At 38.6% G+C, this 72,089-nt stretch overlaps 2 protein-coding genes and 3 long non-coding RNA genes across 12 annotated transcripts; 4 read left to right on the top strand and 1 right to left on the bottom strand.

The window, feature by feature from the left end:
* Positions 1-4,888: 4,888 nt before the first annotated feature.
* Positions 4,889-7,342, top strand: LOC129415604 (uncharacterized). The gene is made up of 3 exons (XM_073861821.1): positions 4,889-4,902; positions 4,983-5,038; positions 6,456-7,342. Exons 1-3 carry the CDS (start codon positions 4,889-4,891, stop codon positions 7,340-7,342), a joined length of 957 nt encoding a protein of 318 aa, XP_073717922.1.
* Positions 7,343-35,099: 27,757 nt separating this feature from the next.
* Positions 35,100-51,805, top strand: LOC141359499 (uncharacterized). Its single transcript, XM_073862065.1, has 3 exons — positions 35,100-35,495; positions 49,917-50,098; positions 51,189-51,805. Exons 1-3 carry the CDS (start codon positions 35,342-35,344, stop codon positions 51,609-51,611), a joined length of 759 nt encoding a protein of 252 aa, XP_073718166.1. The 5' UTR covers positions 35,100-35,341; the 3' UTR covers positions 51,612-51,805.
* On the bottom strand, positions 36,419-43,060 carry LOC129413598 (uncharacterized). Of its 4 annotated transcripts, XR_012365987.1 has the most exons (6): positions 42,951-43,060; positions 41,588-41,913; positions 41,273-41,443; positions 39,835-39,894; positions 38,545-38,730; positions 36,419-37,831 (listed from the first exon to the last, which is right to left on the bottom strand). It is a non-coding gene; the product is annotated as an uncharacterized lncRNA (long non-coding RNA). The 4 variants fall into 4 exon arrangements; XR_012365984.1 differs by lacking the exon at positions 36,419-37,831 and having other exon boundaries at positions 37,833-38,730; XR_012365985.1 differs by lacking the exon at positions 36,419-37,831 and having other exon boundaries at positions 37,833-38,730; positions 41,599-41,913.
* Positions 41,410-48,127, top strand: LOC129422451 (uncharacterized). Of its 5 annotated transcripts, XR_012365990.1 has the most exons (10): positions 41,410-41,424; positions 41,535-41,677; positions 43,572-43,670; positions 43,841-43,966; positions 44,083-44,151; positions 44,846-44,900; positions 45,174-45,242; positions 45,383-45,420; positions 47,495-47,548; positions 47,872-48,127. It is a non-coding gene; the product is annotated as an uncharacterized lncRNA (long non-coding RNA). The 5 variants fall into 5 exon arrangements; XR_012365992.1 differs by lacking the exon at positions 43,572-43,670; XR_012365988.1 differs by having other exon boundaries at positions 41,535-43,670.
* An 8,665-nt stretch (positions 51,806-60,470) lies between the features above and the next one.
* LOC141359511 (uncharacterized) lies at positions 60,471-62,552 on the top strand. Its single transcript, XR_012366006.1, has 3 exons — positions 60,471-60,602; positions 60,777-61,342; positions 61,558-62,552. It is a non-coding gene; the product is annotated as an uncharacterized lncRNA (long non-coding RNA).
* Positions 62,553-72,089: the final 9,537 nt, after the last annotated feature.

The following is a 72,089-nucleotide window of genomic DNA, read 5'->3' as shown; positions in this document are numbered from 1 at the left end:
TTTGCCATAATGCTTTCTGGCTTATCTATGTGAATGTTAAAATCTCCAGCAATAGCAAAACAGTCAAACTCTGAGGAAATCATTGATAACAGTTCTGTAAAGTCCTCAACAAATGCTGGAGAGTATTTTGGGGGCCTGTAAATAATGATCAGTAGAATGCATGGGGTACCTTTCAACACAATACCTAGATATTTAAAAGACGGGTAATTCCCAAATGACACTTGCTTACATTGATAGACATCTTTAAAAAGAGCAACTACACCTCCACCTCTCCTAGCAGTTCTGCAGACACTCATAAAAGTAAAGTTAGGAGGGGCTGTTTCATTAAGGACTGTTGCACTGTAGCTTTCTTCTAGCCATGTTTCATTTAGAAATATAAAATCCAGGTTGTTTGTGGCTATTAAGTCGCTGACTAGAAGTGATTTGTTTTTAAGTGAACAGATATTTAAAAGTGCTAACTTAACAGTACAAATTTTTTGCCTAACAGAGATCTTAGTTTGATATGTCACAGGCAGCAGATTAGATTGATTTGCCACACGGTTTGATACAGCCTTAAGCTTTTTATCATGTACTAAAACAGAAATAGAGAAAGATATAGGCACACTGAGTTCCTGCTTTTTATGTATACAATTTAAGTATTAGTATTTTCATAGCAGGAACCCGCAGGAGAGCTTTTATCAGTTGTTTTTGGTTCACCTACAGTAGATGGAGGAGGGTGTGTGCCTTGGCATTGTGTCAGAGACCGAAGAGCTCTCACAGGGCGAGGAGGGGGAACTGGGCCCACTGGCTTTGGTGGTTTTGGGGCTTGCTGTTTTCTGGTGGAAATCAGGGGGCTTGCAGCAATAGAGTGGGATAGTTTAGTTCTAGCATAAACCAGTTCCTCCATTTTTCCAGAGAAGGTCAAAAGCGGGGATGGTGGAGAGAGGAATGACATATCTAGTGAGGAGTCCTGTTGTTCTGATGAGACCGGAGGCTGTGATATGTTGTCCTGGTTTCCCTGGCTGTTTTCCAGAAAGTTGTCCTTGGGTGCTGAATCTTGTAGCTGTTCTAATCTGACACAGTCTGACTGTGGTGAACTCTGTGGGCAGGACTCAGCTGAGATTGTGTCCATGGGCAGTGGTTGTTGTGGCTGCGTGGTGTTATCTCTGTCCTTGTGGGATCTGTCAACGTCATGTCCATTCAGGTGCTGGAGAGAAGTCCTGTGGTCATTCATACTCTGTCCAGGTTTGTGTGTGCCATTCAGGTTGAGTGGATTGGCACACACTGCTGAAGGATGATGAAGGGAGAAATAGATATTGTCCTTTAGCACTCTTGCACCCAGTCTGTTTGGGTGGATGCCGTCCTGTTTAAATAATTGTCTCTGACTCCAGAAAAGATTGAAGTTGTTGAAAAGTTCAGTCCCTTTATGTTGCAGGTTTTTTGCAGTCATGTATTAAGTCCAAGCAAACGTGAAAACCTATTTGTTCCTCTTGCAGGAAGTGGTCCACTGATGAACGGCTGAACTTTCACTGTTCTGAGTGTTTCAAAAAGTTTGTTGAAATCCCTCTAAAGGAGTTCAGATTGCTGTTTGTGAATATCATTCTTCCCCACATGAATGACAACTCGATTTACAGTCTTATGGAATATAAACTGATGGCGGTGGGAGGCTAGACGGATGGAAAAATCCACTTTTTCGTAATCTTCCAGTCACGAAAGTTTGTAATTTAAGCTTTGTTGTTTGAGCACTATGCTGATTTGCTGAAGTTCAAATTATAAGATAAAATAAAAAAAGCGATAGAGCAAAAGCGCAGAGCAGTAAGCAAGAGCGTCCGAACAGTAGCAGAGCAGGAAGCAAGCTTTTCTAAGTACTATATATTTCAGAAAACCAGTGACTGTTTATGTGTGAAGCAACATCACACATACACACAAACATTCACACGCACACACACACACAGAGGTGGAAAGTAACGAATTACATTTACTCACGTTACTGTAATTGAGTAGTTTTTTTGTGTACTTTTACTTTTTTAAGTAGTTTTTAAAATCTGTACTTTTACTTAAGTTTATTAAACACAGGATCACTCGTGTGTGCACACATTCACTGCATTCATGATCAACACGTGAGGTAATGGCGGCGACTGTAAACAAACATTGATAGGTTTATCACGCGTGTCCCTTGTTGTGTTTCTAATGATTACAAAAACACAAATAAGAGTCCAGACACCGATAGGCAGTTGTTCTTTTGAGCTTTTTACTGTACAAAAGTAAACCTCTCGCTGGCCAACCAAACACTAACCCTGTGTTGAAGTGTGTTCACTTTACGATGGCCAAACAGTACCTTTACCATGATTAGGCTACTATGGTTTTTAAAAGGTAACTTATACTTGTGAAATTAATAGAAAATATTTCAATAGAAATATATATATAATGTGTGTGTGTATTTACATTATATTGAAAAGTAAACCTTATCATTACTACAGAGAAAGTTACATTCCTGTTGAACATCCCCACAAGGCTCATGTGGCTCATTATTCAACTCTTTTGTCTCTCAGCTGTCAATCACTGATTATTCAGGAGCTTTCCCGCCCCTCCACGCATACAGCCTTTCCCAAGCAAAAGTGTCTTAGAAATTGTAAATCAAAATCTTGCTTTATGTAAATGAGTAGGCCATATGATTTTCACATCATTTTGAAGAAAAAACTCTAGACTACTAGATCCTGTTTTGAAAAGTCTTGGGAAAACATGTTTAGAATGAGTTTTGTGGAGTTATATCAGTGACTTAAAAATTTAGCTTTTTCAAAAACCACGCATAAACATTTTTCTCTCAAAAATACAAACATGTACATACATGTTGATTATATGATATTGTAGCCCAGTTTGTGATGAACACAGTGTTATGAGACTTTTGCCATTAATATGTTTTTAAGCAACTGAAAAAAGCACAAATGTCAGTGCATGTCAAAACTTCCCCAGGGCCCTAAAAACCCCTTAGACCCCAGAGGGTTAAAGTATTGTACTTCGCTACATTTTAAATCATATCCGTTACTGAGTAAAAAAAATATTTAAAAAAGCAAGGTGATAAAGAGGCGCAACGGATGATTGATGGGCGGGGGAACGCACAAAAAGAACCATGGAGACAGACGAGACAGGCGCGCGCTAATGCAGACCCGCCTCAGTTCAAATCTTATGAAAGAAACCCCTGGTCATATTAATGCAACCACTTTCCACTGACGCGAAGCGAGTGTTTAATTCCTATGAAAGGTAGGATTCATGCTCTTGTGTACGAAATTGCTGATCGAGTTTTTTTTACCGCTCATTTGCACGACGCGTTTTTAATACCATGCGCATTATCTTCCGAGGTCTAGCAGCTTCGCGTCAAGTCAAACACAACTTCAGAACGTCCTTGAGAATGCGTATGTCATTAGACATTGCAGAGAGAGAGAGAGAGAGAGAGAGAGAGAGAGAGAGAGAGAGAAGAATAAAGGTCTGACATCAGAGGTCAGGGAAGCTCGAAGACAATAAACGTGTCAAAAGTATATAGCCATGGCACTTATCTCATTATATGCTCATTTAAACTATATATATATAGTTTAATAAAATAATGTATGTTACCAGCAAAACATCAATTAGAACCTTACTATAGTGATTGTATTTACTAGCTGCTGACCACCTTCAAAAGTGCATAACTCACATGTAAAAATCATTAAACCATTCCATAAATGTTTCTTAAGGGCGATTTATAGTCGTGCGTAGGTCCTACGGCGTAGCTACGGCGTAGGCTATCCGTAGCCTGTGCGTAGCTCTGCGTAGCCTGACGCGCACCTCACAAAATTTCTAACAGCGCGTCGGCTCTACGCGGACCGTAAGCGCTGTGATTGGTCCACCAGAACCCCTCCCGTCAGGTAAAAAAACTGCGTCATAGGTATTTCCGTTTGAGACGGTGAAAACAAAGATGAGCCAAGTTGAGGAGTGATTTAACTCAAACTGAAACATAAGTCGCTGTTTATTTACTTCCATCATTGCTGGTCTTCTCAAATTATACACAACAAGTTGCTATTTCTTCTTCGTTTGTGGGTTTACTTGCTTAGCTTCTTCTTCTGTGACGACTTCTGCTGCTACTGTGGTTACACGCGTGATTACTGCCAACCAGCGGTTTCGCGTGTGTTTGCTTGTCGACGCGGACGGCGACGCACAAGTATAAATGAAAACCGACGCGGAACCTACGCCGTCGCTGCTACGCCGTAGGACCTACGCACGACTATAAATCGCCCTTTAGTTTAAAAAAGCTTTTTATTTTATTAACTTTTTGTTATTGCACTTTAATTGTAAAGATGTTCCTACAATTAAAAACTAGTTTGAGATTTATATTCCCTTGTTGTTTTTTAACTATTCTAGAATCCTCCACCTCTCCCCGCTGTAAAATAAAGTTAAAATTACTTACATTTAACTTTTTCTTGAGTAGATTTTAGACCAGTAACTTTACTTTTACTTGAGTACAATGTTTTATTACTCTTTCCACCTCTGCACACACACACACACACACACACACACACACACACACACACACACACACACACACACACACACACACACACACACACACACACACACACACAAACAGACAGACAGACATAGATTGACAGAGACACACACAGACAGACAGACGTATAATACACTTTGTTTTTATTGTATTTGACACTTTGTCTTTTTTTTCTTTTCATAAATGGTGAATTGTATTACCTTCGCCACCAAGGAACAAAACATCAGATTAAAGCTAAAGTTGTGTGTGGTGCAGAACAGGCAAACAATATTGTTGAGGAGTTTCATGCAAATAGCCTTGGAGCTCACACTGGACAAAAAACACGAGATGCAATATCTATAAGATTTTAATGGCCTGGCATGTGACAAGATGTTGACACCTGGGTAATAGCATGTACATAATTAATACCTTGCAATATGATGAAATGCCATTAATTTCCACCATTATACTGTTTTGATCACAGGTGGCACAATGTGGACCATGCCAACAGATCATCAGTGAAGAAGCCAAAAGAGGGTGGTATGCTTCTCCATCACAAATTATTATTTAAAAAAAATGAAATTACAGGGTCAAAACATTTGTTGGTTCAACTTATAGTATCTAGTTGCCTTAAAATTGAGTTCATTATACTAAAAATATTAGTTGACCCAAAAAAGTTGTGTAAAATTTTAAATGGACTCTACGTTTTAAGGCAACCAGGTAAAAAATAGCAATTAAGTTCTAAATAATATCCGTTTGTTCATTCCCTAAAAGAATTGAATTATACTTTTCTATATTGCAGTAAATTATTTTCTTTCTCTAGGTTGATCTCTTGAGCTTGTGTGGCTGGATCTGGTAGGCAAATTAGCCCTGACAGACAGTGGCAACCAGTACATTTGTGTCATTATTGACTATATGACTAAGTGGCCCCAGGCTTATCCTCTCAAATCAAAGGCTGCCAGGGAGGTTGCTGATTGCCTCTTAAAATTTGTTCATCAATTTGAGGCACCTAAGAGAGTCCTCACAGACCAGGGAAAAGAGTTTTGTTAACACAGTAAGTTTACACAAAAAATGCCAACTTTTCACACATTATATTTTTTACCTGATAAACCTAAGAAGTTTGTTTTTATTGTAGCTAAACAGTCATATCTGCAAAGTCCTGAACATTAAAAGGTCATTGTGCGCACCCTACCATCCACAGACCAATGGACTTGTAGAAAAAAATGAATGCCATAATACAAAAGGTATAAACTAAATTAAATTCTAATTTTCTTCACGCTGTCCGCAACTTTACAAAAAAACTAGATGATAATTCCCTGGTTGTTTCTTGCATAAGCCATATTAAGTATTTCTACATATACAGCTTTATCAGACGCAACACAAGTACACCATGATGATAGTGAATACACTATTTTTTTATATCTACCAGATACATAAACGTAAAGTCTCTTTTGTAATTAATTTGAAACTGAAAATAATATTGTTCTGCCAGATCCCTTTGTCCAAGACAAGCCCAATGAATGGGATTGGCACCTTGATGCCGTTATGTTTGGGCTTCACACAAAGCGGCAGATAACAACAAAGTTTTCACGGTATTTTTTCATGTTTGAAAGAGAGGCCCGTTACCCTTCTGAAATACCGGAAAACTATCGGGTAATTGCAGAATGTTAAATTTTTCCAAGATTATCATTAATAATAAATAGGTAACACTTTTTAAAATTATTGTTCTGTACTTTTTTCAGATTGACACAAGTGTGGAGGGCACCATTTCAATTGAGGAGTTGACAGAGTCTGCGATTGCCTTAAATGAGATATTAAAAAAGGCTCATGTAAATACCAGAGCCTCTCAAGAAAGGGTAAGGCGAAATACCAAACAACATGGAATAAGTTTAAAGTGGGGGACAGAGTGTGAAGGGAAAATAAAAGAAGCCAACAACGGAAGGGTGGCAAACTGCAGCAAACTTTCTTGGCCCCTACACAGTAACCTTTCTGGATGGCAAAAGTGCCGACCTAGAAGATGGTAGGGGTGTAAAATTCCAGAAAATAAATGTTGACCATTTGAGGTTACATATTGAGGAAGTACCACGCATCCCACACAAACTGAACCCATCAAATTCAGTTACTGTGGCCTCTTCAGCCCCCACCTCAACAGCATCTCCACCACTAGAGCCCTCACTGGCATCTCCACCACTAGTGCCCTTACCGGTATCTTCACTGGTATGTCCGCCACGAGTGCCCTCACTGGCATCTCCGCCACCAGGTCCCTCAGCGGCATCGCCGCCACCAGGGCCCTCACCGGCCTCTCAGCCACCACTGCTCTCATCGGAATCTTCACCACCAGTGCCCTCACCTGCCTCTCTGCCACCAGTGCCTTCACCTGCATCTTCACCACAGGTGCCCTTATCGGAATCTTTACCACCAGTGCCCTCACTGGCCTCTCTGCCACCAGTGCCTTCATTGGAATCTTCACCACCAGTGCCCTCACCGGCATTTTCACCACCAGTGTCCTCACAGGCCCATCCGCCACCAGTGCCTAACGGCATCTTCACACCAGTGCCCTCACCGGCCTCTCCGCCACCAGTGCCCTCACCGGCCTCTTCGCCACCAGTGCCCTCATCGGCCTCTCTGCCACCCGTGCCCTCACCGGCTTCTCCGCCACCAGTGCCCTCAACAGCATCTCCCCCACCAGTGCCCTCACTGGCCTCTCCGCCACCAGTGCCCTCACCGACATATTCACCACAATTGCCCTCACCAGCCTCTCCACCACCAGTGCCCTCACCGGCACCACAGGGCCTTCACAGTCATCTCCACCACCACTGCTGTCTCCAACCTGCTCCTCAATAGCTTATTTACCACCAGTCTATGTGGTCTCTTCTGCGTATTGTATATTGATGTCTTGACAACACTTTGTATTTTTTCTGCTTATTTTTGACATTTTACAGGTGTCAAAGATGCCTGGGGAAGAGAAGGTTTATATGTGCTGCTCTTAATAATAGGCCCATTCAAATTGTTTCACTCAGATATTCATTGGGCTGCACCCACACGTCATATTGAAAGTGAGGTGAAATTATAGTTTCAGATGCACCAACTCTGTATGCAATTTTAAGATAAGTGTAATGGTTATGATAATAATAGTAGTGCACATTACATTCATGTCAGGGTTTGTTGCTATATCACAGTAATTTAAGGTAATTTTATAGGAAAAAAGCAGTAGTGTTTGCTGCCACATCACACATTTAGTACATTGAGATTTATTAGTCTTTTAGAATATGGTGACTGCTTGACGTACTCTTTTACATACCCTATGTATTATCCTAGGCTCCCAGTTTAGGAATTACAGTGGACACACACTGTTTCTAAATGGTACTGATAGATGAAACTATGAAGCATGAAAGACATGAAGTTAAAAATAGTGCTAACACTTTATTTGAAGACATGACACCTTCATAATCATGATGGGCCGGATATAATGATTTATTTTAATGACTGTGAAATAGAAAAGGACAAAGCATATGTTATTCAATTACTAATCTTAATGGAGAAGTTTCATGTACACAAAATGAAATGGTCTGGTGGTAAACCCAATTTTTTCCATTTTATCAACGAATTAAAGCAATATTGTAATGTTGTAAACAAATGTAAAAATAAAAAAGCTTTAAGGGCTTCTAATATTATCTGCAAATTTGATGTAGACAAGTAATATGCACCACTTATGGGGGGGGGGGGGTTGTTTGTTTTCTCTGGCTAACTTTGTTATTGTTTTATTTTGGATTACATTAATCATTTACATATGTACATTGACAACATTTATGTACAATGCATTGTTATAACTCTCTTGTTGTTATATATGTATGTATATATACATGTTCATATGCAATAAAAAAAAAAAAAAAAACCTTCATAATCATGACATGAAACATGCCATGACCATGAAGGAGATTTTATGCACATTTATGACAACTGTTATTTAATTTCGTTTGTTCAATTATAACATTTTTTATGCAAAGATGACATTGTTTGGGATGTCTTTGTTATTGCAACTTGACATAAACCAATACATCATAACATAACATAAGCACCTGCCGAAATCATACCCCCCTTTAAATCTGAGGTATACAAGATCAGAGGCAAATAAAACACATTCTGGTGACACATCTCCTAAACTAGAACACCCGGAAAAGAGCACAAGCATATTTCTTAAGTAATAAGCATTTAAAGTAGGGGAGTATGATTTTGGCAACAGCTGCCGAAATCATACTCCTGTTAAATCTGAGGTTTACAAGGCCAGAGACCCATGAAATGTATTCTGGTGACACATCTCACATTGTAGAACAGCTGGGAAAAAAGCCCAAGTGTTTAGATTTAATCTGAAGCATTTAAAGCTGTAGAGCGCAAAAAAAAATAGTTTGGTTTCGGTTTCCGACCTACCCTGTCAATTTACGTGCAACACAAATTTATTTTATGAGCTTGGGGAAGAAATAATACACATTAAATAAATACACAAATAAAAAACTTTGAGGCGAACTATAATTTACCTTTTAGTACAGCACCGTTTTTGTAAAGCACATAACGCATCGTCCTCCAGCAATGCTAACAAACAAGGCAGCTAGACTGTCGTTAACACAATCGTTCACACATCGGCACTGGTAACTTTTGGTGTGCATTCGAGATGCTGTTTCGTGCACAGAAACGTAATCTTTTGCCGCCGGCGAAAGTTGTACAGACCAAAAAAGACGAGCTGAACAACGACATGCAAATGGGCGTTTCTCTTCCAGAGAGCACAAACCAAGGCTAATTTTTGCTGACAGTAAGTGAATTATAAAATTTGAATTTATGGTATTATGACATTTTGTAAAGAGTTCCACTTTTATACTTTAGCCACAGGCTCACGTAAGATATTTTTCATATCATACAGTGTTTCCCACACATAAGTTAGACTAATTCTAGTTAGACAGATTCAACACCGGCCTCCACCTATTGCTTTTTGTTATTTTATTTTTTTTTACTTTAAAACACGCAGTGTATTCGTTCAGCTGCATTTACTTTTTCTGCTCTCTCTCTCGCTCGCTCTCTCTCTCTCTCTCACACACACACACACACTGACGCCAAGGGAATGATGTGTTTCCATTCATTATGGGGCATACTTACCAAATGCAAGTTCAACGATTTGCGCGAGTAGATTACATACAAAGTCAATGCAAAGACGCAATCAGACGCATCCTCACAAATGAAGCGAATTGGGCGGTGCAATTGCCGCGAAAACACATGCTTTTCCCTTTAAACGCGTCTTCGCACAAGTTGAAAATATGCAGCTCAAGCAAAAACTCAGAACTTCAAGAACGCGCACGCAGGATCATTTGACATTGTAGAGGTGTGTGTGAGAGAGAGAGAAAGAAAGAGAGAAAGTGTGGATGTGCCACAGCCTGAGGGACAGCAGGTAAATGTGTGTATAATGTGTGTGTGTGTGTGTGTGTCGGACCTCAGTGTGTTTCCCTACTGTCCACCACAATGACCTTCAGTATGAGTGTGTAAATATTAAAACATTGTGATGGCAAATTTTCAGACATGTTCTAATGTGTTATGCTGTTAATTTAAAATTATGTTGATTTGATCATATTTTCTTCTTATTATACAGATGTTTTTATTTTATTGTTTTATATACATGTACATGATTTGGCAATATTGTATAATTTACAGTCATACCAATAAAGCAATTGTGAATTTAATTGAATTGAGAGAGAGAGAGAGAGAGAAAGAGAGAGAGAGGTAAGAATGGTGCCCACGTCGAGAAAACTTAATAGAAGACTAGAAACGTGTTCAAGTTTGTGTTTATTTATATAGCACGTTTAAACACAGCAACCAGGGCTGACCAAAGTGCTGAACAATATAGACAATAAAAGAAAAACAGAAATAAAAAGCAATTCCATAGCAAGCAATCACATTGAGTTAAAAGCTAAAGAGAAAAAATATGTTTTAAGAGAGGATTTAAAAACATTTAAAGATTGAGCTGTTCTAATGTAAATGGGAAGACTGTTCCACAGCCTAGGCCAAGCAACCGCAAAAGATCTATCTCCTCTTTTCTTTAACCGTGCCCTAGGGGCAAACAGAAGGCCCTGATCACCAGACCTCAGGTTTCGTGAGGGATTATGAGGACGGAGAAGGTCGGACAAATACGTCGGTGCCAGATTGTGAATGGATTTAAAAACAAATACAAGAATTTTAAACTCAATTCTAAAATGCACCGGTAACCAATGCAATGATTTTAGGATCGGTGAAACATGATCAAACTTATGTTTTCTTTTGAGGAACTTTGCAGCAGCATTCTGTACTAATTGAAGACGAGCAATAGAATGTTTGGATATGCCATAGTAGAGGGAGTTGCAATAATCCAACCTGGTTGTAATGAGCGCATGGACAGCGATCTCCAAGGTTTTCTCAGAGAGAGAGGATCTGACCTTAGAGAGAAGACGTAGCTGGAAAAAACAGGAGCTAATCAGCGCATTTATTTGTTTACCAAATTTGAGGTTGTGGTCCCAGAGAACACCTAAGTTCTTGACGCAAGAAGAAATTGGAGGAAGATAGTCCAGATCAATGCTACTGCAATTAAAATTATCATGGGGACCAAAGACAATAACCTCGGTTTTGGATTCATTCAAAAATAGGAATTTTTGAGAGAACCAAATTTTTACTTCCTCTAGGCATGCATAAAGAGAATTAACAGCAGAGTCTTTGTTGCGTTTCAGAGGAAAATAAATTTGAGTATCATCTGCATAACAGTGAAATGATACACCATGTTTTCTGAAAATGGAGCCGAGAGGAAGTAAATATAGAGAAAAGAGAATAGGAGCTAGAATAGATCCCTGCGGCACTCCACAGGAGAGTTGGATTGGCGAGGAAGAAAAATTACTAAGTTTAACGGAAAAACTTCTATTTGTTAAATAGGACCTAAACCAGCTAAGGACAGTTCCCTGAATGCCCACATTAAATTCTAGTCGGGATAAGCGAGTTTTATGATCAACTGTATCGAAAGCCGAGGTTAAGTCTAACAGTATTAGGATCACAGGGTCACCAGTATCAGTCGCTAACAGAATATCATTAGACACTTTTAATAAAGCAGATTCCGTGCTGTGCAGAGGTTTAAAACCAGACTGAAAAGTTTCAAAAATTGTATTAGAGTTAAGAAAAGTGTTCAGGACTAAAGTATGTATGTCACTCGTCTAATAACAGTATGTTAACTGGATAACACTGAATATATCTCATTGTATAGTTTAATAAAATAATGTATTTTAATTACACAAATCAAATGTTGATTGATCGATACTCATCTTTGATAGATGAATACTATTCCACCATCTGATCTTTAAATAATTTTTATTTGTCTCCAGTAAATCATATACTAGTAGTAAATAAGAATAACTATACTCCAAGTAGTATTAAAAGCAAAAGGAAAACTGTTGACCATTACATTCAGGCATAATAAATTTTTTAATTGTGCCACCCTAAGATTTGTTCTGGCCCCTTTGTGCCCCCCCTCCCATGAAAACAATCTTGGGGGTGCCACTAACACACACACACACACACACACACTCCATTAAAAAGAGATAATCCTTGGAGACTTGGCTCTGCGCTGCGTGAGACAAACACGCAATATAGCCAAAGTCACCTCAAATATATCCGCTTTTCAATTTAAATATTTAACAATTTCCTACCTATCCCTTGCTGCCACTGGAAAAAATAAAATAAATTCCCTACCGACCCATGACCTAAACTGACAACCAACCAGAACCAAACTTTTTTTATGCCTAGTCTACGATGTTGAAAATTGGTCGAGACAGCCTGAGACGGTTGGGAAGTTTTAAAAACTCATTCCGCCCCTGCACACACACACCCCTCCCATCTGTGCTACCTGATCCCTACCACCGGGAAACGACTTAAACAACGTCACTCAGTCAAGCTGTGATCACCGGTAGTAAACATCGGAAGAGAGATTTACCATGTGCTATGTCGGATTACTTTCACAACAACGTTTGGCCCTCCTGAGCCTTGTTTACCCTGGTCAAAAGTGCCACATAGCACACATTAATTGCACAATAATTATTAGTTAGTATTGCTAAGGTTTTGAGTAATTGTTATAGCAGCACACAGCGCATCTTGTTCAAATTCCAATCGGCTCGAACAGAAACCCCCTAGGCCTATTGAAATGTTCAGGCACTTCAAGAAATATAATTACTTTGACCCGTGATTGGCAATGCTAAATGGCTAACATTCCAACGGTCAATGGCGGACCCTATATTAATTCGACTTTGAGTCCGGCACATTTTTTATATAGGTTTCCTCTACAGACTTTCTCTTTCTTCCAACCTTGACTGTAGGGACAAGCAGGGGCCGCTTGCTGCTGTCAGTTTGTTTTTTCTCCATTTGTGAGCTGTTGTTACTTTGCTAGCTACCATAAACTGTCAGAAATTTCATGTCGCAGGAGGGGGGTGGGGTGCAATGGGGTGGAGATGCGAGCGCAAGGTGGAGTTTCAAGTGGAGCGGGGATTGAATGAGAGCAGTTGACCAATGTAAGCTGTCTGGCCGGACAGCTTACATTGGTCAACTTCTCTGCCACTGTACACCCAATAGAGTGTATGGATTTTTTTCATTCTTTTTTCTCTTCATATTGTTAATATTTTACTGTAGAACCATAACCAGCATCTAAACAAACAATAATGAACAATCTTTGAAATCGTAGACCATGGCTTTGATGCAGGGGAGTATGATTTTGGCAGCACCTGCCGAATCATGCCCCCCCCTTTAAATCTGAGGTTTGCAAGGTCAGAGAACCATTAAACTCATTCTAGTGACACATCTCACACTGTAGAACACATGCAAAAAAGCACAAGTGTTTATATTCAATAGGAAGCATTTAACCTTGGGGTTTAACCTTGGCAGGTGTTGCCAAAATCATACCCCCCCTTAAATCTAAGCATCTAATGCAGGGGGGTATGCTTTTGGCAGCACCTGCCGAAATCATACCCCCCTTTAAATCTGAGGTTTCAAGGTCAGAGACCCATAAAATGTATTCTGGTGACACATCTCCTAGACTAGATCAGCTACAAAAAGCACAAGCATATAAGCATTAAACCTTGGGGAGTATGATTTTGGCAACACCTGCCGAAATCAGACCCCCCCTTTAAATCTGAGGTTTGCAAGGTCAGAGACCAATAAAACTCATTCTGGTGACACATCTCCCACACTAGAACACCTACAAAAAAGCACAAGCATAAATCTTTAGTAATAAGCTGTCACGGTAGGAAAATCCATTGTTTTCCTCCATGTCATGTTTGTGTGTGTGTGTTGTTCACTTACCCCTGCCATGTGCTCGTTAGAGCAATCCCATTCACCTGTGTGTTTGATTGTCTCGCTCCAGCTGTTCATCATTACATCATCTCCATATATACTCACCTGACTTTCTGTTCCCTGCCAGATTCTTATGTTTGCTCAGTCCCCGTGTTGCTTGGTTGTTTTGTGTGCTTTGGATTACGTGTTTCAGTTTGGATGTGTATTGTCGTCGTCGTCTTCGTGTGGATGTTCCGTGTCAGCCTGGATTTCACCACTGCTCACCACTCCACCAACGTCGCACTCAAAGCATCAACTTCCACCGTAGTCATCGTCACCATTGCCCACCACAACACCGGACTGGATTACTTCCGCATTGACTCTGAATACTCTCTCTTTGTTTACATTTAATAAACATTGTTTATATTTCACCTGCAATTGCTTCCGCCTCATACGTATCATCACAGAAGAATCTGGCCAACATGGAAGCAGCAGGAGGTCAACCTATTTCCGCGTTGGAAGAGTTTCTCCAGCGATCTCTGGCTCGTATGGATCATCAGGATAAAGTCATCGAAGATATGCCGAAGGCCGTCCAGGCAATGGTGGGGAAGGTTTCCGAGCTCTCTCAGCGATCTCCGGACATCACGCCTCCCACTGCGCCACCCATGCCGCCCGCACCATCTTCACCTCCAGGGGGTAGCTTCACCCCGGAACCGAGACTTCCTATCCCGGAAAAGTACTCTGGTGAGCCCAACTATTGCCTTACTTTTCTCTCTCATTGTTCCTTACATTTCGCCCAACAGCCCCGGTCATTCCTTCTTGAAGAGACGAAGGTGGCGTTCACACTCTCCTTACTGACAGGCAAGGCTGCCCTCTGGGGGACGGCGGTATGGGAAAACAAGGACAGCTGCTGTTCCTCGTTCGCCTCGCTTGCTGAAGAGATGAGGAGGGTTTTCGATCGCTCCGTCGCCGGGAGGGAGGCCGCCCGTCTCCTCACGGATCTTCAGCAGGGGGAGCGGTCGGTCTCGGACTATGCCATCGAGTTCCGCACCCTGGCGACGGAGTGCAGGTGGAATGAGCTCAGTGGGATCATTTCCTGCATGGGTTGGCGGATCGGATCCAGCGAGAGATCATTACGGCGGAGTTACCGAAATCTCTGAACGGGTTGGTGGATTTGGCGATCCGGGTTGACGCACGCCTTTCCACCGCTGCCAAGAGGAAGACTCAAGGCACGTCCCTACGTCAAGTGGAGTCTACGGATCCGTCCAACGAAGTTTCCGCCGGTGGTCTCTCAGATCCAGAACCCCATGCAGGTGGGTCGAGCTCGGTTACCCCGGGAGGAGAGGAAGCGGCGGAGATCCCTGGGACTCTGTATGTACTGTGGCGAGCCGGGTCACCAATGTCAGAGGTGCCCGGTAAAAGACCAAGCCCGATAGTAAGACAGAGGCTACTATCGGGTGGGATCTCCGCACAGAAGACCTCTACAACATCCACTCTCCTTCCGGTGAGACGGTGGTCCACTATGTCACACTCAAGGTACGCACTTCTGGATTCGGGGGCGGAGGGCAACTTCATCGACAGCTCACTTGCACGTAAGCTTAAGTTACCTTTCATTCCACTTACCCACCAGATTGCGCCCTTCGCCCTCAATGGACATCAGTTACCCACTATCAAGTACACCACAGCACCCATCACACTCATCACCTCTGGTAACCACACTGAGACTATTTCATTCTTTATTACTGACACTGCTCTCTCCCCCATAGTTCTTGGACACCCTTGGCTTCACTTCCATAATCCAAGAATTGACTGGAAACTGGGTTCTGTTACCAGCTGGAGCAAGGAGTGTCATAAGTCTTGTCTTGTCTCTGCTTGTGTTTCTGTGTCTGAGTCTGTGTTTCAGGGGAAAGCAGTGGATTTGTCTAACGTGCCCGCGGAGTACCACGACCTGAAGGAGGTGTTCAGTAAGTTGCGGACTGATTCTCTTCCTCCTCATCGTCCCTATGACTGTGCGATAGATTTATTGCCAGGTACGTTTCCGCCTAAGGGCAAGTTATACTCTCTGTCCGTTCCGGAGATGGAGGCCATGGAGAAATATATTTCTGATTCTCTGGCAACGGGGTTCATTCGTCCGTCTTCACTAAATTGGACTTACGTAATGCATATCATTTGGTTCGCATCAGGAAGGGGGATGAATGGAAGACTGCATTTAACACCCCTAGAGGCCATTTTGAGTATTGCGTGATGCTTTTCGGTCTCACGAACTCGCCGGCAGTCTTCCAAGCACTCGTTAATGACGTATTGCGAGACATGGTAGATCAGTTCATATATGTTTACCTGGATGACATATTGATTTTTTCTTCGTCTCTCCAGGAACATTTGCAACACGTACGACGAGTGCTTCTGCGGTTGCTAAAGAATGGGCTTTTTGTCAAGGCGGAAAAATGCGTTTTTCATGCACAGTCTGTTTCTTTTTTAGGACACATCATTTCGACTGAGGGTGTTCGCATGGATCCTGAGAAAGTTAAGGCTGTGGTAGATTGGCCATCCCCAGAGTCTCGCAAGGCCCTGCAGAGATTTCTGGGGTTCGCCAATTTTTACCAGCGTTTCATTCGCAATTTCAGCCAACTAGCCGCGCCTCTGACCGCTTTGACCTCCCCTGGTTTGACGTTCAGGTGGTCAGACGCAGCTGAGGCTGCGTTTGCCAAACTGAAAAGCTGCTTTGTTTCAGCTCCCATTCTTGTAACCCCTGATCGTTCACGTCAATTCATAGTGGAGGTCGACGCGTCAGAGGTGGGGGTAGGAGCAGTGTTGTCCCAGCGCGCATCCTCAGACGGAAAGGTGCATCCCTGCGCGTCTTATTCTCATCGTTTATCTCCTGCGGAAGTTAACTATGACATTGGCAATCGAGAGTTGTTGGCAGTCAAGCTAGCACTGGAAGAATGGCGTCACTGGCTTGAAGGGTCGGGTGTACCTTTCATTGTATGGACGGACCATAAGAATCTCGAATACATTAGAACCGCCAAAAGACTTAACTCCAGGCAGGCTCGGTGGGCATTGTTTTTCGGTCGTTTCGATTTTACACTTTCTTACCGGCCGGGTTCCAAAAACATCAAACCCGATACTTTATCCCGTCTTTTTGAGCGTTCCGATCGTTCTGCTACTCCTGAGCCCATTTTACCGGAGAAAATCATTATCTCTGCGCTCAGATGGGAGGTCGAATCGAAGGTTTTGACAGCCTTAGAAGGGGTAACGCCCCCGGCTCACTGCCCACCGAACCGTTTATTTGTGCCGGAAGGGTAACGGTCAGACGTCCTCCAGTGGGGTCATGGTTCCAGTGTTGCTTGTCACCCAGGGGTTAGTAGAACTAGGTTTCTAGTCAAGCAACGATTTTGGTGGCCTGGTACGGCTCGTGACGTTCACGACTTCGTCTTGGCTTGTTCGGTTTGCGGCATTGGTAAGACTTCCAATCGTCCTCCAGATGGGTTACTTTTACCGCTGTCTGTCCCTTCGAGACCCTGGTCCCACATATCGCTAGATTTCATTACCGCCCTCCCACCCTCTAAGGGTAATACGGTGATTTTGACCGTAGTGGACCGGTTCTCGAAGGCGACTCATTTCATTCCCTTGCCCAAATTACCATCAGCCAAGGAAACAGCGGTAGCTGTCATTGACCACGTCTTCCGTATACATGGCCTCCCGACAGACGTGGTCTCTGACAGGGGTCCCCAGTTTGTGTCCAAATTTTGGCGAGAGTTCTGCAAATTGCTAGGGGCGACTGTTAGCCTTTCGTCCGGGTTTCATCCCCAGAGCAAAGGTCAAACTGAGCGAGCCAATCAGGACGTCGAAAGGGTGTTGCGATGTCTGGTTTCCAAGAATCCTTCGTCCTGGTGTCAGCAACTCTCAATTGTGGAGTACGCACACAATTCTCTGCTGGTGTCATCTACGGGCATGTCTCCATTTAAGTGTAGTTTAGGGTACCAACCACCGAATTTTGTCAGTACTGAGTCCGAGGTGTCGGTTCCCTCCGCACACGCACTAGTCCAGAGGTGTCACCGCACCTGGACCAGGGCTCGCAGAGCCTTGCTCCAGGCGAGGTCGCGCACCAAGGCTAAGGCCGATCGCCACCGGTCGAAGCCTCCCCGTTACGTCGTTGGTCAAAGAGTGTGGCTTTCAACCCAGAACATTCCGATGCGTTCCGTCTCGAATAAACTTGCTCCCAAATTTATTGGCCCGTTTTCTGTTACCAAAATCATTAATCCAGTAACAGTGCGTCTTAGCCTTCCTCCTGCGTACAGGAGGGTTCATCCCGTCTTTCACGTTTCCAATATTAAACCGGTGATTTTTTCCCGTCTTAATCCACCTGCCCCGGTTCCCCCTCCGCCTCGTATCGTTAATGGGGAGACCACATATTCGGTTAACCGTATACTGGACTCCAGACGGAGGGGACGCGGATTTCAGTACTTGGTGGATTGTGAAGGTTACGGTCCGGAGGAGAGAAGGTGGGTTCCTGCTCGGGACATACTGGATCACCGCCTTATTGATGATTACAATCAACAGGTAAAGCAGGCTGGGAACGTCGAGGGGCGTTCCTAGGGGAGGGGGTACTGTCACGGTAGGAAAATCCATTGTTTTCCTCCGTGTCATGTTTGTGTGTGTGTGTTGTTCACTTACCCCTGCCATGTGCTCGTTAGAGCAATCCCATTCACCTGTGTGTTTGATTGTCTCGCTCCAGCTGTTCATCATTACATCATCTCCATATATACTCACCTGACTTTCTGTTCCCTGCCAGATTCTTATGTTTGCTCAGTCCCCGTGTTGCTTGGTTGTTTTGTGTGCTTTGGATTACGTGTTTCAGTTTGGATGTGTATTGTCGTCGTCGTCTTCGTGTGGATGTTCCGTGTCAGCCTGGATTTCACCACTGCTCACCACTCCACCAACGTCGCACTCAAAGCATCAACTTCCACCGTAGTCATCGTCACCATTGCCCACCACAACACCGGACTGGATTACTTCCGCATTGACTCTGAATACTCTCTCTTTGTTTACATTTAATAAACATTGTTTATATTTCACCTGCAATTGCTTCCGCCTCATACGTATCATTACATAAGCATTTAACCGTGGGGGGGATGCTTTTAGCAACACCTGCAGAAATCATACCCCCCTTTTAAATCTGAGGTATACAATATCAGAGGCAAATTAAACGCATTCTGGTGACCCATCTCATATTGTAGAACACCTGGAAAAAAGCACAAGTGTTTAGATTTAATCTGAAGCATTTAATGGGGGGTATGATTTTGGCAACACCTGCCGAAATCATACCCCCCCTTTATATCTGAGGTTTGCAAGGTCAGAGCCCCTTTAAACTCATTCTGGTGACACATCTCGTATTGTAGAACACCTGCAAAAAACCACAAGTGTTTAGATTCTATATGAAGCCTTTAATACAGGGGAGTACGTTATTGGACAGAAGTCGCCTTGTCATTACTGAAGTTTGCAACATCAGAGACCCATAAAACTCATACCAATAAGCCTTTAATGTAGGTAAGTATGATTTTGGCATTACCTGTGTTCTATTAAACTGCCCTTTTTGGAACCAGAGGCACAGGCTCCACACCCGAAACTGTCAACAGCAAAGTGTTGTTTGTTAAGCTGAGGGCAGTATAATTTCTGCAGGTGTCCTGTTTACACTGCTGAAAGTACAGTATGGTTCCCCCTAAAGAAGATTGTAGTTCATCATAAGGGATATAACAGTGCGTTAGCTATGGCAGGGAGAAATGCACTAGCAACAACAGTAATATAAGCATTGACATTTATTCATTTGGTAGAGACTTCATCCAGTGACTTACAAAAAATATTCATTAAACATTATTACACACTGTTTAACAGTTGGAAATGTTCAATTAAAACAATTGGTTTATATTGCACGTATTGTATGATCAGTAAAAAATAAAAATAGCACAATAGGAAAACATGTCAGATTAGGTCTTTCTGCATGGAACATGATTATCTTTAACCATTTAGAAAATGTGCTATTTACAGACATGTGGACAGCACTAATTTAGAATTTTATTTCATTTTTTTCCATTGTCAGAGTTGTCTGCATCCTTATAGTTAATTTTCTTTAAGAATGTGTAACTTTCTGCATAAGGGATATAACAGTGCGTTAGCTATGGCAGGGAGAAATGCACTAGCAACAACAGTAATATAAGCATTGACATTTATTCATTTGGTAGAGACTTCATCCAGTGACTTACAAAAAATATTCATTAAACATTATTACACACTGTTTAACAGTTGGAAATGTTCAATTAAAACAATTGGTTTATATTGCACTTATTGTATGATCAGTAAAAAATAAAAATAGCACAATAGGAAAACATGTCAGATTAGGTCTTTCTGCATGGAACATGATTATCTTTAACCATTTAGAAAATGTGCTATTTACAGACATGTGGACAGCACTAATTTAGAATTTTATTTCATTTTTTTCCATTGTCAGAGTTGTCTGCATCCTTATAGTTAATTTTCTTTAAGAATGTGTAACTTTCTGTCTAATGTATAGTACACGAAGGTAACTTGTTACGTGTACACAAATCTCAGGTGTAAAATAATAACAAGAGTCAATTACCAGACATTTTATTAGTAGTATTCATATTTAGGTGTAATGACGAGTTGATATGGGGCAATAATACAATAACATCTCAACGCTAATAATTAATAGCGAACATCAAATAAGTTTAATTAGACTTTATTTAGAGCTTACCCCCGAATTCTGACAAAACGCTGACAAGTAGGAATTATGTGATTTATTTTGTTTTATTTCATCATAATCGAACATCTGAAATCTCTTTCTTTGTCCCATTGTTCTTTCGTGGACACTAATATCTTTACATTGCATCACATTGTATCCCAACTTCAACTTATTATTGGCCAATTTTACTGAATTACTCATCATTATTTTGATGGATCCAATGAACTGAACTCGTCTTTCTCACAGAGTATGCCGCTGTCATGAGCCCTGTCGCCCTGACTACCAACATCTTGCAAGCAGAAGCAAATGCCATGATAGGGTGGCTACTTCCAACCATCAACCTGCTCATTGTCAAGCTTGACAGAGTTAAGTTACCACTGAAGTACTGCAAGCCTCTGGTGGATGCTCTACGGGTATGGAAAACACAATGTGAGCGGTGCATACAATGGATAAAACAGTGTGGACGGCCCCACTCCCAGTTAAATGTGTCGAACATTTACAAAGCATAAATATGTCTGCTCAAAGGTAAGGCTTACAGCAAACTAGTTACAGTGTTGTCTATATCTAGTAACTAGAGGCAAGAACACACATTGGACCAAAGTTATGATTAACATGATTATAATTGCCAGAATTTTAACCTACTCCCTAAGCTAAGTTTAATGACTTCTTTAGCCAACATTAGTTAACATGTTAGCTAACGTTAGCTTCTGTTGTGTTGGGACTTTCAGCTCCCCGACTTTATTTTTCGTCAGTTTACGACAAACTCGAACATAGCGCCCTAACAATCAACTTTAAATAATTTTGTTTTATCTTTCATGTAGCATTTTATGAACGGAAAACCTACCCCTGAGTTTCCCAATACTGTAAATGCTGTGCAATTTTATTATATTATACATTTTATTTATTATATTATCTGTTCTGCAACTTTTAAGCCAAAGCAATTTCCTATTTGTGAATTCTGGGTATCACCAAGGAAATAAAACATTATGATTCTCAAAACGGCTATTCTCAAAACAACAGAGAAATGTTAGTTAGCTTTGAATGGCTTTGACGCACATGTAGGTTTAGCTAGCTAACATACCTTGTATTTTAACAAAATAGCTACTCGCAATAGACATTAATAGACCATACCATATGAAAGAGAACTTACCCGGCAGTGCAAGAGCATGACTGGTCCACAAGGCTGTGCTGGTTGCATTTGAGGTACAGGTCATGTGGTTTCTCATTATCTTCTATTTCCGCACTATATGCAGATTTAATGTAGGCCAGAGTTTACATCATTAAAAGCAACAGATATGAGCTCAAAAAAATCAGGGATAGGAGAGAGTGACAGCAGCACTGATAGCCTAATATCATTTAATTTCTTTAATATTAATGAATCCGTGTGACGGATCACAAAACGCATGGTTCGGATCACATTACAGTTTTTGAGGCATGGATCAGATCATTTCTCGGATCACCAAAAAAAGGGGTGGAAAAATCTATTAACAAATAAATAAATTACAAACATTTATAAAAAAGAACAAAGTTGCACATTATTAAGTAAGGTCTAAAATTAGCATTAGTTACAGAAATTGAATCAAATTAATAAAAACCATGTCTTCATTGTATAAATTAAATATAATTATTCTTTTTTAGCGCTACAGAACAGATTTTCTCTTTGTCTTGGGTTGTTTGATTAACATTAATGACACAAACTTAATGTTAATTGAGGTTACTGTCTCTTTAAGATCAAATATGCACTCACTGGTTTCTGGCTCTAATCTATACATACACTTAACACATAAACAAATGTTTTTATTAGAAAAAGAATACTGTGAATATCATTTTGTTTGTATGCGCCCTGTCAAGAACAGAAAGATTTTATGTTGGCTTGCTCTTTGAAACGCATCTCTCCGTGTGTGCACTTTTGAGTGCCCTTAAACCCACGCGCACACACAGACGGAGGAGGGTGAATTCCAAAACAGCGCCACATTCCAAAACAGTGCCACATTCCAAAATCGCAGTGCTCTATTACAGTGGTTCCCAACCTTTTTAGCCCCAAGTACCCCCACAGCCCTATCAGTAAGGCTCAAGTACCCCTTCATCGAAACTAAACCAAAGTTGTTTTTTAAAGACAAATAATTAGTAATATTAATTAATTGATTTTAAACATTAACACTCTGGGGTCGGCTGCGGCGCGGGCGCCGCCAACTCTTTATTTTTCAATCACTCCGTAAAGAGACTTAGCTAACTCTGCTGATTTTGGACATACAGATATGATTTATACATCATTTAAAACGTTAAAGTGTCTAGTTTTTTTCTGTCCACTCCCAATAAAAACAGAATGTTGTGCTTTTCGCAAAATTAAGAAAATAAACATGATGCGCGTTTTGTTCTCTCTCCCTCAGTGAAGCCATTTCAGAAACGCGTCAGAAAATTAACTGTAACTTAACAAATACATGTCTTATAAACAAAAGATAAATGTCTACATAATGGTTGGAATGTCAGCTTTTAAATGATGTGAGATCGAAAACATATATTGTCATTCGGTGTAAACTGTATGAGAAGTAGGAGAGGGACCGTCTTTCTAATGTTACCTGATTATCTGTAATGAGAAGAGATCGCCACGCCCCCGCGCCATTGAAGTGAATGAGCAGAGACATCCATATGCATAACTTGTACCTCCTGCAGTCAATGGATACGCAATCCAGTCCACAACCCAGTCTCTCCATTCCTTGTTGTTTCATCCGATTGCACCAAAACATGACATCTAAATCCTTATTTACTTGCGTATGTGTGTCAGTATCTCCAGACGCGAGTGTTTTCATTGTTCTTCTGTCAAACATTTCACGCGAGGGGAACACACATAAACAAACACACACACACACACACGAGTCAGGAAACTCAACGCGGTTTTTGGTATTCTTATAAAATACGCGATTGAAAACAGTACAATCCTTATTTACTTGCGTATGTGTGTCACTGTCTCCAGACGCGAGTGTTTTCTTTGTCTTCCGTCAAACAGTTCACGCGATGGGAAACGCATGCACAAACACACGAGTCAGGAAATCGACGCGGTTTTTGGTATTCTTATAAAATACGCGACTGCAAACAGTACAATCCTTATTTAGTTGCGTCTAATCATATATCTCCGCACAACACGTTTATTAAACACGGGATCACTCGCATGTGCACACATAAGTTAATAGGCTTGTTCGACTTAATGCGGCGCCACAAGAACCGGCAGCCGAATGACGTCAGAGTTTCGCGAGAGCGATTTAAAAGCAAACTCTTCCATATGATTTCGCGGATCACTCTCGCGGTAGTTTGACGTCACCCGGCTGTCGATCTTTGCAGCGCCGCATGAAGTCGAACAAGCCGACTGCTTTCATGAGCAATACGTGAGGTAATGGCGGCGGCTGTAAACAAACATTGAGCAAGTTTATCGTGCAAGTTTATCATGCTTGTCCCTTGTTGTGTTTCTACTATAATGATATAATGATTACAAAAACACAACTAAGAGTCCAAACAACGATAGGCAGTTGTTCTTTTGAGCTTTTTGCTGCACACAAACCCTGTGTTCACTTTGATTAGGCTACTATGGTTTTTAAAAGGTAACTTATAGCCTACATGTGAAATTAATGTAATATATATATATATATATATATATATATATATATATATATATATATATATATATATATATTGTGTGTGTATTTACATTTAAATTGAAAAGTAAACCATCATGGTTTTACTACAGAGAAAGTTACATTCCTGTTTAACATCCCCACAAGGCTCATGAGGCTCATTATGCAACCCTTTTGTCTCTCAGCTGTCAATCACTGATTATTCAGGAGCATTCCCGCCTCCACGCATACAGCCTTTCCCAAGCAAAAGTGTCTTAGAAATTGTAAATCAATATCTTGCTTTATGTGAACGAGTAGGCCGAATGATTTTCACATCATTTTGAAGAAAAAACTCTAGACTACTAGATCCTGTTTTGGAAAGTCTTGGGAAAACATGTTTAGAATTAGTTTTGTGGACTTATATCAGTGACTTAAAATTTTTGCTTTTTCAAAAACCACGCATAAACATTTTTCTCTCAAAAATACAAACATGTACATACATGTTGATTATATGATATTGTAGCCCAGTTTGTGCTGAACGCAGTGTTATGAGACTTTTGCCATTAATATGTTTTTAAGCAACTGAAAAAAGCACAAATGTCAGTGCATGTCAAAACTTCCCCAGGGCCCTAAAAACCCCTTAGACCCCAGAGGGTTAAAGTAAAAAGCACTGCCTGATGAAGCATGTTTATTTCAACAAACCACTATCATTGCGATCAGTGTTTGCATTTTATCAGCTCATTTGCATTTTAAAAGACACACCCAAAAAATGGCACATTTTGCTCAAGCCTACAAAATGAATTTTGACATGCTATAATTAATTATCTGTAGGGTGTTTTGAGGTAAAACTTCACATATGGACTGTGGGAACGCCAATGACTTATTTTACAAATTAAAAAATTTCATCATATGACCCCTTTAAGGGCCAGATACTAACAGCTTGCGCAAGCCATCATTTTGGCGTTAAATAACAACTGAACTTACTAAAGACACGCAGTAGATATTTAGCTCTGAAAATTTGTTATTTTTGCGACCTTATTGCATATGCATTTGTGGAAGTTTTCCTACATTAACATTAATGCGAGGAGAGTATTACATTTTGCCAGAGGAACATTACATACTTTAAAAATATATATATATAGTTTGCCAAGCCATGCTATGTTTAATTTGCTGGAGAAAAGAGGAGAAGTCACGAGGAGAAGTCAAATCAGGTATTTCAAAACCGTCATCTTTCGTCCTCCGGTTCTTACTTTTACTTAGCTGGAATTTCACACTCCGCAGTCCGCATTTTCCTTGCGATGTCCTGCCGAGGTCTCTTATTTGCGACCCTGTACTAATTTGCGCTGCTCTTATAGATTGCAGTGGTCATTAGAGAAATGTGCTTATGGCATTATTGTGCCTGTGTATTTTATTTGCGCCTTTGTAGGAAATCACACGCAAATTTTCCACTTCGGCGCTTATTTGGAATTGAGCTCTCACGTCCTTTTTAGTAAATGCCCTAAATTTACTAAAATCTCAATTTAAGTTACTGATAATTAAAGTGTGCAAATAATTTAAATTATTCTGTTAAAATATAAAGAGAAACAAAATGTGTTAAGACATTCTCTATTAATACAAAAGACATCATATGAGGACAAAATATGTTAGCCAAAAACAATGCAAAAGTTATTTTGCATAATTTGAAAATGCAATGGCAGCGGGAATGAATATTATAACATTATTTGAACATTATTTATAGTTAATAAACTTTGTGTCTTTAGAAACTTATCAAGTTCACTGAAAATAGTCAGATCGTTCTTGAGCTGGACATCGCTATTGCGTTTGGGATCATGCAGCGCATTTACTCTTGACAACAAATTATATTAATGATAAGATTAAAACTACAAAGTTGTCCTTTTTACAATGCTTTCCTCACAAAAATCAATCTTAGGTAAATGACTGGACAAACGAAAGACATTTTTATTAAAAGTAAATGATCAAAGCAAAATGTAAATCTTTTCGCGTACCCCCTGGAAACTCTTCACGTACCCACTGGGGTACGCGTACCCCCGGTTGGGAATCACTGCTCTATTAGACAAATGTATTTTAATCAACTACAGTATGAGACACAGTAGCGCAACTCTCGCTATATTTAACACATCAAGAGTTCTGATCTTTGAAGGGTATAGGGATCATCACGTCTGACTGAAGCTGGACCGGACACCTTCAGCAGCATGTGTGTCTGTGCTGCATGGTTGTAGTATTTATTTTACTAAATACTACAAGATATACGTGAAGAAGAACAACCGGAAGCATTTGATATTTTGAGCTTTCAATGCTGAGGTGTTTTTATTTTAACGCAACTGTTTGAAAATTTGTGTCACTGCCAACCGGTCAGTGTGCTCAACTGAAAGGTAGGGTTGACAAAATATATATCTTTTATCTTGGTACTGATGAAATTTCATCAAAATCTATGGGGGAGAAGGTACAGTACTTAAATGAATCGCAGGCATCGTTCTAAAAACCATGGGTCTATGAGTTTGAATATAACAAACTAATTTCAACTAAATGGCCTATTCCAACTAAAACAGTAAATGTTCATGATTTCATTTGAAAGACACATTATGTTAGTAAAGCTTTGTGTGAGCATGTTTTAACCAAAGTTTGGCATCCAAATATGTGATTTTTGTTTTTTCTTACAAAGTTATTTTATCAGTGCAATCTTAGAGCTAACATTCTTAGTAAGCATTTCTTTTTCTCTTCCTTAGCAAAATTCTTGAAAAAATGGGCCTGACAGGGAAAGTCACCCCTTGCAGGCAAAGAAAAAATGGGACAACTTAAAAAAGAACAAAGTATGCAAATTAATAAGCACATTTTTGCTACACTTTGTCGTGCTGTTGTTAAATACCATTATTTATTTCCTCTGCCTTAGTATTGAAAGTGTCCAGGGTCAGGTGAAGGTGTCAGTGGCAAACCCACTGCTGCAACTTGGCCATGGTTTGTCCGATGAGGTGCTAGGACGAAGGCATTCTACCACCCCTCCTGTCCTAATTGCCTCCATCCTTGAGGACACATCAGGGCCAAGTTCAGCGGTGAATGAGGAGGAGCGACCATCAGGAGAGCAAGAGAAAGTGAGAAAGCGAGACAGAGAGGATCCAATGTATGATTTAATAATGGAAGACATGAGACTGCAGGACCTGGTCTTCATCATCCCAAAGGCACACTCTATAATGAAGTGTATCCTAGAATGATGAACATTAAAGCACTGGGCTGGCCCACCTTGTACTGACTGCTAGGATAAAGTGCCCTGGAGGACGACAGAGTGACTGCCTGTAGATTGGGCTGTGGCGGAGCACTCTTGCATCATGGACTAACCCAGGCCAGCCCACGTAGGTGTCAATAAAGCGGCCCTGATGGTCACAAACAATCTGCAGTATTATTGAGGGGAACAATTTTCTGTTCCTATAGCACTGACCATCAGTGCCACTTGGTGGCTTTATGTGGACATGGCAGCCATCGATCGCTCCTGTTGATGTGTCTTGCCAGCCTTGCAAACCCATGAGTCAATACTTTCAGGTCTTCAGGGGTCTTATGGCAAATGGCCACCACTTCCTCAGTGACTCTTTGCACAATGCGGTGGAAAGTGGATCGTGACATTCCAAACACTCTGGAGACAACCCTGTATGATGCCTGTAAAGATTTTACCCATTGGTGGTCTGGTCTCAGTCTGAGATGCATCACGCGTCGGCGTTGAAGCATCTCCAACTCCTCTAAAATCAAATAAATAAACAAAATAACAATTTCAGTCTCCATCAATCATGCCTTAAATCAAATAGCCAGTCAGTTTTACATACAAAGTACATTATTTGCTACTCAGATGTAATGGAGAAAAGGCATACAATTGCACAAAGTGTATAATCTAGTTACTATAACTAGTTAAAAACTACCATTAAAAAGTAAAATATACATTACGTTCTCCACTGGTTATTTTTTATATGAAATCATTGTTACATTTAAATAACATAAAACATGACTAGTTAGATGTAATTTATTAAGGTGATTTAAAATTAACTATACATTAACATTATTTTTACCCATTGGAGGTCTGGTCTCAGTCCGAGATGCATCACGCGTCGGCGTTAAAGCATCTCCAACTCCTCTAAAATCAAATAAATAAACAAAATAACAATTTCAGTCTCCATCATGTAACTTTTTGACACGCACCTTAACAGCTGTTTGCTGATTGCACAGTTGCTAGGCGACAGGGGCGGTTTGCGTAAACCGGTGATGCAACTAAAAAGGTTAGACTGTCTCATTTCAGTTCTCTTTGTACACTTCATAGGCTTTCATAACGTGCGTGAAGTTGGCCCCCCACCCAACGCAAAACGTCGGCAAAATATGCTCAATCGTTTGTGCTGCTTTGGTTTTTTAGATATTAAGAGAACATTTATAGGTCATACTGAGGTCACGTAGCCCCCAACATGCTCCAAATTTACCCAAAATAGTCTTAAACGTTCGTCAAACTTCGTTTGTGCTGGTTTGTGCAGGTAAAATTTTTGTTTGTGCTGCTTCGGTTTTTATAATATTTGACATTGAAATAAGGCGATGACGTCACTCAGCCCCCCATATGCTTCAAGTTCACCCAAAGTATTCTTGTTTGATTGTGCTTCGTTTGTGCTGGTTTGTGCAGTTAAAAATTTCGTTTGTGCAGTTTTCGTTTTTTAGATATTAAAAGAACATTTATAGGTCATACAGAGGTCACTCAGCCCCCCACATGCTCAAAATTCACCCAAAATAGTCTTAAACATTTGTGCTTCGTTTGTGCTGGTTTGTGCAGGTAAAAATTTCGTTTGTGAAGTTTTCGTTTTTTGATATTAAAATAACATTTATAGGTCATACAGAGGTCACTCAGCCCCCCACATGCTCAAAATTCACCCAAAATAGTCTTAAACATTTGTGCTTCGTTTGTGCAGGTAAAAATTTCGTTTGTGCAGTTTTCGTTTTTTAGATATTAAAAGAACATTTATAGGTCATACAGGTCACTCAGCCTCACACATGCCCAAAATTAACCCGAAATAGTCTTAAACTTTGTGCTTCTTTTGTGCTGCTTAATATTTGACATTGAATTATGGTGATGACGTCACTCAGCCCCTCTCATGCTTTAAGTTCATCCAAAAACTATTCTTGTTCGATTGTGCTACGTTTGTGCTGGTTTGTGCAGGTAAACATTTAGTTTGTGCTGCTTCGGTTTTATAATATTTGACATTGAATTATGGCGATGACGTCACTCAGCCTCCCGCATGCTTCAAGTTTACCCAAAACTATATTTGATCGTTTGTGCTGCTTCGGTTTTTATAATATTTGACATTGAATTATGGCGATGACGTCACTCAGCCTCCCGCATGCTTCAAGTTTACCCAAATTATTCTTGTTCGATTGTGCTACGTTTGTGCTGGTTTGTGCATGTAAAAATGAGTGACATCATTGCCATAATTCAATGTCAACTATTATAAAAAACCTAAGCAGCACAAACAAAATTTTTACCTGCACAAACGAAGCACAAACGATCATATAGAGTTTTGGGTGAACTTGAAGCATACGGGAGGCTGAGTGACGTCATCACCATAATTCAATGTCAAATATTATAAAAACAAAACGAAGCAGCACAAACGAAATGTTTACCTGCACAAACCAGCACAAACGTAGCACAATCGAACAAGAATAGTTTTTGGGTGAACTTAAAGCATGAGAGGGGCTGAGTGACGTCATCACCATTATTCAATGTCAAATATTATAAAAACTACGAAAATTTTACCTGCACAAACCAGCACAAACGAAGCACAAACGTTTAAGACTATTTCGGGTTAATTTTGGGCATGTGGGGGCCAGGGGCGAAAATTTCATCTAAATGTTGGGGGGGACAATAAACATAAAATTTTTCAAGAACAATTTTTGAAGGGGACACCAATAATACAGGCAAAATTGTACTTGCAAGGAAATGTGAACAGATAGAAAACGTTTCTCTTTCTCTATGAACGGACGCAAATTTAATTTTAATACACATGAATGCAGAGGTGAAAAGAGTAATAAAATATTCTACTTAAGTAAAAGTAAAGTTACTGGTCTAAAAATCTACTCAAGTAAAAAGTAAGTCATTTTAATTTTAAGAGTAAAAGTTACTTTTTTACAGCGGGGAGAGGTTTCTAGTTCAAGAATGAAGGATATATACATCTCAAACTATGTTTTTAATTGTAAACATCTTCACAATTAAAGTGCAATAACAAAAAGTTAATAAAATAAAAAGCTTTTTTATAACTAAGAAACATTTATGGAATTATTTAATGATTTTTACAGGTGAGTTATGCACTTTTGAAGCAAAAATAATATGAGGTCAGCAGCTAGTAAATACAATCACTATAGTAAGGTTGTAATTGATGTATTGCTGGTAACATACATTATGTTATATACATAAATGAGAATACAATGAGATGAGTGCCATGGCTATACACTATACATCCTTTACACGTTTATTGTATAGCTTCCCAGAGCTGTGTACCTGATGTCTTTCAATCTCTCTCTCTCGCGCTCTCTCTCTCTCTCTGCAATGTCTAATGATCTGTGCATTCTCGAGGACGTTCTTAAGTTGTGTTTGACTTGACGCGAAGCTGCTAGACCTCGGAAGATAATGCGCATATTAAAAACGCGTCGTGCAAATTAGCGGTTAAAACCCGGTCGGCAATTCTCAAACTCCGTACTCAAGAGGATGAACCCTACCTGAATGAAACAATCGCTTTGCGTCAATCGCCAGCGGTTTCTTTCATAATAATCGCATTGAGGGTCTGCATTAGCCCGCGCCTGTCTCGTCCCTCTCCATGGTTCTTTTTGCGCGTTCCCCCGCCCATCAATCAATCATCCGTGGCGAGTCTTTATCACCTTAATTTTTTATTTATTTTTATTCAGTAACGGATATGATTTAACATGAAGCGAAGTAGCCTACAATACTTTAAACATACTTAAGTAAAAGTAAAGTACAGATTTTAAAAACTACTCAAAGTAAAAGTACACAAAAAAAACTCAGTTACAGCAAGGAGAGTTAATGTAATTTGTCATTTTCACCTCTGCCTCACCTCTGCATGAATGCATAAAAATGTTTTCTTGGTCGTTTATCTGCTTCTGTTCTCAGAAAACGAAATATGTCTTTTATATGTCAAAATAGTCCAGTTTTAAAACATATGAGGATAAACTGATAAGTGATGGGAAACGTTGTATTGTAGGTATATAGCTGATTAACGCGTCGGCTCCGTACACTTCTCTACCACCGGACTGTGGTGGTGAGGTAAAAGGGGTGCGGGCAGTGGACCAAACCACTGTAAGGCAAGGGAGGGGGAATCAAAATGTTTAAAACGTTTTTGTTGTTGCCCCGTTTGCATTTGTATTGTTTCACATCTTACACAACTATTTTAAGTATTATAAATCATTAAAATATTTACAATACACATATTTTAATGATATTTTAGGGGGGACAACCCTCAGATGGGGGGGTCCTGTCCCCCCCGACCCCCCCGGGATTTCCGCCCATGGTGGGGGCTAAGTGACCTCTATGACCTATAAATGTTATTTTAATATCCAAAAACGAAAATTGCACAAACAAAATTTTTACCTGCACAAACCAGCACAAACGAAGCACAAACGTTTAAGACTATTTCGGGTTAATTTTGGGCATGTGGGGGGCAAAGTGACCTCTATGACCTATAAATGTTATTTTACTATCAAAAAAACGAAAATTGCACAAACGAAATTTTTACCTGCACAAACCAGCACAAACGAAGCACAAACGTTTAAGACTATTTCGGGTTAATTTTGAGCATGTGGGGGCTGAGTGACCTCTGTATGGGCCCAACTTCACGCACGTGCTTTACTAGGCCTTGAATTGGGACACAGCTATTGACAAGAAACTTTTTTCTGCTAAAAACACATTTATTTTATAAAGGTTTTAATTGTTTATTTTAGAATATCCAGCCGTTATATGCAACCGTTGCAGGCGCGCAATGAATCTTGGATTAGCTCTAAAGAAAGTCTTTAAAGTTTACTTTAAAGCGTCATGAAACCCAGCTGTTTCAGCTCCAGTCTACCTCACTATCTTTTTGAAAAATGCAGCTTAAATGGGCATGGACGCTGTGAGAAGAATGGCAAGGAGTGGGCGGGGCACAAATATTAAGATTTAATTTAAGAATAGCAGTATTACAGAAATAATTTAACTGAATATAATGGGCTCATACACACTGCATATAAATTTGGTTGTCACCTCACCTTTTAATCCTGTTCTATACATGCACAGTTCAGTAATTTACTGGATTGACAACACATTCTACAACCGAATTAACTCCCGCAAAATGCAGGTAGTCAGACAACCTCATTTACAGAAACTCTGCATAGTGTGTACATAACCGAACTAAACAACTAGTTAAAGAGCCAGTAAGATGACAATTTTTAGCATCCTATCACTATTTATAAGTCCCGGACAACAGGTTTAAATGCATGCAGGTTCAAAAAACACTGTAATTTTCTCAAATTATAAATTTAAAATTACCCCATTTCTCAGAGATCCCCAAACGATTCGTGTGAAGCCATTCAACGACTCAGCCTGCCTAAACCCCACCTTTCAGTAGCCTACTCTGCTCTGATTGGTCAACTGACAGAGTGTCTTTGCACACAATGCACAGATCACAGATCAGTCTCACAGACCACAGATCGGTGGCACAGACCAACAACAGTGCAACATGTATTGACCTCGTGCTAACATGATTTACTGAGAAGACATTGTCAACATCAATACACATCATTCATCATTAATCCAAGCAATAAAAACGGCGATTGAAACTAACATTTTACACTCATTTAAGCATTTATCTAAACTAACCAGGTCATAGCAAAACCGTAAATAAGCATGCATTAGCCGTTTGCTAACGTGACTCTCTTGACAGTAAATTAACAGTTTAAACACACAACATCATTCATCATTAATCCAAACAATACAAACGACGATTGAAACTAACAATTTTACACTCATTTAAGCATTTATCTAAACTAACCGGGTCATAGCAAAACTGCTTGCTATCGTGGCTCTGACAGTATATAAGTTAGAGTTTAAACAAAAATATCATTCATCATTAATCCAAGCAATAAAACTACTATAGACATTTTACACTCATTTAAGCAAGTATGTAGCTATAATCATACTTACAGGTTGTGGTTAGGAGACGGATGTTGTTCCAAATAAAGTGGGTACTGAATCACCTTGCATTGCCAAACGTCTAAATCCCTCCGTTAAAAATTAATTTTAACCACTGATTCTTCACAGCCAGACACGTTTAGAATATCCCTCCTTGAAAAAGTCTCCTTTGGTAGTGAAAACAACAAAAGCTGAAAACAGCGTGAGCTGATGTTTACACTCACACACTAGCTAGCTGTGGGCGGGTCATAGTTTTCGTTTCTCCCGGGCAAGGCTGTAGCCGGAGATTAGTATCTCATGTGACGTGGATAAGTTTGTGTGACATGGATAATATCAGGAAGAAGACTCACTCCCTATAACGACTCGTTTCAGCGATTCAGAGTCGACTCCCTGCTTTAGAAGCCAATAACTTTATTAATCGTGCACTTTTTGGTTCAACTACTTTACACGTTGTTTACATTGATGGACAGCTACACGACACACTGCAAGAAAGGTTAGTTTCGATTTTGGATCTGTGTGGCTCTTTAATAATGTATTTAAACGTGGATCATGACAGGTCTTCTGAAAAAAATAAATGTCTTAAAGGGTAAAAAGAAAATGACAGAGGCACGAGCGTTTGCTAACTTTTGCCAGATCTTGCACAAATAAAACAGTGAACAAGAAAAATCCAATAATAAACTGAAATAACTCCAAATGCTTTACATCAAAGTTCAAAATATTGGAACTGGAATCTTTACACTTTAATAACACCAAAAACTTAATTGCTTCATGAGACAAAAGCCATAAACGGTTAAGCATCAAAACGATATGTAAGTACAAAAAATATGAGCACCTGGCAACACTGCAAGACCACTCTGCGGAGCCGCAGCCTCACAAATGCGTACAATACACAACGCCAAGACAGAGGTTTATTACAAAACATTCTCTGTGTCAATCTACAAATTTTCGGGGGTGAGTCTTGTTCCATACAGACATGAAACGCAATTAAATGCTATTGTCACTCCCAAAAGTTTGCAGTGCTGATGATGAGTTTAACCCAGACAGCATCAAAGGGAAAATCATCCAACATATTTAACAGAGTGTGCGTCATGGAACACTCATATTTTACTTTACTAGTGTGATAGTCCTGAGCCCCAGACCGGCTGACCTGGCTGCATGGAGCACATGTGTGCGCGCACACACACACACACAAAAGCTAAACGTCTTCCCATTGGATAAGAACATCCTATCTCATAAATAATAATGAGACACCGACGCTCAACGATGTGTTATAGTAATTCGCCATGTCACAGCCTGTGACGTTTACATGGTAACTAGGTGTCATGGAGAACAAAAGAGGAACAAAGCCAAAAATAGCAGGTGAGTCTTTACTTTAATATAATATAGACAGAGCTGTACAGGCAGATGAACTTGGTAAAAGAGTAACAAACAAAACACAGGCAAGACCGCACTGGTCAAATAACTTAGTAGGTCACAGTCCTTCAAAGGGCAAAATAAAGCAGGTCCGCTAGGGCATTTAGCCAAGAGTAGGCTGGCAGACTCGGCCGGCACAGCGGCGTTTAAATGTAGGCTGTGACCAGCTGAGGCAGCAGCGACGGGCTCAAGAGGCAGAGGGAAATAACAGGAGCGCTTGTGCTGCTTAAGGCTAATTCACATTGCGCAGACAAATGCCGACAGACGCCGACAGACGCGTCTGTCAGTGTTTGTTGGACCAGTGTGATACCCCTGTCTGTGTCTGTTGGTGTTGGTCGGAGTCTGTTTTCACCCGACTGAACATGTTCAATCGGAGTTTGTAGCGTCGTGGACTGTCTGAGCAGTGTGGTATACTTTTCCAACAAACGCAAACAAACTCTGACGTATCTGCGAAACGTTGCCATGACGACGAAGCAAGTCCATTGAAAAGACGGGTAGTAAAAGGGGCTGAGTGTGGCAAGGTTAAAGTAAAAATGGCAGGTTTCTGGACAAATCAGAAAGAAGAGGAGTTAGTGGATCTTTGGGAAGAGAGACCAGAGCTGTATGCAGTGGGTGTGGCCATATACACCAACCGCAACGCAAGAGGGAATGAGTTTAGATCGATCGCTACAGCGCTTGGGGTTTCAGGTTAGTATCTCTATGTTTTACCTCAATACTTTAAAACAACTTTAATATACACAATTACGAATAGCCTACAATAAACTTGCCTGACAACGTTGTTAATATGATTACTCATATGTAGATATAGTTCTCAGTTTCGTTTCAGTAAGCAAATAGTTACAAAGTTGTTTGGTAAACGGGCTTGCACTGAAAAAGCTACAAAGTAACATTAAATATTGTTGAAATTTTGTAGCTCGCTTATTTCTGAATTTAAACTTGCTACACATGATTAAACTATGTTTTGTTGTAAAAGTCTTATTACTGTTGACAATTTAACTAAACCAGTTAGCTATTTAACCTAGTTATTTACTACTTCCCAGATAGCACACGTACGTCGCGGAGACGTCTGCTAAATATCGCTTCATCTTCTGTAGATCGGCCGCGAACATTGAAAAGTAAGACGTCTGCAATATCTCTGCAAGACGTCTTGGCGATGTCTTGAAACATTCGAAATTTTTACGAGCTGCATACATCTTCTGGAGATCTTGAATCCGAGCAAACGCAGACGAATCAGCTGACCGAAATGCTCAACTCATTTCATTGTTTACACTCATTTCTTGTTTAATTGTATTGAACACAAACAAAAAGATTGAAAAAAAACCATCAGCTGCATATAATTAGACAGTTTTTTTAAGAGTTTTGCATTTAATTTGCATTCATAAAATATAATTATTATATACCCTACCTCATATCACGTGTAATATAACATGAAATCATACCCTTATTTGCGTTTAGTCCAGTTTCACTTGCATATTTTGCAGTTCTGACGAGACGCCTGCATATAAATTGCGTTCATGTTTTAAGTGCAGAATAAGACACATAAAGGTACTCAAAGTACCTTGTACATAGAAATAATCTTACTGGCAACATTTTAACAAATACACTGTAACCAATAATGGACAGCAGTCTCTGCACCGTTCTTTAACATATATCTATATAGATGAAGAAACCTTATACAATGTTAAAACACATTATACATGTATTCATTTGACCAGGTATTATCCAGCATCACAGCATGAATTGTTTCGACAAGTTTGTTTACCAAATTCAATTTATGAAACCTATGTGCTGAATGTTCATTACATCCAGAACTTAAAGCTATGACATTTACTACCTGCTCATTTAATCACTGCACAAGACCCAGAGCTGATCATGACACTTTACATTTTAGACTTTGCATGTTCTACATAAAGAAGTAATTCTTTAAAAATGAATGAATTTATAATAACCCTAAAAATGAAAGCATTAAAAACACTGTGATGTATTAAGTGCTGAAAGTACCATGTGACACTATGAATATAATCACAAATAATGGAGACTGTTACACAAGACTTAGATGCAACTTTAATTACAATACAACATTCGGTACACCAGGGGATTTTAAATTGTGTGTCAGGAGGACCTACTTGTCCGTCACACAGTAGGTTAAGGTGTGTTGCACACCGTTATGATGCAACAACAGTTTGGCCAAATTAATAATTAACAATGACAATGGTTTTGAAAGAATATACCATATAATATTTGGTATTGCAAATAAACTTATATTTACTTTACATTATGAAATATTATGAAAATAAAATGACTCCACTGAAAGAGAACAAATGTGTTTTACCCCATTAAAAAATGTGTATTTAAAAATATTTTAGTGGGTCTAGAATAGATTACAGTTGTCTAATAGGTTTTGAAATGAGAAGTTTGGAAACCCCAGCTTTACACAATACTAGTCTCAATTAAAGTTAAAGGAATAGTCTACCCTTTTGCCATATTAAACTATGTTATTACCTCAACTTAGACGAATTAATACATATCTATTGTGCACTGTACAGCGCGTCGTGAATGTGTTAGCATTTAGCCTAGCCCCATTCATTCCTATGGTACCAAACAGGGAAGCCACCAAACACTTTCGTGTTTTCCCTATTTTAAGACTGTTACATGAGGAGTTATACCAGTAAGTATGGTGCCACAAAATAAAACTTTTTTGGTACCATAGGAATGAATGGGGCCAGGCCAAACGCCAACACACCCACAACGCGCTGCACGGTGCACGCATTGAAAAAAGATAGGTATGTATTAACTCATCCAGGTCGAGGCAACAACATAGTTTAATATTGCAAAAGGGTAGACTATTCCTTTAATATTAAGTTGTAATATAACTGAAATAAATACCATTTGCAATTGACAGACATTAAATTGAACTGATGGCAGATGAGGTATGGGGATGATGCTGGGCCAGAGTTGAATCTGTGCATCTTAGTAGATCAGGGTGGTTCATCCTTAAGTGCTGCATTAAAAAGAGAAAGGATCTAAAAAGAAAAGAAATTAAATATTTCTCCCAAATCAACATTGGACTATCAACACCAAATTAATAATGCAATTACATGCAAACAAACCTGTCAACCGTCAATATATAACAGATACTACACACCTGTGTCCAATACATCAAGATTCTCCCAACATTTTAGGGCTAGCTTATTACCACAGTTCTGGCTATTCTTCATATTCTGTGTGGTGGTTAGTTTGCAACAGTGACAAAAATGAACTTTTCATTAACATTACCATTTGTTCACTTAAGCTGACTTCCAAGAGCACAGTTATCTAACACAGTCTACTGTAAGTGTTTTTTAACATTAAATATAGATTAATTTTTTTGAGAGAGATACAAAGGACAAATGTCTCTGCTTGCTGCCTTCATCCGTGTGACCAATCAATGGTTGTGTTAAAAACATGATAATCAGGTGCTAACAATTAGGTGAAATATTGTGCAGTGTTACAGACAACTCTGATTTCTGATGTTATGTCATTAAATATCCTACCTCCGACCTCAATGCATTCCAGTCAATCACGTATCACATTTGCGTGTTTACCACATAATGAGACGCCAGGAGAAGTTTGTGCTCTTGTGCCAATTATGGCAGAAAACGGTTACTGGATAATTTAACATTCATGTTCATCTATATTACGTGCTGTTTAAAGTTTGTTTGCGGTTCATGTAAGGCTGTGAAAGGCTAGCCACCACCTTGTCTGCAATGTCAAATGACGCATCTCGTTGAGGTCGGTGTTGATCGATCTGGTCCAAGTTGAGAGGTCGGATACTCCACTTTGTTTCCTGTTCCTGACTTCTTACGGGTTTAAGGTCAATAATATCCAACATCCAAGTTGTCTCGAACACAGCATTAGTTCATAGACTCCAGTTCAGTTCTATCTGTAACAAAAGAACACAATGAGACCATCATCACATCAGACAAAGTATTTCATTTATATAAATATCATAGGTTGAATGACGTCAAAGCAAGTGTGTTTGACTAAACTCCGTCCTGGCTAAGATAAGCTGCTATTGAATCACAACACACTAAACAAGCTACACAATCAGAACTCGTTACGTATTTCTGAAGGAGGGACTTCATAGGACAAAGAATACATCAGCCCGTTTTTAGGACAGTGAAAGGACTATATAGATATGTAGATTGTGTGAAAAATACCGCATGTGAAACATGTACACATGTTATATTGCGCACTGTAAACACAATCAAATCTTCAAATAACACAGGAAAAACGGGACCTTTAAAGTTGTTCAGTATTATGGTTGTAATCAAGAAAATGACAATGCAATTTTATTTAAAGATCATATCCCCTTTGGGTTTAAATGCAGATTTTAATATTTCATGCCATGAAGGCAATAACGCCGAAACATCTGCCCTTGTATTGTTTGATTAGAAAAACAGGTCTAAGCACCTAAAGCTGGGAGAGCATGGTGAGGGTGTTGATTGAACTAGATCTATTGACCCCTAGATAAAATAATTAATAAAAATAATGTTTTTTTCTTATCTGTCCTGTCCTATTTTGTACTGCAAAATAAACAAAAGCAAGTGACCATAGTATAAAGAGGATAAACTATGGGTAATAAGGTATTTAGCAAGGCTTACATTTAAACATTTTTGTTTTATCTCATAGACTATGTTTACACTGTCAGTTTAAATCTGATTTTTGTGTATATACAATTTGAATGACTGACTGTACACACTGTGTATGACAACTCTTCGTGTTTGATTTGTGTGACCTGAGGCGCATTATCTTTTATCCAAAATAGCTGCATTGGTTTTTAGCAATGACGTTGCGTTGATGTGTTTGAAATAAATGTGCTTGAGTTCATGCAGCAACAACCAGTTTTCATAAATGAAAAATAAAATATTGTCTTTTTATCCAATTCATCCGAGAAATCATTTGGTAATTAAAATAATGTACCCTAAAAAACCTTTCATTAGTAAGACCGCATTCATTACTTTACTAAATATGGGAAGAGACTCACAGGTGGAGGTAGAAGTTTGGTCTGCACTTTCCATAGCTGGTGCACAGGGATTGTGGTAGGCTAGTGACACAATTGAAGAAGACTAGTTAAAAATCTGCTTTACAACAGAGGTTGAATTAAACTTTTTCATTTTGACAGATAAGGCTGTAACAAATCTGTCATAATCAATTAGGACTAAAATTAGGGATGCACGATATATCGGCCGACATATCGTTATCGGCCGATAACTGCTTATTTTTATTATATTATCGGTTATCGGTCTGATAGCAAAATTAGGCAGATAAATGAAAGCCGATAAATTATGGATTATTTTGGTTTGTTGAACCACTTCACTTGCTCATTGCTGGCCATGTGGAGTTTTGATTGGTGCTTTCTGTGACATAGCACGAAGATGACACATGTTGGCTTAAGAAGAGTATGCTAGTCTAGCGCAAAGACAAGATGTCCGCAGTCTGGGAGTTTTTAATTGTGAAATTAATAGGAATATTTATCGGCCTATATATATATCGGTTATCGGCCCCTAACTATAAAGAGTTATCGGTTATCGGTATCGACCAAAATTTCCATATCGGTGCATCCCTAACTAAAATATCAACAAAACACTTAGAAAATGAACAAAACCAACTATCTGAATCTGTCTGAACTCTAACATTGAGGTCTGGATAGACAAAGTGAGTGTTTATCTGTGTAAAAGTCAGACCAACATTGAAGACTGATGCAGTTGTCATTAAGGCTGATTTTGTCAGACCTACCCCAATGCCTCTACACAAGTAGGCTATGCGGCACTTTTCATTTACACGTTTGCGTTGTTGTTCGCATCAATGTGCATTTACACGTGCAGAACGCTAGTAGCCAATGTCCATAGGCATTTACCAATGTAAAATACAACATCAAGGCAAAAGCTGAAAAAAATAAAAAGTGGCAGAAAAAACCCTTGTTGGGGGCCAATCACACCAAATGCGTTTTAAAGACGTGGAAACACAAGGTGCACCTTTATTTGGTCACTTTATAAAAAACAGTGCAGTGCAGCGCAGCGCAGCTTTTTATATTGCTAGGCAACCACCGAGGCAGCTGTCCTGTCAATCAAATATCTAAGCGTGAGCGCTCTTTTGCTCTTAACTGTCATATAAGCAGAAACTTTAAAAAGAGGACTCTTGCACTGACTTTGATCGAAGGTGAGAGGTGCATAAACACACAGGAGACAGTAAGTAACTGAAGTATGTTTGTTTCAAATAACTGTAAACATCGGTCCTACAACGGAAGGCCTGCCTCTCCCCATATTCAATTGGACAATGGAAAGACACAAATGACGTCGGGTGCTTTTCTGCCCTTAGCGCTCCTTCAAAAACGCATGTTGCAGTAGGGGGCAAAAATGCAAGGCGTTCAGTGCCATTAACGACGCACATAACGCTCAATGCTGCAGTTAAAAAAGATTTACCTCAAAGTAAAGACAACTGGATCTGAAGCGTAATGATGGTCTTCAGAAGGCCTCTCATGGTGGTCTTGATTCAGAGGTTTGAGAAGACTACCAAGCACCAGAGCCAGCTAACAGGTGGACTAAACATCAAGCCAGAATTCTGCATGAGTCAGGTAAGCAGAATAAAAGACGCTGTAAATAAACAATAATAAAAGATGGTCATTAATGACTTAATGCTTTTATATTCATGTTAATGCTTTGAAAATTATCTTATCTCTTTCAGAATTTATGTCTTTTGATATTATTGCCTAATGCAACAAATGGAAAAAAGCATACTTTATGACAACCTTAGCAGCAGAACACCATGACTTTCTCCTGGGTAGACGAGAAAAAAAGTTTGGTATCAACACCCATCTAACAATTAAGGTAAAAGATAAAGTTTTATGATCCCTGCATTCAGGTTAGAGTATGGGGTAAGTTGACCGTTCTATGGGTGTTTCTCAAATGCAAGGTTGCATCCTATGGAGGCTGCGTCCATCTTAGACCTGTCCTTCTGAGATTTCGAGGTTAGAATCCACCTCAAAAGCCAGAATGAGATGGTTTAGTTTGATGTCCAAGGCAATGTCATAATGGTTTCCGCCCCAGTGGTCATGGCATGAAAACTTTAAAGAGAGAAGTTGAAAATTAGCACTGAATCACCAAAAAAAAAATCCAATACTGTAGTACAGTGAATAACTGTCTTTACAACATGGAAAGTTAAACCTTTTGTAATTTAATTAAAACAACTAAAGAGAAAACAACCAAGCAGATTGAGATGTCCTTCAACGATGCTTGATGACGTGGCAGCCGAGACATGCAGCATTCTAGGACGCAGCCTTATTAAAAATAAAAAAAAATGGACGCAGCCTTATTTATTTTTATTTTATATATGTATAATGTACCCCCTGACTGAACTTGTATTTCTTATTATTTAAAAAAATATATTAAAAATATTTTTAAAAGAACGCAGCTGTGCGTTTGAGAAACGACCGGAAACGACTTATATGTCGCGAGGCCATCACGTGACCACAATATTTACCAGAAGACCGTTATTTGCTCGAGTTCCCTCAACTTTTTTGTCGCAAATAACATTATTAATAACCTGTAAATAATAAAATTTGTACACATTACGTTCCTTTTCACGTTGTAATAGTATGATTTTGGTTTAATAGTCGGCTTTAAGTTAGTTTTTCTGTCAGTTTGATCGTCAAAATCTCGGTAAGTAACTTATAGCTTGTCATTCCTGGTTTTAATTGTTAGAAATACGAATTAAAGAACAGATATAACTGATATAACTGAAACAATTAATAAATACAATTATTCAACCACTCCAATAGAACAACGTTAACGGTTTTGAGTGGTTTTTAGGAAAAGGTCTGACTGAAATGAACGTAATCCGTATAAGGGCCACTTTAACGTAACGTTACAGGGCGGGAAAGGTTTGAGGCATTTAATAACTCTATTAAACTGGCTGGTTTATCCACACCAGTGCGTAACATGTAAAGTTAACGTTACAACGTGGCTTCGGGACTTTGCAGCGACCTGAATAGCATTGCATTGATAAACGTTAATAAGCTTTTAATAGCGTATAGAACATTAATATAAGACGATGATTCTGTAGATCGACTAACTTACATCCATGCATTACATATTAACTTACCTTGACACTGAAACTGCCGTCAGCACTGTTGCTTCACCCGTTGGAACATCCTACTAGTTTAGGGAGTTAAAAATCGAGTTGGAAAAGAACAAAAAATAGTTCTACAAGGGACCCAGAAGCTGCAAAAACCGATTGAGGTTACACTCTATTGAATGATCCCAACGTTGAGTGCAGGCAGCCCACACATCTCTCAGATGTGTTTGACTTCATGCTGATCTACTCGCAAACCGATCGTGACATCAAGTACCGCGAGTTCAAACCTTTTCCGGGGCTTTCCCAAACTCTCGCGGTACCTGATGTCATACCACGTGCTGTCTGCGCATCTCGGTGTTAAGTCAAACACACCTGAATGTATTTGTTGGCTGCACTCCCTTGCGCTCAGTGATGTAGGTGTAACGAAATAAATGTATTAAATTGATATTATATAAATATTGTTATAAAAAATCTTTATAAAATGATTAGCTGTCATTAATAAATTAATATTTGATTTGAAACATCAGTATACGTAAATTTCCCTCAAGTTATGAAATGCCTAAATAAGATCAAAATGGTGAAAATACAACAATGTATATTTGACCAATTTAGCATTTATTAACTTTTGCCTTTTTAAATTGACTTCAGAAAGTTATCTACAGCCACACATCCACTGTATACCAAGTTATGATGATCAATTATGAGAATGCAAAATGATTTATAGATCAGTAAACAATCAACAAAAAGGTAATGTCTTAATTAATATATTTCTGCTTTTGTTACTTATTCATGTATTTGAATTACATCATTCAAGATCAAATGTTAATAATTACAGGGTTTCAACTTGTTGCAGCTTTACAAAAAATGTAGAATTTGTAGGAGCATGGACAACTGAGTAACAAAGTCATATTATGCAGATGGGTGCTCATGGTGGCCTCCAAATAAATACATGGACAGGCTGCTAAAGAGGGTCAGGATGATGGAGATGCAAGAGCCAAAGACAGCACGGACCAAACACCAGGCCAGAATTCTGCATGAGTCAGGTAAGCAGAATTAGTTACACTGTATAAAATCATTAATTAATAGACAGTACAATTAATAACACATTATTTTTCATAGCTGTAAAAAACAAAAGAATGAAACAGTACCTGCATTTTAGTTTCCAGCCTTTTTCACAAAGTTGCCGACAACTGGAAGAATGTCCCAAATTGCTGAAAAAAGAAATTCAGTAAGTCCTTATTAAAGAGACAGTTTAAAAGGTAAAACGGCTTCATTTAACTTCAAAAATACCCCTAAATCCTTAAAGAACACGCCCACATTTTGGGAATTTAGCTTATTCACCATATCCCCCAGAGTTAGATAAGTCCATACATACCTTTCTCATCCCTGTGCGTGCTGTAACTCTGTCTGATGCAGCCCCCGCTAGCTTAGCTTAGCACAAAGACTGGAAGTGAATGGCTCCATCTAGCATACGGCTTCCAAACATGACAAAATAACGCAAACATTTTCCTATTATGTGTTGTGATTTGTATAGTCAAATTCACTACCAGTCTTTTGTTCTAAGCTAAGCTAGCGGGGGCTGCGTCAGACAGAGTTACAGCATGCACGGATATGAGAATGGTATGTATGGACTTATCTAACTATGGGGGATACTGTGAATAAGCTAAATTCCCAAAATGTGGGCATGTTCCTTTAAAAATCAGCACCCCTAGTTAATTTGGATGCTAAAACCTAAGGCAGGTTCAAGCCTAGGATTTAGTGTGTTTATTTGTTAATGTAAAAAATGCAGCTAACCAATCCCAGCTCCAGTGGGCAGGTTAAAGAGTATTTTTTATATGAGACAGAAAACAGAAACACATTTTTAATGGCATTTAAAGACAACATACCACTTCATAAAACTACATTTTCTGTTTAATCCATAGATTGAGTAATTTTCACTCTAGAGACCCTGGGGTGACCACCAAGGACGAATGAAAAGTAAGTGACCTACAAAACAAAAAACATTAATATTTTACGACTGTTTCAAGATAAGTACTCTGCATATCTATAGCAATATGCAGATTCTTGAGTAAGAATTTCTCTCAGACAATATAGACTCAGATGGCTTCATGGTTGACCATATTTGAAGTTTAACAATTTCTATCATGTTAAAGTTCTCACACAAAAATTGCTAGTCTAAGAATTCTACAAGAAACCTTGTTCCCCACAAAGGCTTGATGGGTTGTGCAACTTACCTGCTTCCCTTTACAGCTCCAGTGAGTGTCTCTAAGGTAGATCCTAATGCAGATGGATGGAATGTTGATCCGCCTAACATGCAAGGTAAAAGAGCATTTAATAGCATAGTGGATAAACAAATAGCTTTTTTTCATTTTCACAGCATTTTCAAAAACAACATAACACTTGCTATTACATTGTTATATATTACATGACAATGTCTAACTTTGATCCATACAAAACAGATTTTCTGTACCGAGAACTTTGGATGACCATCAAGACAGTAAGTTTTCAAAAATCTGACCTCAATTTTAGTAACCATTTAAGGATTGTTTTTCTTTTAGTTGATTTAAATAATACCCTAAAGTCCTCCGTTCATCTTCGGAAACACTGTTTAAGATATTTTAGATGTAGTCTGAGAGCTTGCTGACCCTCCATTAAAAATGTATGTACGATATACTGTTCATGTCCAGTTAGGTAATAAAAACATCATCAAAGTAGTTCATGTGGCATCGGTGGGTCAGTTGGAGTTTGTTGAGGCATCAAGGGTACATTTGGGTCCAGGGATGATGACTTGATTCGGCGTTGTCTTCTCTTTCGGGTCTGTTGTGAACCGTGTGCATGACACTGCTGCCGTACAACGCTGCTGGCGTGTTATCTGGTGCACCCAAGCTTTTTTTCGTTTACAGTCTGAGGGAGACCCTGTAAACAAAATCTTCGCAAACAATCTTCGCAAACAAAATCTTCGCAAACATTTCTGAGGATAACACGTCAGCAGCGCAATTGTGCACGCGCATTCGCAACAGACCCGGAAGAGAAGACAATGCTGAATAAATAGTTATTTTTGGACCAAAATGTATTAATGATGCTTCAACAAATTCTAACTGACCCACTGATGTCACATGAACTACTTTGATGATGTTTTAATAAACTTTCTGGAAATTAGACAGTATACAGCACATACATTTTTTGGAGGGTCAGAAAGCTCTCGGACTAAATCTAAAACATCTTACACTGTGTTCCGAAGATGAACGGAGGTCTTACAAGTTTGGAACAACATGAGGGTGAGTCATTAATTACATTATTTTCATTTTTGAGTGAACTATCCCTTTAAATGGAAAACACCACCGCTTTCCAAAATGTTACTATGTTTTTACCTTAGACGAATTTATACATACCCATCTTTTTTCAATGCGTGCACTTAATCTTTGTACAGCGTGTTGTGAATGTGTTAGCATTTAGCCTAGCCCCATTCATTCCTTAGGATCCAAACAGGGATGAATTTAGAAGCCACCCAACCCTTTCTATTTTCCCTATTTAAAGACTCTTACATAAGTAGTTACACGAGTAAGTATGGTGGCACAAAATAAAACGTGGCAATTTTTTAAGCGGTTAAAAATGAGAACTATATTGTATGGCAAAAGAGCACTAAGTTTGCAGCACTTCGACCTCGGCGCACAGTAACATCATCACTCCTGATTACTCCACCTCTCGCTCAAACTCAAAAGAGGGGGAGTAGTCAGGAGTGATGATGTTACTGCGCTCTGAAAAATGAATGGGGCTAGGCTAAATGCTAACACATTCACGACACGCTGTACAAATATTAAGTGCATGCATTGATAAAAGATAGGGATGTATTAATTTATCTAAGTTGAGGTAAGAACATAGTAAAATATTGAAAAACTGTGGTGTTTTCCTTTAAAAGCATCACCCCTATTTATTTTGAGTGCTAAAATATTTGCCACAGACCGTTTAAGGCCTTATGCTGCATTCACACCGCCAACAACCTAGTCACTGTGTCTCAGCCATTTCTTTTAATGAGTTTATCAGAAGGCGTTCCCAATTCTGGTTGTCCTAGTAAAAACTACAAATAAATGAGTAACAATCCTCTCAGTAAATGACTAAAGAGTGATGACACGAACTTCACTGCTTCACTCTCATTGGTAGTTGCTCCCAAAAGTCCTTCATCAAGTTAAACTTTCCTCAACGTTGTGGCATAGCTGGACATGCCCACTTCCTGTTGTCAATGGTCACAGTTGCTCATGTTGCTGAATGGGGCAAAGCTTCCATTGGAATGAACGAGATTGTGTTGCTAGTCGCTGGCGGTGTACAAGCAGCATTAGTGTGTGTCTTTAAAAATATATCAAATGCAAATTACCTGACCTAACATTCCCAGCTACAGAGGGCATCCTTTATTCAGTCCCTAATGCAGATGGTTGGAGTGTTGATCCACCTAACATGAGGGATAAAAGAGCGTTTGTTAGCATAATGAGAAAGAAAACAGAAACACATTATTAGTGGCATTTAAAGACATAACTTAACACTTGTTTATACTACATTTTCTGTTTAATCCATAGAGCACTCGTTTTGAGTCCTGAGACCCTGGGGTGACCACCGTGAACAAATACAGAGTAAGTTACCTAAAAAAAACAATAATAATATTTATTTATAAAAAGTTCTTATAAAAAAGCATCATCATTTACTCAGATGAAGTGTTACCTTACCAACATGTTCAAGGAAGGTGCAGGTCTGATGATCCATCCAACATAAAAAAAAAAACAGTAAATTTATACTTAGTTACATCTGTTGTAAAACAGACAAATGCAGTTATAAGAATTTTACCTAAACTACACACCTATTTGATTCTTAAGTTTAAATAAATCAAAATAATGCATTTAATAGTAAAAGCATTTTAAAAGCTACACTCCTAATTCATTTATCTTTGCTATTGCAGCTGCAAAAAGGCAGTCTTGACGGTTCTAGGATGAATGCAAATAAAGACTGACCACCTGACTTCAGCGGTCCAGTCTCTTGTGGGAAGCAGGTGTTTGTTACCCCAAATACGGATGAAGAGTGACGAAGAGGATGATGACTTTTTTCTCAAACATCATCTGAAGGATCTTGACAGGCTGGAGACAAAATTAACAGACTGAGGGTTTATACAAAGAATCTTACTCAGCCAATATTAAAGATAAGATATTTTTACAAAATGTTCTTTTTATTGTTTAGGATGATTTTATGTAGAAAACAATACATCACAAAAAAGACTTTAGCTGGGTTTACACAGGCAGTGCCTTACACACACACTAACCACAATTATAAACGCAACACTAACACAGATTTAGACAGATTTGTGAATAATATTTGAGAGAAATAGGCCTTTTGGGGACATAGAAAATATTTAAGTTCAGCTCATGAAATGAAAAATGGGGGCAAAAAATGTTTTAACAAGTGCAATACAACTATCAACCATAATACTGATCGTTTAAAAAAAAGTAAGCCACTATATCTTTCTAGAATCTTACACAAGACTCAGTTACATAAACGATCAAAATAAATTAACGTCAGACAGGTGGGCGAAATATCAATATTAAAGCATGAATAACTGTTATCAACCCAATTTCAAGGTATTATTTAAATGATCCCACACCAAACAGTTTATTATTTGAATGCATTATTACTACATACCTTAAGCATGTGTTCCACGCCTTTCTTCTTCTTGGCGTTGCGAGGTCAAGCGGATGTTGTTATGTAGAATCACGACCTTGACGTAAAGACGCACATCCGTAATTTATTTAACAATGACAACACTTTCGGGTAATTTTATCTTCTAGATCCTAATTAAAGCTATAAAGAAAGAGCAGCCTATCACGATTATTTCCTGGTAAGTTTTTGAAATGTTTTATTTTAGAATGGAGATTAATAAAGCAGACGAGGAAAGGTTTTGATTATTTTAAATATGTTATGTTTATGTTGTTGTTTTCGCATACTGTCATGTAAAAAATATATTTAAAGATAAATGAATGAAAGTTTTCATTGTTTAATTTGAATAAATGTGTTTTATAAAATCAGCAACTGCCTGTTTTAAGATCAATTGAAAATGCTGTTTTAATTACTTAATATCGATGACACAGCTTGCATGTGTAGATGTGTGTAGAAATAATTTGCTGTAGTTTAGGGCAATTCAATTTGTTAATGAGGGATCTTATAATCTTACAAACATCTGGGAAAGAGCGGCTCCGCATCTTTTAAAGCTCTTCTAAAGATCTGTGAAAGAGCGGCTCCGCATCTTTTAAAGCTCTGCTAAAGATCTGGGAAAGAGCGGCTCCGCATCTTTTAAAGCTCTGCTAAAGATCTGGGAAAGAGCGGCTCCGCATCTTTTAAAGCTCTTCTAAAGATCTGGGAAAGAGCGGCTTGCCGTTCTAACATCTTGTAAAGATCTGGGAAACGGCGGCTCGCCATCGTTCTAAATAACATACATCTTGTAAAGATCTGCTGGGTGTCTTGCAAACAGCTGGGTCAGACGTCTCGGCGACGCCTTCCAGATGAGCAAACGCCCTAAATAATACGTCTTCCAGACGAAAAACAAGACATCGCGCAGACATCTCCGCGACGTACGTGTGCTATCTGGGTTGTGTATATTACAGTGTATTTGTATATTAATAAACTGCAAAACTTGTAGTTGTTTTCAAAGATGCAACATGTTTTATACTTGTGCTACAGTTGTGCTGACCTGCGCTACAAAACTTGTAACCTCCCTATGATGTGTGCAAGTTAGCATACAGCACTGCTTGTACAGTAATATAGGCATTATGTGCCAAACAAATATACTAGTTAACATTTGAAGTGGATCAAAAAAGTTTTAAAAATGTTTATGGTATTACTACTTTTATGAAAGGTTTTGATTAACTTCAAATGTTGACTTGTGTATAATGCAGTTATTGGCGTTTACTCCACATTACTATATGATCTTCATTTGTCATTGTTTTGGTTTCACAGAAGCTGAGGTAAAGAAGAAAATAGAAAATATGAGGACACAGTATAACAGATACCTAAAATCCCCTCCATCTGGAAGCGGCGGTAATCATACTCCAAGGCAGGAGTGGTTCCTGAGGAGACTTAAGTTTTTAGAGCTGCACATGAGAAAGAGACCCTCGACATCAAACCTTGATGTTCACAATGTAAGTTTATTCAATACAGTACAGTACAGTATGTTTAATTGGATATGGGGACTGAGAAATATGTACAGCAGTTTAGCTCATTGCCATTGATAGGTCACCTCAACCTTTATAAAAAAAGTTTTAAAAGAACCATAAAGAATGTATAGTCTGAATCTATTTTTTTACTGTTATCATTTGTTCACTATTATTTTAACTTATATACATTATCTGGGTATTGATTGACACAGAAATTGTGCCACTATATTCTATCCCATTGCCAAGGAACAGCTCCTGCCTCTGAATTAAAGTACTCCATCAGCCTTTCTCTGTTTAATTTGGCTTCATTACTTGCATTTGTGGACCTTGGCAGTGCTGCCTGTGGCATGGTAGGATCTTGCCTCCATGTTTCTTGCCCATCCTGATCAGGTATTTCACACATATAAGCGTCGACACATTCGTCACATAAATAGTTGTGAAGGGCACAAGATGCAAGAACAATATCTTCCACAACATTTGGTTGTAGGTTAATCGTGGTTAAAAAAAACCTAAATTTGTTAGCAAAGATGCCAAAGGTGTTTTCAACAATACGGCAGGCACGGGATAGCCGGTAGTTGAAGACTCTCTGCTCTCTTGAAAGCCCCCTCCTGGCAAAAGGCTTCATTAAGTAAGGTTTCAGAGGAAAAGCTTCATCTGCCACAACAAAAAAAGGCATTGGAATGTCTGTCCCTGGCAATGGGGTGGGTTGGGGAATGTTTGCAGTTCTCTGCTCTAAAGACTCTTGTAGTGTTGTCCCTCTGAAAACTCCACCATCAGACACCCTTCCATTACACCCTACATCAACATAAAGAAATCTATAATTGCTGTCAACCAAAGCCATCATAACAATTGAATTAAAGTGTTTATAATTGAAGAACTGTGCTCCGCATTGAGGTGGCGGTTTAATCCGTATGTGTTTGCCATTCAAAGCCCCTAGGCAATTGGGAAATTTTGCAGTGGTTTGGAATCCTTCAGACACTTTTATCCACTCATCTGCTGTTGTAGGGCACTGGAAAAGAGAATAGTACATTTGTAAATAAACCACGAATTAATCATTTAAAAAAATATTTTACAGGACTCTTCAACTACTTCAACTGAGGAGGGTGAAAGTGAAGACAGAGGTGAGGATAGAGTAGAGGATAAAGAAGATGAAGAACAAGACAAGGAAGAGGAGGAGGAAGAAGAGGAAGCCATCCCACCTAGTGGACTACAAAAAAAGCGCCGTAAAAGACAACCTGACCCTGCTCAGGCTCAAGACCTTGTCATTCTTGGGGCAATAAATGAAACTCTAAAAGTGCTGACAGAGAATCACCAACACAATCTGCAGCCACCCAAGAATGACAGCATACATGCCTTTTGTCAGTTTATGGAGCAACAGTTAAGAGCAATTGACGATCCACACCACCTACAATATATACAATTTCAAATTCATCAGATACTGTTTTCCCCTCGTCCTCCATCAAGCCAATATGCACCTACATATTTACATCCACTGTAATACACGACTAAATTGCATCTTAATTAATTTTTTTATGGGTGCAGGTTCAGGTCTTAATTTGTTTGTTCTGTATATTTTGATTTGATTGTATTTGCCAATAGTTACACATGTATGTATTTTCCAAGTTTATCCTGTTCCATTGTTTTATTTTAGTTTTAGTGTAAGAATGTAAAATAATAATTGATTGATGCAATTCAATAAAGAATCACTTCAATTCAAATTATTAGGGGCCAAGCACCTATGGTGCTGTGGCACCTATTGTTTCTGTTAGTATTATTAGGGGCCAAGCACCTATGGTGCTGTGGCACCTATTGTTTCTGTTAGTATTATTATTATTATTATTATTATTTTTCTTAATCTTCTTCCCCAATGGGAGTCTATGGCAGCCCTATGAACCGTATATAGGAAAATGATGAAATTTGGCACAGTTGTAGTGGTGGTCATAAATAGTCATTTGGCCAAAAATGGGGTCTCTAGCAGTAACTCTATAGCGCCACCATCATCTCAAAAATTCAATGTTCAAATGGTTATAACTGGTGATTCATTTGCTCTATGAAAATTCTACTTAGTACACGTGATTGCTCTCCTCATGCTTATTGTTTTTAATACCTTACAGTAAGACTCCACCCATTACAGTATCGGCCATTTTGAAATGTACAGTATTTCGTTTTTTCGCTACTCCTCCTTCAAATTTGGTTCAATTCTTATGAGATTTGGCACATGTGATCTTTGGAGTGAGCCGCATAGAAATGACTGAACAGAATTTTGATATTTTTCTTTATTTAAAAGTAATTAATGCGTGAACTTAACGAGATTGACGCAAAATTGGTTCTGAGGCTGTATCTCGGTCATTCTTTGATCAATCGAGATGAAATTTGGTACGCTTCATGTCGACCATGAAATGGGGGTCCATGCCAAATTTGGTGACAGCGCCACCTATGGGTCATGAGATAGGAAAAAAGGCTATTTTTGCGCATAACTTCTGAATCGTTTGTCAGAAAATTATGATCTTGGTGTCTACGGATTCCTTGGCTCATGCCGCATCTGCCGATATGTATTATGCCGGGATTGACCGAACCGCCTGTCCGCCATTTTGAAATCTGTGATAAATTGCTATAACTTTTGAAGTATCGGATATATCGGCGCAAAAATCGGTAGGGAGCTTCGGCATGATGTCCTGAGGAAATCAGAGAACAGCGCCACCTATGGGTATAAACTATAACAGTTCTTATAGAACTGCTTATAACTTCTGAATTCTTTGTATGGCATGTAAGCTCTTTTCTGCTGCCCCTTGAGCTGTGTCTACTGAGTGGCGCATCTGTTAAGTTGTTTGCATAGAGATTCTGAGTTCATGGGTTCGAATCCCACCTGAGCCGGGTGTTAATTTCTTCTATTATAGTTTTGTTCTTTCTCACCTATTCTTTTTGACCTGTCTGTAGTTCACATATGTTCTATTTTTGCCATGTTTTCTGTTGCTGCTCTGCACTGCGGTGGTTCTGCTCTGTCATTGCTACGCTTTGGGTTCTTTGCTGAGACTTGTGTTCTTGATGCACCTTGGGTGCTCAATGCGCCCTGGGTGATTGATACGTTGTATGTTTCTTGCTGTGCTTCGGGTGCTCATTGCGCTGATGGTGCTTGGCCCCGTATCGCTGCTTGCAGCTATATTTATTATTATTATTATTATTTTTCTTAATCTTCTTCCCCAATGGGAGTCTATGGCAGCCCTATGAACCGTATATAGGAAAATGATGAAATTTGGCACAGTTGTAGTGGTGGTCATAAATAGTCCTTTGGCCAAAAATGGGGTCTCTAGCTGTAACTCTATAGCGCCACCATCATCTCAAAAATTCAATGTTCAAATGGTTATAACTCGTGATCCATTTGCTCTATGAAAATTCTACTTAGTACACGTGATTGCTCTCCTCATGCTTATTGTTTTTAATACCTTACAGTGAGACTCCACCCATTACAGTATCGGCCATTTTGAAATGTCCAGTATTTCGTTTTTTCGCTACTCCTCCTTCAAATTTGGTTCAATTCTTATGAGATTTGGCACATGTGATCTTTGGAGTTAGCCGCATAGAAATGACTGAACAGAATTTTGATATTTTTCTTTATTCAAAAGTAATTAATGCGCGAACTTAACGAGATTGACGCAAAATTGGTTCTGAGGCTGTATCTCGGTCATTCTTTGATCAATCGAGATGAAATTTGGTACGCTTCATGTCGACCATGAAATGGGGGTCCATGCCAAATTTGGTGACAGCGCCACCTATGGGTCATGAGATAGGAAAAACGGCTATTTTTGCGCATACCTTCTGAATCGTTTGTCAGAAAATTATGATCTTGGTGTCTATGGATTCCTTGGCTCATGCCGCATCTGTCGATATGTATTATGCCGCGATTGACCGAACCGCCTGTCCGCCATTTTGAAATCTGTGATAAATTGCTATAACTTTCGAAGTATCGGATATATCGGCGCAAAAATCGGTAGGGAGCTTCGGCATGACGTCCTGAGGTAATCAGAGAACAGCGCCACCTATGGGTATAAACTATAACAGTTCTTATAGAACTGCTTATAACTTCTGAATTCTTTGTATGGCATGTAAGCTCTTTTCTGCTGCCCCTTGAGCTGTGTCTACTGAGTAGCGCATCTGTTAAGTCCTTTGCATAGAGATTCTGAGTTCATGGGTTCGAATCCCACCTGAGCCAGGTGTTAATTTCTTCTATTATAGTTTTGTTCTTTCTCACCTATTCTTTTTGACCTGTCTGTAGTTCACATATGTTCTATTTTTGCCATGTTTTCTGTTGCTGCTCTGCACTGCGGTGGTTCTGCTCTGTCATTGCTACGCTTTGGGTTCTTTGCTGAGCCTTGTGTTCTTGATGCACCTTGGGTGCTCAATGCGCCCTGAGTGATTGATAAGTTGTATCTTTCTTGCTGTGCTTTGGGAGCTCATTGCGCTGATTGTGCTTGGCCCCGTATCGCTGCTTGCAGCTATATTTGTTTTTATTCTTGTCTCATTCCCAAAAATGTTTTTTGTTTCCTCCCAAACCTGTACAGAAACTGCTATAATATTTTATTAGAATCTACCATTTGATAACAGCATTTGAAAAAGGAAGCACATTTCTTTCTTTATCAAGTCTTAATAAGCAGCTCTCGATGTAGTGAACAACAAGCAATTCAACAATTCAATTCAATTATACAAGCAGTTATTGCATTAATCTCTTTTCAATGTTTACCCTTAGGATACTAAATAAACCATGGTTTAAAAAGATCTATAGTATAGCCATGTGGGTTTTTTGCGTTTTGACTGCGATTTGTATAATGACAGACTTATAATACAGACTATTGTTAAATATTTTCTTCTGTAACAAAATTATGATTGCTTTGTGGTTACCATGTTTCACTACACTACTTTTTGGTTTTATTTGCAGTAATACCAAGGTAAATTTTGTAAAGGTTACACTGACCCTGTTATTAAACTATATACAATATCTCACGAAAATGAGTACACCCATTCACATTTCAGCAACCATTTTAGTATATCTTCTTAAGGGACAATACTATAGAAATGGAATGTGGATATATTTTAGAGTAGTCAATGTGCTGCTTGTAGCAGTGTAGATTTACTGTCCTCTGAAAATAACTTCACATACAGCCATTATTTTCAAAATAGCTAACAAAACTAGAGTAGACCCTACGTGATAATACATGTCACAGCAAAATCCTCGGTGTTAAATTAACACCGGCTCGGTGTTTATATGGGTACCACCAGCAGGGTGTTAAAAGTAACAGTTAATTATATACTTTAGCAATCATTTGAGTGATTATTTGATTATTAAAGACACCTGATGATAATGAGCCGAACTACATCTAAAACTTCCAGTCACTGCCTTAGATAAAATCAACTGAAAAGACATCTCTCTTATTACAAACCAGACTGACTTTTGTCTACTTTGAAATTGTTTGGTCACCATTATGGTGATCAGTGGTTCCTTTAGTAGGGCAGTTTGACTCTTATTTTCCTTTTGAGGTCTTTGCAACAGTGTTTACTGAACACATTATTTGTTGTAAAGGTTGTTAAAGCAAAGTTTATAAAGTTTTTTTAACAGAGATTGTAGATTTAAGTAAATTGTTTACACAGTCAAACAATCAGTATTCATGGAGAGTAAAATGTTGATCAAGTATATATTCTCTATTGGTTTTAACTTAGAGCTTTTCAAATTTTATTGTTAAAAATACTTGCCGGAAAGTTTATATTGTGCCTCACGTGCACATGTCATGAATCGCCCCATTGGTTGGAACAAGGGTGACATAATTTATGTTGCAATGCATGATGGGAGTCATGAGTTTTATACCATGGTGGATCCCAGCATGCTTTGCAACATTATGTTTGTCGCCATGGTTCCGATTGGTGGGGTGATTCATGATATCTGCACGTGAGGCAAAAAAGTATTTCCAGCAAGTGTTTAATAATAAAATTTGAAAAGCTTGAACATTTGGAAAGCTATGTTACTGAAGTCCAATAGAGAATAATATACATATGATCAACATCTAATTTTCTATGAACACTGAATTTCTTGACTGTGTAAACAACGTACTTAAATCTATAATCACTGTTATAAAAACTATATAAACTTCGTTTTAACAACCTTTGAAACAAATAATGTGTTTAATAATCACTGTTGCAAAGACCTCAAAGGCAGAAACAAGAGTCAAAACCACATTGGCTTTGTTCAGCACCACTGCCCGTCCCATAACGATTTGCTTTCTTCAGTTAAATACAAAAAATTGGATACCTTTTGCAATAAGGTAATTATATACTGACATATTAAATAAAAAGTGCTCAGGATTAGAATGCCTACCTTAAAGGAATAGTCTACTCATTTTCAATATTAAAATATTTTATTACCTTAACTAAGAACTGTTGAATCATCCCTCTGTCATCTGTGTGTGTGCGCGTGGGCGCTGGAGCGCGTTGCGACGCTGTGATGGCATTTAGCTTAGCCCCATTCATTCAATGGTACCATTTAGAGATAAAGTTAGAAGTGACCAAACACATCAACGTTTTTCCTATTTAAGACGAGTAGTTATACGAGCAAGTTTGGTGGTACAAAATAAAACATAGCGCTTTTCTAAGCGGATTTAAAAGAGTAACTATATTTTATGGCGTAATAGCACTTTTGGGAGTACTTGGACTCGGCGCAGTAACACCCTCCCTCTCCCATTATGAGAGTGAGAAGGGGAGCAGACTTTTCAGGCGAGTCGAAGTACTCCCAAAAGTGCTATTACGCCATACAATATAGTTCCTCTTTTAAATCCGCTTAGAAAAGCACTATGTTTTATTTTGTACCACCAAACTTGCTCGTATAACTACTCGTCTTAAATAGGAAAAACGTTGATGTGTTTGGTCACTTCTAACTTTATCTCTAAATGGTACCATTGAATGAATGGGGCTAAGCTAAATGCTATCCTAGCGTCGCAGCGCGCCCCAGCGCCCACGTGCACACACACAGATGACAGAGGGATGTACCAACAATTCCCAGCCAAGGTAACAACACACTCCAATATTGAAAATGAGTAGACTATTCCTTTAAGATGTTTTTCTTTGAGAACCTGATAGATAGCTCTACATGTTTCAGGAATAAGCTCGCTTAAAGTTGAGCATCCGATGCGAAAAGCGTAGTGGAGGCTACGAAATGATTCCCCTGTGAATAATAAATCTTATCTATCTATCAACACTTGAAATTACTTAAACTGCTGGAAGATGAAATATAAACTATTACAACTTACCTGTTGCTAAGAAGCGAAGAGTTATCATTAGGCGTTCACCTGGTGAAATGGACTCTCTGAAATTAGTATTTTGCCTTTGAATTATTGGTGTCACCAGCTGAAGTAGATGTTTAAATTGATTAGGGACCACCCGAGCAAAATTATGAAAGCTTTGTACATCTTCCGACTGCAGTTCTCTACATAAATTCGAGTAGGCACCCTGTCTTTCCCGTCGCAGCAACCATGGCTTTACCCAAAGCCTCTTTCGTTTAACTTGCCGTCTTTTCAAGCGAAGAATGACACGCAAAGACATTAGTAACAGTAACATTTTGATAGTGGTTACAGGATCATCCATTTTTACAAATTAAGACTTCAATCTGTCTGACTCAGTTTGTCTGTGTCTGTTGGTGCAGTCTGAACATGACAGTTATTTTTCATAAAATTCTAAATCCAACTGCCAACTTGTCTGTTGGTGTCTGTTGGCATTTGTCTGTGCAGTGTGAATTGGCCTTTAGGCACCCTCCACACACCTCCTCAGCAGAGTAACTGGACAAAGAACAGACTGGGTAACAAACAGGATTACGATTAATAATAGATTAAACCAAGACTCGACAGGACAGGACAGGAGCACGGCTCCGTATCAAAAATAGAGAGAGGCACAACACAGCGTGACCATAAATCAATAATCCAACAGAGGAAGGGAAAAAGGAGAGAACAATATATAGGGAGGTAAATCACAGGATGGGGAGCAGGTGAGGGAATGAGGAACAGCTGAGGGGAGCGCTAATAGATTAACGAGCGAGTAAATGAGAAAAAGAAAGAACCCAATGTCGTAACACTAGGAAGACAAATATATCACAAAAAAGCTAAAAATTAACTAGTTTTCTCCTAATGTTAAAATGAACAGATGCTAACATTGTCTTCTATGATGTGTGACACTCTGTTAACATCTAAAAAAAATTTGGTTAGTGTTTCAACCCACATAGAGTCCCCAAAGGGCAAACTACTGTGGGCCCCACATGGGCTAACCGCATGGGCCCCATTTGGGGTTTGGTTTAGCCCTGCCCACACTGTCCCACAGTATACCCACAGTGGGTCCACACGGGCATGTTTGCTGTGATAGCTAAACAACTGGTGGATAAAGTCAGGAATGGGGAATCATGTCAGTGGACAGGCACACTTGGTTCCTTTTGTGACAGAGAGTATGTGGATACCATTTGCGAACACATATTTTTTTGCAAAACACTGGAGGGGATGACAACTGGCCAGGGCCGGGTTTCCCGATAACGATTGAACTTAGCTCTTAAGAGCGCTTTCTACGAGCTACTTAACGAGCATTCGTTGTTCATTTGCGTGCGTTTCCCAAAGATGCACGTGAAACGATCGCTTGCAGCTGGGTTTTAAGTGCTACTTACGAGTCGCTATCCATTTGTCAAGTGCTGAAATGTCACCTATAGAATGACTCGAATTTGTAGCAGAAGCTTGTTTAGGCTAATGATCTTCAGCCGATGTGCACTAATATTTTTAATAATATATTTTCATTATTGTTCAATGATTTTTTAAATGTTTTAATAATTTATTAAATATTCTTTTCCGTATTTAGTTAGGACTCGTCCCACTGCGAAATGCCTTCTGCGTTTCTATTATTGTTTAGATTATTATTATTATTTGTTGTTTATTATCTATGTTTATTTATTATTATGGATTATTGCATTTTACCGTAAATATTTATTTGGTTTCTTTAATTAGATGCCATTTCCCTTCAAAACAATGTTAAGATGAATTATAGCAGCAATCGGTATGAACCATTTATCAATTTGCTATACCAACATTTACCAAAATACAAAAAACTTTTACCAACTTGTACAAAATACGTTTCCTTCTTTATTCATTTATGTTTAGTCATTTAAATTTGATTTCTCATTTGAATTTTAAACATATTATATTATATATTTAATATAAAATAAACAAAGAAGAACCCAATAAATAAATAAACATTTAAAACATTACATTATCGTCAATGCAGGAGTGCAATTTGCTGGTTGTCCTGCAGGTGACCTTGTAACTCTGTTGTCTTACGATGCACTTATGAATGAACGATTACTCCAGACCACTCGTAGATCTACGATGATTTTCAAGTGCTACTTAAAGTGCAACTTTCAGGTTACATTTTTTTGTGAGATAAATATATAACCTTGTATGAAAGTACCATATGAAAATTAAATGCGAAAGCAAAAAACATTTACAAAACTCTAAGCGCATAAATTTAGTAAAAAAGCTGAAATTTTCTAAGACCGCTCTGAAAATCCCAGTTTTTTTCAACAACGCGTCATATTACGTAGTCAGAGGCGCTCGTCTGACAGGCTCTACATTGGCAGTGCTGCGGTTGTATTCAGCAAAAGCAGTCGCAAATTGATGTGATTCTCCGTAGTTTCAATTTAGCATCGTCATGGTTAATAATTGTGTTAGTGGGGGTTTTTCAAACTCCAGCCTGTCAGGACAATGAGTCCACAGGTTTCTTTTGAAGAACAAAGACCGCGCCATCTTCCATGTCTGGGTGTGTTTAGCGCAGCACGAGGAAAGAGACGAGAGACGCGACTTCAGTTCAGCATGTGCTTCAGAAAAACGCGGTGATGTATAGCGTTCACGTTAGATCGGAGGATTATCATCCCGGCAATATGATGGAGTTAAACATTGGATGCCGAAGCAAGAACCACGTGAGGCCTGTGTTTTTGCCGCCGCAAAAAAACATGAATCGATCACGGTCCGTCTGAGATGCAGCTCGAAGATAACGTGAACTATGCACAGTAAGTCTTGTTTTTTAAACATTTGCTACTACCAAATCATTTAACATAATGATTTCATTCAAGTTTCTTATAAATATGGAAATCAACTAACTGATAAGCTTAGATTGCAAATATTATAACCATCAAATCGAGTTACATCTTATTTACTTTGTTTGCATAGCTAATTCGTAATTCGTTTTTTGTCATGTGGTGTGTTCGTGTAATTACCTAAGAAGTGACATGCTGTTATACAATTATATAAAGGTGAATCTGTTTTAATTCTAGTTGTCCAGCTACAGGTGAAGATGCTTAGTATGATGAATCATCCTCTGTTGTCATGGACGAACCTGGCGATGTGTTATGGAGGAGGAAAAAACAAAAAAGACTCATCTGATGAGAAACCACTGCAAGAATCTCATCCTGTTCACACAAGTAAGACTTATTCATGTCTGTCAAAGTCAAAAATAATGTTTTTCTTTTTATTCAGGGCTGTTGGCAAGTTCATTGTTTGCCAAAGCCGGCTGATGTCTGTTGTACCATAACCTGTATTTTTTGTTTTATATGCTATGGTATAGTACTTTTCTGCTTTTTATATACATCTCTTAGGTCTGTGCAGCATGCATGTATCAGCATTTTTGGTGACCAGTGACTTCTCTTCTGAGGGACGTGAATTCCAAATGTGTGTTTGTTGTGACGTGTGTGAACCATGTGCATCATGCCTCTTGTCACAATACGTGCCTGCTGCACACGCGTTGAGAGGGTTTATGATAAAAGAAGCACTCATGTTCACAAAATACTCGCAAGACACTAACTTGACACTAAACTGTAATTACACAGGAGATTAAGTGAGTATCAGGCAAACGTGAGCATATCATTTATCATAAACCCTTTACATGCGTGTGCAGCAGATTTTGACATCACGTGTGATGCACATAAGTTTACATGACGCGCTGAACACATATTTTGAAATGACGAGCCACACACATGACGAGCTCAATGCATGTGACCAGCTTCGCAACGTGCGCCCTCGAAAAAGAAGTCACCGGCCGACACTGACCCAGATCATCAAGATGTTAAAGCTGTTTGGGCTTCAGAGCATCTTGTCAGCACCTTCTTCCACCATGTACACAATTTCTACCATCGTGAAGGCGTGGCAGAATGAGAGATTTGCAGTAAGCGGTTGTTTTTTGTTAAAAGATTGTAAATGTTTGAACAATAGCATTGTATATCGCTTTCAAAAAATAATATAAAGCTGACTCATCACCAAAACCATCAAAACCACTTTGACTATAAATTTTTTTATCAGAACTGTATTACTTTGGTGTACACTGTTAACAGGGACAAATCAATTTAATCTATTTAAATATTCTGTTCTGGAATACTCCAGGTCACCACAGGCTCTACGAGAATGCAGCACTGTCCTGTCTTCCACTACACCTGCTCCCCTCTCCAGATCCATCCAGAGGATCAACAAGGCTGAAGCTGTTGGGATCTATTAATCACATCATTCACAATTTAACACACTTCAACACATTATTATAATACCCGCACATATGATGGGAAAGATACTGAAAAATTGTTAAATGTTTTTAAATGGGTCAGATTGTATATCTTTTTTTCGGTGCTACATAAATAAAACTTAATCGAATTACAAATGCAGATCTACTTGGTATATATCTGATCTAAACTTCATAAACCAGTTTTTATACGGTAAGACAATTTGTGATTATTGTTTATTGATTGTCACAAAATGGGGGTATTCAAACCATTTATAAAGTCCTCCTTCCTCTGGAACCTGTTCTTGAATGGCTGACACATGCAGGTAAGGGCGCCTGCACAGAGTTCCTTAGACGCCCAGCGGATAACTTGCCTATGCTGTATTTAGTGGTATTGTTTGGAGATGGGAAAACTATTAATATTGTTAATTTGAATATTGACTAGTGCCAGCAAAAATTGTGACTTAGTCATGACCTATAGGCAACTTGTAATTAAAACAAATTCATTAAGATTGTTTAAAAACAAATTTATTAAGATTGTTTTAACATTCAAATCTTTAGTTTACTGTTCATTTATACATGGATATTAAATAAATTAGTAATAAATAATCTCTGCCATAAACATACTCATTTCTACTGGCCTGGCCTGTAGCACATATGGGTTCAGACAGCTCACCTCTCCTGCGGTGATGAGCAACATCTGTATCACCTAACGTAAGTGTTGATGGATATTAACATAACTTATAAGCATTAAAAAGACATAAAGTATCAATACTATCTTTGCAATTGCATGATATATGATAATAATCTGTACAATCTTGTGATCTGAGCACAGTATTACATCTCGCCAGATCACTGATCTCACCCACACATCTGTCTTTTTCTCCTCACATAACACTTCAATTTGTCTCCTCTGACCGTTCTGTTTAATCCTGACCAGTCCCTGCACTCTTGGCTGCATAGCAAACTCATAATTGTATGGCTGTAGTTCGCCATACGAGTATGAATAAACATTTACATTTACTCTGAAGAACTGTCATTGCGATCCAGCGTGCGCCTCTCGTGATGTCACTTCCGGTTTGGCGGTTTTTAGAGGCGGGTCTAAAATTTTCTTACAAAAATGACCCCAGAAGCCTAATTAGTGCATTTAGAATTTTTTTTTTTTTAAATCTATTTCCTACAGTATTTTTCTGTACTTTGAGTGAATGGGTGGTTTAACTTTCAAGTTGCTCTTTAAGTTACGAAGCTTTTGGGAAATGGCCCGTAATTTTAAGATGATTCGTACGATCGTTTTTACGATCAACTTAGCCTTACGATGCTTTTGGGAAACCCGGCCCAGGATATTTTCAACATTGTTAATTTGTTTTTCTCAGAACATGAAATCAGCTGGAAATCCTGTACCAGTGTGTGCACTGATGCACAGCGGCAATGAGAGGGCGTATCAAAAACCTCATCATGCACATAAGGCAGAAAAATCCTGACATCCTGTGGATACACTTTGTTATAAACAGAGAATCCCTGGCATCAAAGAAGATGAGCCCAGAGCTTAATTCTGTGTTGAATGAAGCTGTCAAGGCAATAAACTTCATAAATTCATGACCACTGAATGCATTTCTGTTTTGAAGATTATGTGCTGAAATGGGATCTGAATTACACCAAATTCCTTTTACACACCGAATTCCGCTGGCTTTTAAGATGTACTAAATAGGCTGCAAAATGAGGTGTGTTCCTTTTTGTCAGACAATGCGTCCCCTCTTTCCACTTTGTTTAAAGACAATAATAGGATTGCTAAACAGCGTATTTAGCAGATATTTTTACTAAACTGATTGAGTTTAATCTCAGTCGGAAGGCAGGGACACTATGATTTTGGTGTTTTCACATCTGTAGTTTGGTTCAATTATACATTTTAGTTTTTTAGGAATCAACAATAGAATCAAAGTGCGGGAAATTCCAACGTAATACCGGACGTAAACAAAAAGGAGGATTCAGCTATATGTGACCCAGAAGGACGATACGTTGTCATCAACATATGCTTTAACAACAAAATAATGACTATTGCTAATATATATGGACCAAACACAGATAATCCCCAATTTTTTCATGATTTCTTCTCATCAATATCTAACCTTGCTCAATCAGTTATCATAATTGGAGGCAACTTCAAAACAGTTATTGACCCAACCCAAGATAAATCAAATATGTCACCACAATTTAAACCATGGCAGTCTACAGAAATTATTAAACAATATATGACTGATCTGGGTCTTGGCGACAGTTGGAGACTGACAAACCCGAAATCAAGAGAATACACTTACTTTTCAGCAGTTCATAAATCATATTCATGTATTGATTATTTCTTAACCAGCAACTCTCTCATTCCAGACATATTAAATACAACAATTAATCCTATTATCATATCGGACCATGCTCCAGTCACTTTAACTATTAATAGCAAAGATATTACAAAAAAATAATTTAGACGGAGGATGAATACATCATTATTTAAAGACAAAGATTTGAATGAATACTTTAAAAAAGAATGGGCATTCTTCATGGAAACAAATAATATACCAGGCACCTCTGCAATAACCTTCTGGGAGACAGCTAAAGTTGTATTAAGAGGAAAAAATATATCATACTCTACACATAAACACAAAAAAGAACAAGAATTAGAAAAAGAATTAGAAAATGAAATACACATATTACATAAGAGATACTCTCAATATCCGGATGAACAGACTTCGAAGGAGATTAACTCTTTCCCCGCCAGCGTTTTAAAAAAAAGTTGCCAGCCAGCATTTTTCATGATTTTTACAAAAGTTTAAAGCCTTCCAGAAAATTTTCTTCTTTAAATATATAAACAAACAATATATCAGATGAAAGAACAGACACTCTGCTTTCAAGCAACAAAAAAAAAACAGTTTCATCCTACCTTCATTATTTCTCTTGTAATCACCTCTCAAACATGGGTAGGTTACTTCAAAAACACCCAATTTTGAGCAAAAAGCTGAGATGATTCCATTTTTTGTGAAGGACATTTGATAGAGATCGGATGCAGAGCGATCTTTAAAACATACACGGAGTTCTTTCTCTTTCACGTGAGGCGCTACTTCCAGGTTGTATAAGGATAATAGTGGTATTGCGGAAAGACGGAAAATCTCGTCATTGGCGGGGAAGCGTTTTCTCTTAATTGACGAGATATCTCGGCAATGGCGGCGAAAGAGTTAATAAAACTAAAGATGAATATGAAGCAATATTAACTCATTCCCCTGAGTTAATATTTAACTACTTAATATGCCTTTCTGGACGAATTTCAAAGTGAAAGTGTAATACCGTTTTTATCCACTGGATGGCGCCAAAACCGAATTTATCAAAAACGGAAGTTAAAAAGAAGTAATGACTGATTTTAAATGCTTTTATGTTTGATAGTCATTCTGAGTCTGATATCTAACATAAATTCCTTTACAAAAAAGCAATTTTTTAAGCTTTTTCCTCAAAATGTTGTATTTTTGAAGAGAAATGTCCATATTTCAGTGGTTAAATTAAGTGGAAAAGTTAAATATATAATGAAACGTTTTTTCCCCATTTTGTTTGTTTATTGTTTGTTTGAAAGCAAAGGGTGTGTTCTTTAATTTGATATAATTTGTATGTTTATATATTTATAGAAGATAATTTTTCCTGCATGGAATTTTGTGAAACTTTTGTTAAAATCACAAAAATGCAGGTGGGCAACTTTTCTCAAAAAGGCTGGCGGTGAATGAGTTAAATAAAAGGTTAGAATTTCAAAAACAATGTCTAAAACACATATTTTGAACATAATAACAAATCAGGTAAATACCTAGCTAATCAACTCAAACGTAATAGAGAAAAAACACTAATCCCTGTAATTAAGAACACAGAAGGGAAGACACTTCACACCACACAAGACATGAATGACACCTTTCGTAGATTCTATAAACAGTTGTACAGTGACGACAAGGATCCCAAAACTAAAGAAACTAACTTATTTCTCAATAACATAACTCTACCTAGCTTAACTTTAACCCAAAAAGAATCACTAGACAAATCTATATCAGAAATCGAATATAAACAGGCTCTTGACTCCCTATCAAATAACAAAGCCCCAGGTTAAGATGGATACCCACCCAAATTTTATAAACACTTCTGGTCGACAATATCCCCATTGTTTATGCAAATACCAACATAAATTAAAAACACCTCATCCATTCCAGTACATATGAACACAGCATTAATTACAATTTTACTCAAACCAAATAAAGACCCAACATTTTGTAGGCCTACTAGTTATCGCCCTTTATCTCTTATTAATACAGATCTCAAAATAATAAGCAAAGCCTTCGCGTCGTGCCTAACAACGGCCCTTAGCTGTTATAAAATGCACTGGTAACCCGCTGCTTTGCGGGGTTTATGGCGTTTATAAAACGGTTACATCATATGCATAGCAGGGTTTCACAAAATAAAACACATATAAGTTGTAATTATATTAGTACAAATATTACTCTTCCGCCAAACAAAGTAGTTCCTCAGAATCAACTGTGGCACAGGAGTCAGGACAAGGCAGACTCCTGTGCGTGATGGGGATGTGTGCCGGGGGGGATGAGTGGCTGTAGTACCTTGAGGGACAAGACTACTTCAGTTAATATTATTATATTATTATCTTCATTATTACTATAAATAACTACTATTTATTTTCATTGTAATCACCACTGTTCCCACTACTTCCACCACTACAGCAAACTATTATTATTATACTTACTACTATACACTATTATACACTAAGTTCCCATTGATTTTATGTATGTATGTATATATTACAGACAAGGTTATACATAGAAATACACTATATAATAATAATTTATACTATGACTCCTCAGAAATCGTATTGCTATGCTAATGTACACTAACTGATGTAGTTATAACTTATTTTTCTTCACCAAAAAACACAAAAATTGGATGAACAATAATCATTATTCAAACTCATGAAATTAAGGACTTAACTATCCTCTGTACCAATATTATACGTATTGTCATTTTCTATATTTCTGTCAACTTGTCACATTTGTGTATATGTGTGTATGTATTTGTATGTGTGTCTGTTATAGCAAAATTTAAAAAATTTAAATAAAAAAATATAAAAAAGTGACATCTGATGGAATAAAAAAGGAGGAAAATACAGCAGATCACCATGGACAAATGACTGCACGCTGTAATTATGTCCATGGTTGTTATACATAGTTTGTATACAGCACTCTAGACAAGCTGTTCATTTCCAGAATGAAGTGCAGATGCGGCTTGCAACTTTAATGCACTGCAAACGGGGAAGCCACCAAATTTTGCTCCGCAACTCCAGGTATGTCCGCAACCTGCCATTGTGGCAATAATGCTAATAGAAACTGTCAACAAACACGTCCTCATCTCTTAATGCACAGCGCAGCTGGTTTAGTCCAAAAATGCGCAGTACTTTTGCAGTTAGGTCGGTTCAATCTCGGATCATGTTCTCACCACAAACGAACCGCTCCAGAGTTCGTTTGAAACCTCTTCAAGGAGGTCTCGGTCCACTTGTTTGGTCCACTTTTGATCTGCACCTGCCCAAATGAACCGTACCAAGTGAGCTATCGAACTGTGGTACGATTCAAACAAACTAAACAAGGCAGGTGAGAAAGCACCCTTAATGACCAAGTTGGTGGTTTTCTCAACCCTAACGAAAATCAACCATGGTTTTGTTCTGGTAAAAGAGTAGTAACCATGTTTTTGGGTGTATTGATTACTATGAGCAAAACCATGGTTTTACTACACTAACCATGGTTTAACTATGGTTTTTGAAAACCATGGTTATTTTGTGGTTACCATGGTTTTACCACAGTAACCATGGTTTTTTGGTTTTAACTGTAGTAAAACCATGGTTAATTTTCGTAAGGGAGAAAGCAGAGGAAGAGAATGTGTGCAGAGGGCAATTTTTGCTGTTTTCCTCAAGTTTGATAGCTTCGTCGTAAGTGAAAATATGGAGAGAGAAACAGTAATAACATTTCTGGATGGACACTTAGCTAACATGTTTTCTGGTTTCAAATCATACTTCTCTGTAAGAGAAGTCTGAGCAACTGTTTTGGGTTAGAAATCCATTTACCCTTTCCCAGCAACCATGTCATGCTACCTGTTCATTTGAGTGAGGAGCTATTGGATTTATCCACAGACCATAGGTTGCAGACTATTTTTGAAAACTGTTTCCTGAGTTCTGGGTGTGTGAGGAGAGAGCACCCTGAGCTAGTAAAAAGGGATTTGAAACACCTACTCCCATTTGTCTCCACCTACCTCTGTGAAACTTCATTTTCAGAAATGAATCAGATTAAAACTAAACTAAGAAACAGCTGTAGCTTCCCTGCCACCAAGAATGTAAAAGATCTTAAGAGAAGGACAGGCCTATGTATTCCATTAAAAATGATTGCTGACTAATGAAAACTGTTAGTTAAAAAACACTAAAACTGTTGAAATGTTTAAAAAATGACCACAATGAACTTTAGTTGAACTAAATAACACTGCCCTGATAGCACACATACATTAGGGCTGTCACTTTTGTGAAAAATTTTTCGATTTTTAATATATAAGTGTTCATTGAATCGATTGTAAAATCGATTTTCCATGTCTAAAAAAAGACGTTTCCATTTAACGCCAAATAACAGACAAATGTAAAGAGAGCGCCTGAAACGCACAAGTCAGCAATATTTCTTATTCATTGTCATTAAGTTTCGTGCAGAATAAAAAACAGCAACAGTAGTGAAACATTCTCTAAAAAAATATGCAGAGTGGACTGCTGCCATAAATGAAAAACATTACTGCAGGTTCAACCGGCTGCTTTTATGATTTAGGCAATTCAAAAATTATTTTAAATAATGATTCGATCCATTTCAAACAACTGTTCAAAAATGAAACTTTAAATAGACTTACTTGAAGTTGAGAACATGCTGTGTATTTTTTTATTAAACGTAACCGACACTTAGGCGGCACTAAGCAGGCATAATGAAATGCGCAAAAAGACTAGGGCCATTACAAATTATTGGTCAGGAAAACAAGTCGATCAACATTTTAGGGGTCAAGAGCAGAGCGCTTTTCATTCACGTCCATCTGTTGAGAAGACGCACTCCGACCGCACTGATGTCCCAGGGAAACTCGGGTACTTCGTTTCCAGCTGCGTATTTCGTACTGCCAATCTTCCATCTCAAAAGCGGGTTGCTGTCAGCTCGCAAGGGTGGCTCCTTCTCATAACTCATCATCTCCTGTAAGGTCACAATTTCGACGCTGTCTCGTGTTGCACAGGTTTATTGACGTTGTCCTCCATTTTCTTTGCAAAACACTAGATGCAGCGATTGAAAGCGTGAAACTATAGGTGCGTAAAATTGCTGGGTATTTTCTGTCTAGCTTTCGCACACCTACTGCACTTTCGGAATTCTTTATTTTCTTTTTCTGCTTGTTTGAGAGTTTTGTTACATCTATATTTTTAACTGTATAATTCTTTTAAAATTAATAGTGTATATATTTGGTTAAAATCGATTGCCTATTTTCGTTTTCGAAACGTTTTTTGGTTGGTCCGATCGATCGTGCAATCGATTTTCGAACGAAAAGTGACAGCCCTAACATACATCTCGAAGACGTCTATTTGATGTCTGCGTTTACATCTGCAAGACGTATTATTTAGATTGTTTGCTCATCTGCAATATGTCTCCGAGACGTTTCCTAAAAGATGTCATATAGACATATTGAAGACGTCTGCAAGACGTTTTTGATATAGAATGTATGTAAAGCAGCCCTTTCTAAGACCTTTATAAGATGTTTTTACACACCAGATGTATTCCAGATCTCCAGATCTTTACCAGACATCTTGCAGACGTACCTGTGCTATCTGGGTGATTAACCTTTAATAGTTAATGCCTATTAAAGGCATTTAATAGTTATAAGAAGATAAGCAATAAACTGCTCAGATATAATAACACTATTTTACGAAATGTTGTCTGGCCAGGGGTACTCAGCTTGAAAAAAATCATAAAAAGGGGCACTTGAGCCAAAAAAGTTTGTGAATAAGCTGATTTAGATCGTTGTTGGTTGTATGGATGGCTTGGGGTCTCTCAGATTTTAAAAAATTAGATGGCCCTTGTTTTACATAAAACACATTAAAACCACGTGATTTTATCTTTGAGAATTCCTATTGTTCATTTTAATTTTTAAAAGATTGTAGCGAATTTCAGCGGGAGGAGGGAAATAACGTTATTTGAAACACTATGAACCTCCGACCGAAACACTACGGGGATTCCCAAGGGAATCTTAGATTTTAGCTCAAAAGGGAATATGTATAATTAACTGTAATTAATTATACAAGTTTATCAGGTTTTACCTGGCGTAGCAGAATTAATAATAACAATTAATTAATATGTTCGTCCACCGAAGACATATATCCATAATCGTATATTAACGTCTAAGAAATGTTAATTTCATGGCCTTTAAAATTAACCTTCTCACTGATATACAGTGCTACTCGCAGCGTGTAGCTGGATCAAAAGGCAGAAATAGTGACTTTACCTTCATGAGCATTGAACACAGAAACAATTCAATTGTGAAAATGCAAACCGGTTTATTAACTATAAAATGAAGTACACATAACGACTAACTAAACATACACACATACAATAACATAAAACATAGATGAGAAAGAAAAGATTGAAAATAACTAGAGAGAGTGAAAGATTGGCAATAGCACTATTGCTTAACATCTGCACAAACCATCGGATAATCTCTAAGGATCGCCTTAATTTTCATAAGGGGTAAAGCTTCAACATCAGCGAGTTAAACGAGTTTATACTTGCATTTGGCTCTGTGATGCGGTGCGAAGTTTCTTATGCTCGCGGTGCGAGCAAGGAGAGAGAGAGAGAATCCAGGTGTGTTCGTTTAAGATGGAAGTCCGTTAAGTTGTTTCGTAGGGCGGATTGGTCCGCGGGGTTTTCCGAACTCTAGCGCAAAGCCAGGAAAGACTGTCCTGAAGAGACAGGGCTCAGAGAAAAGATGATGAATCAGAGGGACTCTGGGTGAGTCTCAGCGAGTTTCCAAACTGCGCTGACGGGTTACCTGGGTAACCGGGCGACTGGGCGCTCATGAGTGAACTAAGCCACTGACTGAGATACTGAGCGAATCGTTCGAATTGAGCTATTGAGCGATGATCAATGAGCAATGATGGCTTGGGCGATAGGCCGTTTTGACCTTTCACATGCCCAGCCCATTTTGGGTGTATGGCCAATGTGTGAAGTGTTCGATCGCGCGGGGAAACAAGCCTTTGTTCTTTCAGACATCTCATTTGCGTAATTGCATAATGATAAAAGTTTGTTTCCATAACTCTTCAAATCGATATTAAATGACATTGATGCGGCTTATGGTAATATGATAAATAGAAATGATTGGGAAATAAAGAGTAGATTAATTTGATACTAGACAAGACATGGGTTTAAGATCACGTTGAATAATAATTTCATACCTAAGATATGAACCATGCTACAGTGAACAAAATCAAACTAAAGTGTTAACACACAGTTACATCACACATACATGATCATGCAGTAAAGGGATATAACATATATATATACATTTAAACAGCTCATTGTGATTTTTAAATGTGGTTTCATCACAAACATATAGTCTGTGCCCCCAGCTGTGTCTCTGGCGATCGTCGAACGAACGGCTCTCAGGTTTCTCTGGTGGGATTCCTTTGAAGACTGCATTTGTTTTAATTGTCGCCCACTTTACAGCCTTGATAGGTGGTAGATATCTGGGTGATTGTGTTATCAGGACACAGGGTTATCTAAAGTCACAATTTTAGGGCTGTTTACGATCCAGACGCCAAATGGCCTCAATCTGACTCCGAGCCATTTGCTACAAGATATTTCAAAGAGGTCTCAAGGACAAGTATATTAAAACATACATTAAAAGTGATACAAGACAATAAATCCATAAACGAATAACAGTTAAAGCCGTAATGGAAATACTTTTTCCATTTATATTTTATGTGTTTCTATGATTTTTTTATTGAACACAGTTCCATGAATTGTTGCATAAAGGTTATTGTGATGGTTTGGCCTTTTTTGATTGTTGACTTTAAGCACTCTTTGAAATCTAAATTCCAAGAACAAATAGAAACATTAACTGATTGGCTAATCCGCTTTGTACATTACATATCTTTTGTACACCCACATATTGCCCTCATATTATGGTTCCAGTGAACACAACCTGCACAGTTGTTTTAGATTTGATTGGTTAAAAGGGGACGTGGGTGTGTTTACAAAATACCTCTGTATAGGGTACTTAACAGAAGTAAAACAGGTTCACTTTTATACAGAACACCCATGTCACTCACAAAAAAAAACAA

Source organism: Misgurnus anguillicaudatus, chromosome 23, assembly GCF_027580225.2.
Source record: "Misgurnus anguillicaudatus chromosome 23, ASM2758022v2, whole genome shotgun sequence".
NCBI lineage: Eukaryota > Metazoa > Chordata > Actinopteri > Cypriniformes > Cobitidae > Misgurnus > Misgurnus anguillicaudatus.
Note: the sequence above shows the minus strand (reverse complement) of the source record. Positions and strands in the feature narration are given on the sequence as shown.

Bases quoted from the DNA above. Each gene is read 5' to 3' on its own strand.
- LOC129415604 (XM_073861821.1), top strand. The intron at 5,039-6,455 runs GTATGCTTCTCC...GGCAAACTGCAG, and splicing joins GAAGAAGCCAAAAGAGGGTG to CAAACTTTCTTGGCCCCTAC.
- LOC141359499 (XM_073862065.1), top strand. From the start codon at position 35,342: ATGGCAGGTTTCTGGACAAATCAGAAAGAAGAGGAGTTAGTGGATCTT. The intron at 35,496-49,916 runs GTTAGTATCTCT...TTGGTTTCACAG, and splicing joins TACAGCGCTTGGGGTTTCAG to AAGCTGAGGTAAAGAAGAAA. The intron at 50,099-51,188 runs GTAAGTTTATTC...AATATTTTACAG, and splicing joins CAAACCTTGATGTTCACAAT to GACTCTTCAACTACTTCAAC.